This window comes from Cherax quadricarinatus, chromosome 50, assembly GCF_038502225.1.
Source record: "Cherax quadricarinatus isolate ZL_2023a chromosome 50, ASM3850222v1, whole genome shotgun sequence".
NCBI classification, from domain to species: Eukaryota; Metazoa; Arthropoda; class Malacostraca; order Decapoda; family Parastacidae; genus Cherax; species Cherax quadricarinatus.
This window is the reverse complement of record NC_091341.1, coordinates 22,293,566-22,358,565: the sequence shown is the minus strand read 5'-3', so window position 1 is coordinate 22,358,565 and position 65,000 is coordinate 22,293,566. Positions and strand designations below refer to the sequence as shown.

The 65,000-nt window shown below is 40.5% G+C and overlaps 3 protein-coding genes across 6 annotated transcripts; 2 read left to right on the top strand and 1 right to left on the bottom strand.

Moving 5' to 3' along the window:
• The first annotated feature begins 4,461 nt into the window (after positions 1-4,461).
• Positions 4,462-8,817, top strand: LOC128695440 (uncharacterized). Its single transcript, XM_053786057.2, has 3 exons — positions 4,462-4,522; positions 7,466-7,564; positions 7,917-8,817. Exons 2-3 carry the CDS (start codon positions 7,468-7,470, stop codon positions 8,255-8,257), a joined length of 438 nt encoding a protein of 145 aa, XP_053642032.1. The 5' UTR covers positions 4,462-4,522; positions 7,466-7,467; the 3' UTR covers positions 8,258-8,817.
• A 5,748-nt stretch (positions 8,818-14,565) lies between these two features.
• Positions 14,566-37,758, bottom strand: LOC128695438 (polyadenylate-binding protein-interacting protein 1). Of its 3 annotated transcripts, none has more exons than XM_053786052.1 (10): positions 37,117-37,758; positions 28,886-28,921; positions 28,355-28,497; positions 26,775-26,878; positions 24,926-25,022; positions 20,111-20,223; positions 19,650-19,866; positions 18,104-18,313; positions 16,351-16,448; positions 14,566-15,806 (listed from the first exon to the last, which is right to left on the bottom strand). In XM_053786052.1, exons 1-10 carry the CDS (start codon positions 37,724-37,726, stop codon positions 15,731-15,733), a joined length of 1,704 nt encoding a protein of 567 aa, XP_053642027.1. In that variant the 5' UTR covers positions 37,727-37,758; the 3' UTR covers positions 14,566-15,730. The 3 variants fall into 3 exon arrangements, with proteins under 3 accessions (XP_053642027.1, XP_053642029.1, XP_053642028.1); XM_053786054.1 differs by having other exon boundaries at positions 28,355-28,452; XM_053786053.1 differs by lacking the exon at positions 28,886-28,921.
• A 413-nt stretch (positions 37,759-38,171) lies between these two features.
• LOC128695439 (AP-4 complex accessory subunit Tepsin) lies at positions 38,172-49,977 on the top strand. Of its 2 annotated transcripts, none has more exons than XM_053786055.2 (8): positions 38,172-38,316; positions 39,449-39,521; positions 40,705-40,796; positions 41,628-41,789; positions 44,208-44,268; positions 44,945-45,084; positions 47,299-47,497; positions 48,477-49,977. In XM_053786055.2, the coding sequence occupies exons 1-8, from the start codon at positions 38,269-38,271 to the stop codon at positions 49,100-49,102; spliced, it is 1,401 nt and encodes a 466-aa protein (XP_053642030.1). In that variant the 5' UTR covers positions 38,172-38,268; the 3' UTR covers positions 49,103-49,977. The 2 variants fall into 2 exon arrangements, with proteins under 2 accessions (XP_053642030.1, XP_053642031.1); XM_053786056.2 differs by having other exon boundaries at positions 38,186-38,316; positions 40,710-40,796.
• Positions 49,978-65,000: the final 15,023 nt, after the last annotated feature.

The following is a 65,000-nucleotide window of genomic DNA, read 5'->3' as shown; positions in this document are numbered from 1 at the left end:
TTTACGACAGAAATCTAATGACCGATAATTATTTTACGGAAAAAAACGGTCAAATTTGTTCTTCTTTTATCTGTTATTGATTTTGATGCTGTTATTATTTTGTTATTGATAACAATGTCCTTATAGCCTTGTTATTCATGCCTGTCTTTATTTCAGTTGTTTGTTTCTCCCTGTCTTTATTTCACAATTATTATGTTCCCTTTTTTGGGTCTGTTGTCTGTGCGTTGCTTTTATTTTCCTATTGTCGACATTTTCACTTCATTTTGTTTTTCTTGTTGAAGCCTACTCATCTACTGCAGCCTACTCATCTACTGTAGCCTACTCATCTACTGCAGCCCACTCATCTACTGCAGCCCACTCATCTACTGCAGCCCACTCATCTACTGTAGCCTACTCATCTACTGCAGCCTACTCATCTACTGTAGCCTACTCATCTACTGCAGCCTACTCATCTACTGTAGCCTACTCATCTACTGCAGCCCACTCATCTACTGTAGCCTACTCATCTACTGCAGCCTACTCATCTACTGTAGCCCACTCATCTACTGCAGCCTACTCATCTACTGAAGCCCACTCATCTACTGCAGCCTACTCATCTACTGCAGCCCACTCATCTACTGCAGCCTACTCATCTACTGTAGCCTACTCATCTACTGCAGCCCACTCATCTACTGCAGCCTACTCATCTACTGTAGCCTACTCATCTACTGAAGCCCACTCATCTACTGTAGCCCACTCATCTACTGCAGCCCACTCATCTACTGCAGCCTACTCATCTACTGCAGCCTACTCATCTACTGCAGCCCACTCATCTGCTGCAGCCTACTCATCTACTGTAGCCTACTCATCTACTGCAGCCCACTCATCTACTGTAGCCTACTCATCTACTGCAGCCTACTCATCTACTGCAGCCCACTCATCTACTACAGCCCACTCATCTACTGCAGCCTACTCATCTACTGTAGCCTACTCATCTACTACAGCCCACTCATCTACTGCAGCCTACTCATCTACTGTAGCCTACTCATCTACTGAAGCCCACTCATCTACTGCAGCCCACTCATCTACTGTAGCCTACTCATCTACTGTAGCCTACTCATCTACTGAAGCCTACTCATCTACTGCAGCCTACTCATCTACTGCAGCCCACTCATCTACTGTAGCCTACTCATCTACTGCAGCCCACTCATCTACTGCAGCCTACTCATCTACTGTAGCCTACTCATCTACGGAAGCCCACTCATCTACTGTAGCCCACTCATCTACTGCAGCCCACTCATCTACTGTAGCCTACTCATCTACTGCAGCCCACTCATCTACTGCAGCCTACTCATCTACTGCAGCCTACTCATCTACTGAAGCCCACTCATCTACTGTAGCCCACTCATCTACTGCAGCCCACTCATCTACTGCAGCCTACTCATCTACTGTAGCCTACTCATCTACTGCAGCCCACTCATCTACTGCAGCCTACTCATCTACTGTAGCCTACTCATCTACTGAAGCCCACTCATCTACTGTAGCCCACTCATCTACTGCAGCCCACTCATCTACTACAGCCCACTCATCTACTGCAGCCCACTCATCTACTGCAGCCTACTCATCTACTGTAGCCTACTCATCTACTGAAGCCCACTCATCTACTGTAGCCCACTCATCTACTGTAGCCTACTCATCTACTGAAGCCCACTCATCTACTGTAGCCCACTCATCTACTGCAGCCTACTCATCTACTGCAGCCCACTCATCTACTGCAGCCTACTCATCTACTGCAGCCCACTCATCTACTGTAGCCCACTCATCTACTGCAGCCTACTCATCTACTGTAGCCCACTCATCTACTGCAGCCTACTCATCTACTGCAGCCCACTCATCTACTGCAGCCTACTCATCTACTGTAGCCCACTCATCTACTGCAGCCTACTCATCTACTGCAGCCCACTCATCTACTGCAGCCTACTCATCTACTGTAGCCCACTCATCTACTGTAGCCTACTCATCTACTGCAGCCCACTCATCTACTGCAGCCTACTCATCTACTGCAGCCCACTCATCTACTGCAGCCTACTCATCTACTGTAGCCCACTCATCTACTGCAGCCTACTCATCTACTGCAGCCCACTCATCTACTGCAGCCTACTCATCTACTGTAGCCCACTCATCTACTGCAGCCTACTCATCTACTGCAGCCCACTCATCTACTGCAGCCTACTCATCTACTGCAGCCCACTCATCTACTGCAGCCTACTCATCTACTGTAGCCCACTCATCTACTGCAGCCTACTCATCTACTGTAGCCCACTCATCTACTGCAGCCTACTCATCTACTGCAGCCCACTCATCTACTGTAGCCCACTCATCTACTGCAGCCTACTCATCTACTGTAGCCCACTCATCTACTGCAGCCCACTCATCTACTGCAGCCCACTCATCTACTGCAGCCCACTCATCTACTGTAGCCCACTCATCTACTGCAGCCTACTCATCTACTGCAGCCCACTCATCTACTGCAGCCTACTCATCTACTGCAGCCCACTCATCTACTGTAGCCCACTCATCTACTGCAGCCCACTCATCTACTGCAGCCTACTCATCTACTGCAGCCTACTCATCTACTGCAGCCTACTCATCTACTGCAGCCCACTCATCTACTGTAGCCCACTCATCTACTGTAGCCCACTCATCTACTGCAGCCCACTCATCTACTGTAGCCCACTCATCTACTGCAGCCTACTCATCTACTACAGCCCACTCATCTACTGTAGCCCACTCATCTACTGCAGCCCACTCATCTACTGTAGCCTACTCATCTACAGCAACCTACTCATCTATAGCAACCTACTCATCTACTATAGCCTACTCATCTACAGCAGCCCACTCCTCTACATCAGCCTACTCATTTACTGTAGCTTACTCATCTACAGCAAACTACTCATCTACTGCAGCCTATTCATCTATAACAGCCTACTCTTCTATTGCAGCCTACCCATTTACTAAAGTTTTTGTAGAGCCTATTCATCGGGTTCAGCTCTTGTTGCAGCCTGCCTATCTACTGTATGTCTTGGTGGAAGCCTAGTCCTCTACTGCACGTTACTGTGGTTACCTACTCATCGACTACAGTGTTCTACAGGAGCCTACTCATCTATTGCAGTGCACAAATACACAAATAACTCGCACGCAGGACAGAGAGAGAGAGAGAGAGAGAGAGAGAGAGAGAGAGAGAGAGAGAGAGAGAGAGAGAGAGAGAGAGAGAGAGAGAGAGAGAGAGAGAGAGAGAGAGAGAGAGAGAGAGAGAGAGAGAGAGAGAGATTGTCTTACTGCGACGTTTCGGTCTGATTTGGACCATTTACAGATATTGTTCCAGTCACGATATTGTGCCTCTTTGTTCTCTGTCTACTGCATTTTTGCCTGGGAGCCTACTCACTTGCATTTTTTTCATGGAGCCTACTCATTTGCATTTTTTCATGGAGCCTACTCATTTACCGTAGTCTGTCCAACACAGCATCAACGGTAGCCTACTACATTGCTCTTTTGCTCCATAAATTCCTGCCATCGTCGGGTGTTTCAAATATATGCACCCAGTTTCAAAGCAATATATACTGAAATTGGATCATGTATTTGAAACACCCGTATATACTTCCAAAAATCTTCGTTTCCTTTTATACTCTGCGCGAGGCCAGCCTTATCACGCCCTCTAATATTTGTGATTATTTTCTTACTTGCTGTAGTATCGAACTAAAATTATTTTCTTATATATATACGTATATATATATATATATATATATATATATATATATATATATATATATATATATATATATATATATATATATATATATATATATAATATGTGTGCGTACTCACCTATTTGTGGTTGCAGGGGTCGAGTCATAGCTCCTGGCCCCGTGTGTGTGTGTGTGTGTGTGTGTGTCTGTAGTTGAATTAGGCCACAAAGAAGCAAAAATTAGGTTAGTGTGCATATTTTTGTATCACTTGTATCAATGATGTACCAAAATAAACCACCTTTTGGAAAATCATTTTCTTTTTTTTGTGGTGGTTGTATTGTGTCACTGGAGCAAATTTCCCGCTGACTGTCCTGGTTGGTATCCCCCCCAGGGGTTCTCTCCCCTCCCCTCCTCCCGCAGGGGTTCTCTCCCCTCCCTCAGGGGTTCTCTCCCCTTCCCCTGGGTTGCAACACTCAATCTCAATGCCAACCAACGCCATATTAACTCCATTATTTTATTAGTACGTACTTTGTTCAGCATTTATTATGTGTTCAACGAAGATGTTCTCTACTGGAGCGGTGGTTCTTGAGAACTGTGTGATCTTTATATTAGTTAAACAGTGCAATAATGTGGTAAGAGGTTGAAATAGTAAGGGACCCAGATGGTCACCTGAGGAACTCCAGCAGCGCATGCGCGCGACGGGGTGGCCCTGGCGCAGCGCAGTATATAAGGGCGCGCAGGTGCAGAAGTCGGCATATCAGGTGTCCTCACTCGATCAACGGTATCAACACTTACAGGTAAGACCCCTCTGCCTGCCATATTATAAGTCACATAAGTAAACAGTAATGCAACTCAAAATACAAACAGTGCGACTGATATGTTAATACATTCCATACTTGCAGTGATTAGATTGAAAAAATACGTAAATCTCTAACGTTGAATGTCAGCGAGATTGATTCTCAATACTGTAACATTTGTGTTAGTTAAGATTATAAGGTTTTAATTAAAACAATGGATATATATTTGTTTTATTATTATTACTGACTCACGAAATCGTAATAACACGACTGAAAACAAATCACACAAGGGGTAGGACTCGACCCATGGGAAGCTCATCTTACAACTCGCAGGGCACTGCGTTAACACACTGGCCGAGTGGTTAACACAGTATGGGTTCAAATCCCACCCGTTCCCTGGTTTGAAGTTTCTCATGTGCTTTATCGGTCACTGATAATATCACGTTCATGTTTTATATCAGGTTTCTTGGGAAAGGTCAGTTATTACATGGAATATGAAAGTAGCTCTATCCAGTTTTCAACGAGTATCAAACATGAGAGTATTGTTGTTGAGTGTGTGTACTCACCTATATGTGGTTGTAGAGGTTGAGTCACAGCTCCTGGCCCCGCCTCTTCGCTAGTCCCTAGATTATTATAATCAAAAAGAAGCGCTAAGCCACAAGGGCTATACAGCCCTAGTCCCTAGAAGGCCCGCTCCCTGCTCCAAGAGGTTTATCGTGTGTGTGTGTGTGTGTACTCGCCTGATTGTGGTTGTAGGGGTCGAATCATAGCTCCTGGTCCCGAATATTGTGTGTGTTGGGGGGGGGGGTTTGCAGGGGAATTGAACTGGTGCCATAAATTCTGAACTTTTTGCTGTACTAACAATGGTGTAGTGAGTCAGAGTTGGAATGTCTTACATCAGAGTCGATCCTCCGTAATCAATGGTAATAGAATTTCTTTTTGAATGGGGGAATTTCAGGCGAATAATGGGTAAAAAAAATCTTTTTTCAATATACAAACATTACCGAGTATCACAATCATCACTGCTAAAGTCATTACGAGCAATTACCAATTATTATTATAATCATGGGGGAGCGCTAAACCCAACAACTGCCAAAAAAAAGCTGGTCTATATAAACAAAAAATATCATATTTAAGTAGATATAAAATTAAATAAGACACAAGAATGCAGCAAACGTTACAATACATAACCCAACATTTCTACTAACATAGTTATATACTCATAAAATGCATCAGGGTAAACCAGTGGAAGGCCTCGATCAGATGACCAAAAGCTCCCGCTGCGTCAGGAAACACTTGTCCTGTTTCCTGACGAACCTGACCTGACCTCTAAGATGAGAAGATAGTTCTGTAGGGGACAGAGATCCTTACTGCAGAGTCAGTTTAGAGACGGGCAGACCAGCAGGGAACTATCTATCCATGGCCTCTGGTGTAAGTTTGTTTAAACAAGCCACAGGTACACATAAGTACAGTTATAATGCATAGTGTAAATTACCTAGGATAGCCAAAAAAAAAGGTCAATCCAAGTGACTTATTTTTATTGGGACCATTGATTTATTCCATTGATGTGTTTAAAGTTACGTGAGTTCTCCCCCACGTATAAGTCACTCCACCATACGTATACCAAATCACTCCCACATGTTCCGAGCACTAGAGCTCAACACTAACACTTAAACAACAGTGTACCTCAGATCTCAGGATTCACACTCTTCAGAAACGTTTCAGTATTAATATGGATTATTAAATACAAAAGCATAGTTAATCTGCTTAAGGAGTACTTTAATATATTAAGTAATAATCTGCGAATTTGCAAACTCAAGTTTCCTAAGTGAGATAACTTTAGTTTCTTAAATAAGTTAACTTTATGTGTACTGTGTAAGTTAGTGGACACCATAAATCCTTCTTTAATAAGGATTATTTGTGTATAAATTCTTCTTGTCGTAACTCGTAGTCCTTCATCATCAATGAAAGGCCATCATTATCCATGACAGGTTGCAATGACCTCATCTCATGGAATTACGAGTGGTGAGGTCACAATATTAGGGGTCAGTAGTTGGGTTACTTTCTACTCGGTTGCCTCAAGAACCTGTACCCGTCACCGCCCTCATGGCTCACTTTCCCTTTGACCCTTTTCAGTGAGAGTGATTGCTCGAGTCACATGACTATCCTAAATTATAATGAGTATTTTGAAAACAAGTTCAGTTTTTGCCCCTCCTACACTTGTTCTGCTCTCGCCATACCCTCAGTCGGGCAAGGGCCATTGTCTATTTCTAGCGACAGAAACAATGTAAGCAAGTTCATTTGGGGGCAGGTACACGTAAGTACGATTATCATATTATTATTATTATAATCAAAAAGAAGCGCTAAGCCACAAGGACTATACAGCACGATTATCATATATAGTGTAAATTCTTGGCTGGTGTTGTTGACAAGGTTAGGTGAAGCCTTTTAATGATCCTTGTGTAAGTGATAGGCTTTAAACATCATTAAACTATATTATTATTATTATTATTATAATCAAGGGGGAAGCGCTAAACCTGGAGGATTATACATTATTATAATCAAGGGGGAAGCGCTAAACCCGAAGGATTATACAGCGTCTAGGGGGGAGGGATGTGGAAGGCATTCAGGCTTAATTCGGGGAACTGGAGCACAGATCCAATTCCCTAAATCAAGAGCCCCTCACTAACATCAAGGAACCTTCCTTGAGGGGCATTAAACTATAGGAACATATTATTCATGATGAAGCTCTAAATCCATAAGGGAGACTGGGAGGTAATTAGGTGTGATCTGGAGATCAGGGCAGCTCCACTTCCTTGAATCAAGAGTCCTTCACCAGAATTAAGGCATCCTTTAAAAAGCAAGAGTACTGCAACTTAGTCTCGCTCTTAATTGTTACTTTTATAAGTGATTTTTGGTAATGTATTTATCTCTCCATTTCAGTCATGAAGAGTGTAGCGTTGGCATGTTTGTTCCTGGCTGTGGCAGTCATTGCCCAGGACAGTTACTACACCAGGAAGCTTCCAGCTGACAAGCTCAGAGGTCAGTGCTCCACTTACCTTCTACCAGTTCAGAATTCAATGATCAATTATTATATTCATAGGAAAGGTCTAAGCTCATAGGGATCAAATTTGTACCCTCAGTAATGAACATTCACCAGCATTAATTGTATCCAAGTTCTATATTTTGATTGTATAACTTTTAACAGTACAGAGTAACCATAGTTCCCTCCAGCCTACTTCGCAAATAAAAATGAATCTGTTGCATTACTCCACACACAGATACACTCATTCTGTTAATGGTCCAGGAGCATACATACACGCATTAATTTTTCATACTCCTATTTTCACGAGGCAAAACTTGAGCTATAACATTTGTGTTATTTCTCCACCAGATTTCCCTGGGATGTGCTTTGGGTCAACGACTTGCCGAGTGTACAAGGAAGGTGAGACGTGGCCCCTTGTGCCCTTCTGTGGCAATGCTACCTGCGTGAAGGAAGGTGAACAGCTGTTTGAGCAGGTCCAGGAGTGTCCCAGGGCTAAGCCCAACCCTGACTGTGAGGAAGTCCTGAGTGACCCTACACAGGTGCCATTCCCTGCCTGCTGTCCTACTTACACATGCAAGGAGGGCGTCACTGTTGCGTACTACACCCAGGCTGAGAATGAGGCCCTCATTGCAGAAGCTGCCAAGGCTGCAAAGGCTGCTCCCCCTGCAGAGGCTGCTCCCGCTGCATAGGTCTATGTGAAGAACTAGAGATGGAGGGCAGCTGCATCATGACCCTCCCTCCTTCAACACTACCTATACCATCCCTCAGATCATGCAATCTCCATTGCTTTCACTGTTGTATTAAGTCAATCGCAGCTGCAAACTGGCTAACCATATTAATATAGATCAACAACACAAATAAAATTATTTGAAACTGTTGGTGAAATGAGTATACTTAAGGTGGAGATGAGAGAGCAAGGACAGGCTGAGGACGCCTGGTATCTCCCCAGCAGCCCATGGCTGTCACCCCAGCAGCCCATGGCTGTCTACCCACATTATACCTTGTCTCACACCAAACAAATCTCTATACAAACATCGTCATGCACTAAACGTAACTCAAAATTTGTGTATTTGTTAGAAAACAAGAAAAAACATTGATATTTTCTTTATATGCAAATATTTTTTTTTTTTGCTATTTGCTGTTTTTTTTTTTTGAAGCCAGTTGTGATAACCATGATTTTTTTGACATCAATCATAATCTCTATGAACACCAAAAAAAGACAAAAATACAAATAAAAACATCTCCAAAATATATATTATTTTTTCCTATAGATACGTATTTTAAGAGAACTATTATAAGACAAAAAGTAAATTACAGTACAGTATATATATTGAAAAATTATTTATGTTTATTGTTAATGACACTAAGTCAGTCATTGTATTATCATTTGGAAGTGCTAAACCCATGAAGGTCATATATATGGTAGGAGGGGAGATAAGAGGTTGTCAGGTTTGATCCAAGTAAGGGAAGGACAGGTCCAATTCCTTGGCTCAAGAGCCCCTTACCGGTATCAACCATTTATTTATGAGCACTAAATCCATATGCTGGTCACATTTCTCTCCTTATAATACTGCTAGTCACAACTCGTTTCTCTCATAATACTGGTAGTTACAGCTCGTTTCTCTCCTTATAATGCTGGTAGCTCCAACATGTTTCCTTACAATACTGCTAGTCACAGCTCATTTCTCTCCATTATTATTATTATTATAATCAAGGGGGAAGCGCTAAACCCGGAGGATTATACAGCACCTGGGGGGGGGGGGGATGTGGAAGGCATTCAGGCTTAATTCGGGGAACTGGAGCACAGATCCAATTCCCTAAATCAAGAGCCCCTCACCAACATCAAGGAACCTTCCTTGAGGGGTCATTTCTCTCCATATAATGCTGGTAGCTAAACCCACAACTCATTCAGCACTACATGGACAGAGGTAAAGGAGATGACTGAGGGGCAAAAGGGGGAGGGACTGAGGCAAGGACATCATCAAAAATAATGGGGAATAGGATGTGGGAGGTCACAGTTAATGTAGAAATGGACCGAAAGGTCATCATAAGCTCCTCTCTCCTATATGTGGGTTATTTGTGTGTTGTTTCAGTTATAGTATTGTGCCTTTTGTTCTTTTTAGACTTTGTAAGGGTGGTGAGGTGTGCTAAAGGAAGTATAATCAAAGGTTGTTTAATAAATGTGTTGCTGTTAAAAACTCAAAGAGGGAGTCCATGTCAAGGTGGAGCCATCAGTGAGAAGAAAAGGTAAAGAAAGTGAATGAATCAAGGTATCAGAATTGTTGTGCTCCTTTATGAATGAGACAATTGATACGTAACTGTTGGAGTGCCAGAGTGACCTGTTGATCATTGTAGAGTAGTGCTGGCCACCCTGTAGACTAGTATTCTTGATTAATACTATGTTTATAGAAAGCGTTAAACCTTTAAAGTTGTTCGTTTTCATTTTATTCAAAAATCACAAGAACCATTTGGTTATTTGGCACTTTAAACCTATTCTGTTTCTAACAGTATCAAATACAGCTTCTCCTCACTTAGAGTACTCATTTACTGATGACTCAGACTTACGACGGGCTCTCTCACCAGTATGCATACCTAAATAATGTATATTAGAGTTGATTTCCTCTATTCTGTTTATTACAATATACATACAGTACACTACTGTATAAACATTTAAAAATATACTAAAAATTTTATAAATGGTGCAATATCAAAGCTGGCTGATACAAACCCACTACCATTATAGTATGCTCCTTGCTTAGCAACAAATTTATTTACTGACACAGTCTTAGGAACGGAACTCCATCATTAAGTGAGGACAGGCTGTATACAGTGGAACCTGTTTTCATATACCCTAGTTGGAGACAATTCTTGGAGAAAACTCTCTACAAAATATATCTGGAACAGATTAATTGGATTTTCATTATTTCTTATGGGAAATATTGCTTCTGTTTTCGCACGATCGGTTTTCGTCAGACTTTTTTGAATGGATTAATCATGAAAACCGAGGTTCTACTGTAACATTATCAGTTTGCTACTGCTCTGACACATTAATGCTCATATTACATAAACCACAAGCATAAAGCAAGTAAACCTCTTCAAGGTCTATTTTTCACATTATGCAATCTACATCCATTATATATTTCATGTCATGGATTACAAGTGTTGGAAAATTTAGACAAAGTGGGAAAAAATCCCCATTATTTATGCCAAGAGATCCTAAACCTACATACAGTAGTATTTTTCAATTTCAAGTTAATAGTCACCTATCCTTCGAAGCTTTTTTTTTTAAGTTAATGCTTTTCTTGCATTCCTGGTCATATTCCTCTGCCCTAGTTTTGCTTCGTGTATAGTTTACATCCTTCCCTTCTACGGTAAATGTCTGCACCATTCCTCTCTCACTTCACACCTCATTTTGTAATGCAGGACACTCTGCCTGTACCCATGGCTCATATTGTACAAGTGCATTACCAAATAGATTTTAAAAAGAATATACTACATAATATACACTATAATGCCTGTCTGGAGTGATATCTGAATTGTCGTATCTGGGCGCCTCTGCAAAGACTGATTAAGTGTGAATGATGATGAGAGTGTTTCTTACTTTTTTGGGTCACCTTGCCTTGGTGAGAGATGGCCAACATTTTTTAAAAAAAATTCTTTATATGTCTATATGTAAACTTTTTTAACACATCAGCTATCTCCCACCAAAGTAGAGTAACCTAAAAAAAACTTTCATTGGCATTTATCGAATCACTGTCTTACCAGAAGCATGCCAGCATTACAGCTCAGATGACCTTCCACACTGCAGCATCCCCGACCCCTCCTTCCGAGTGCTTATGCTAATACTGCATACGCCGGCATATAAGTCAACTTTTTAAGCCAAGTATAAAAGCTGCTGATACATGGCAGAGGTGAAAATAAGGCCATGGCATATTATCATGTTAATATCGTAACTTACATCACAGTTGCAAATTTTATTTGTTACTTCTTACCTGTTGCATTTTTGTTGCCCAGACACACCTTTTTAACCCTTAAACTGTCCAAATGTAGATCTACGTTTTTTCAACATTTGAATGTAAAAAAAGTAGATCTTCTTTTCTTTTTTTACATTTGAAAACGTGTAAAAAAAACTTTGATCTACTTTTTTTTTTGTTATATTTCAAAATAAGTAAAAAAAGGAAAACTACTTTTGGAGCACTATGCATGCAAACATAGATCTGCTTGGACAGTTTAATTAAGGGTTAATAAAAGGAATGTCACATTTTACTAAAAATGCCTAAAACACCCCCCCCCCCCCCAAAAAAAAAAAAAAAAAAAAAAAAGCAAGAGAAAATAAGATGTACCTTTTCCTAATCTTCCCCTAATGGTCCAGGTCTTGGGGGAGATAGTGGGGTTGACCTACTGGGGGAATATAAGCCAAAACCTGCACAACACCTAAAAAATTTACGTATGCTGCCATATATGGTATGTGTAATTTTTCACCCTTTCAGGGTTTTTGACGTATTAGTATGGCTTACGCACCAGGGTTATTGACATACTAGTACGCCTAAATTCTAGCGCCTTCAAATCTAGCAAGAGAAAGCTGGTAGGCCTACATATGAAAGAATGGGTCTATGTGGTCAGTGTGCACAGTATAAAAGAAATCCTGCAGCACACAGTGCGTAATGAGAAAAAAAAAACTGACCGTAATTTTGGTTTAACCCTTTGACTGTTTTGGTCATATATATATGTCTTACGAGCCACCATTTTTGACGTATATATACTCATAAATTCTAGCGGCTTCAAATCAAGCAGGAGAAAGCTGGTAGGCCCACATGTGAGAGAATGGGTCTGTGTGCACCATATAAAAAAAATCCTGCAGCACACAGTGCACAATGAGAAAAAAAAAACTCCAACCGTTTTTTTAATTAAAATGCTGAATTTGTGGTCTATTTTCGTATAGTATTTATGGTTGTATTCTCATTTTCTTGGTCCCCTTTGATGGAATGGAAAACATATTATAGAAATAGAGGTGATTTTGATTGGTTTTACTATGAAAAGAACCTTGAAATGGAGCTCAAAGTAGGGGAAATGTTTGATTTTTGCCAATGTTCAAAAGTAAACAAATGATGTCATTTTCCAATAAATGTCCAGGTAGCCATTCTAATATGCAGTCATGAATGGGTTGACATTATTTATACAAATATTACAACATTGCAGTAGTCTGCATAACAGTAAATCTTCTATTTTTTGTTGTAATAAAAATTCAAAATAGAAAGCAAGAGTAATATCAGAGGGGCCTGGAGATGTGACTGATGAACAAAGAAAGTTATTTTAGAGCCAAGAATATCTGCATTGTTCATTCTGGACCCTTTTTTGAAATTGTCATATTTTTTAATTTTTGTGAAATTGGGCAAATTACAAATTTCTGACCACGTTATTGGGTAGTTGAAATCGGTAAATGGGCAGTTTCTTGTAATCAATCGACAGAAAAAATGGAATTCTAAAAAAATAGCAATGAGTTTGGTCGACTGGAACAATGGAATTAGCCGAAAATAGGGCTCAAAGTGGGCGAAATTGCCGATACGTAAATATTGCCGAGATTGCTAACTTCGCCAGAGCATAATTCCGTCAGTTTTCCATCAAATTTCATTCTTTTGGTGTCATTACAATCAGGAAAAGAGTCTCTATCATTTCATGAGAATTTTTTTTTTTTTTTTTTAAATTTTGCGACACCAAGACACACCTCAGGATTTGGGGTTGCGACAGTCAAGGGGTTAAAACAGCGACTTTGCACTGTATTTTCTTATGGTATTTATGGTTGTATTCTAGTTTCCCTGGTCTCATTTTATAGAATGGAAGACATATTACAGAAATTGAGATGATTTTGATTGGTTTCACAATGAAAAGTACCTTGAAATTGAACTCAAAGTAGCAGAAATGTTCGATTTTTGCCAAAGCTCAAAAGTAAACAAATCATGCCACGCATCCAATACACGTCAACTGGAAAGTCTAATATTCTTTCACAAGTGCGTTGATATTATTTATGCCCTTTCTACACTAATGAAGTAGTCTGCATATCAGTAAATCTTCTATTTTTTGTGAGAATAAAAATTCAAATTGGAAAGCAAAAGAAATGTAAGAGGGGCCTGTGGACGTGACTATTGAACAGAGGAGTTATTTTAGTGCCAGGAATGTCTTTCTTATTTATTCTAGACCCTATTTGGAAATTGGCATCTTTTGAAATTTGTGTGAAATTGGAAAAATTGCTAATTTCTGACCACTTTATTGGATAGTTGAAATCGGTAAATGGGTGGTTTCTTGTACTCATTCGATAGAAAAAATAGAGTTCTAGCGAAATAGTTATGATTTTTGTCGACAAGTACATTGGAATTGGCCGAAAATAAGGCTCAAAGTGGGCGAAATCGCCGATGCGTAAACACCATCGAGACCGTTAACTTCGCAAGAGCATAATTCCGTAAGTTAACCCTGAAAGGGTTAACTCGCTGGCCATCTCCTGCCAAGGCAGGAGAAAACACATTTACCATCATTCATTCAATCACAGTTTTTCAGAAGTGGAGCACATGCCAATCAGATTACCCTCCAATTAACATCCCCACCTCTAGACCTTCAGATTCCAAGCACAAACCATCCTACCTCCAGGATTCTTAGTCCAACGAACCAGTTTCCCTGAATCCCTTCATAAAAGCTACCCTGCTCATACTCCAACAGCACATCCATTAAAAGCTACACGTCTTCACTCACTCCCATCTAGCAAACTCATATAAACCAGCTGAATGCTTAAACCCCTAAAATTTGAGGCCTCTTTTATCCCCTCTCTCTAACCGGTTCTAGTAAAATCCCTACCCCATCTGCCTTCCACTCCAGATTTACACATGTACTTAAAGTAATTAACAATGCTCTAAATAAAATTAAAAATGAAGTGCTTACCTAAAATGCATGTTATTCCAGCACAAAATAAAATGAATATGTAACAAAATTGTGGTAAATAAAAGTCTTCTAAACAGGAAAACAAATATTTCTTGTATCTTGAAATGTTAGTTACAAGATAAACCATCATAAGCCCACAAGACATGTGTCCCAAGAGTTGAGGCTAGCAAGCCGTAAATTCCTCACAGCTCAGGTTAACAGTGAAAATATTGTTATGAAGCGATAAACTGAGCTGTTGAAAACAATTATCCGTCAAATGTTTGCAGCGTACAGGAAATCTAAAGCCCAACCAAATATCCATAGCAAAAGTGCAAGCCAAAACCTCTACAGAGAGTCATTACAGTAGAGAGAACCATCATCAAAATCAAAGGGTTTAAATAAATTTAAATATTAACAAACCCCATTAATAGGCTTGCAGTAACAATCTTATTTACAACAAGAATAAGCCTTTATGTCATAACTATGGATAATGAGCAGGAGTGTAGGTAAATTTAAGTTTATTAGTACTGATAAATTATTACGGTTAATGAGAATCAAATTGAAGTTGAGTATTCACCAAAATTCTGTGTAATTGCTCAATTACACGATAATAAATTATTGAAGGTAATATACGCTAACGAACAACACTGCAGAATTATATGAATACAGTAACAAGAAATTAGAAGTGCTAATAAAATATTTTCCAATAGAAAGCAATATCAGGATAAGCCTGTTTGATTATCTGGACAAACTCTTTATTGATGTCAAAATTGCCCTCAAATTTTGTGTTCCTCATTGATTAATTTATAAATATGAAATACAAATGCAATAGATTAAATATTACTTTATGAACTCAACAAGTGGAAAATGATGCTATGACTAATATCATCATCACATTAGTCATCAATTTAAATATGTATAACTAAAATTGTTATTTAAGAAATAAAAGGAAAGGATTAGGTTCTATTGAGAACAATGGTCTCCCTGAAGACTCTAAAGAGTGTTTTCCAAGTAATAAGCTTACTGATTCAACCACAAGAAAAGCTTTGTGATATACTGCATCAACAACCTACCAGTACAGTAACAGGATTCCGATACACATTAAGGTTGAGTTACAATTATTTTCCTAAATTTGATACATGATCTTTACACACAGCATGGACTGGTATTACCCATGAAAATAAAGCATCTCAAATTCTAGAATAAGGCTTTTTTTGTAACTGAGAATTTAGCCTTCATAGAGATCATCAGTCTCATTGCTGCAGTCGGAGAAACTCTTCGAATGCCTCGGCCACATCGCCTTCTAGTTCTTCTACTGCTGGTGACCACCTGAAAGATTATTATTATTATTACAATCATAACGAAGTACTAAACCCGTAAGGGTCCCTGAAGAAATATAATAGCTCAAATCGGTACAATGACAAACAGTCTTTCCATAATGAACACAAAAACAAGATGGGTTTGATGCTGACTTTGCAATTCAGAAGCTGATGCTACCTTACTAGGGAGCATGGGAAAAGATAAAAAAAAAAAAAAAAAAAAAAAAAGTTTCCAACCTGTTAATTTTCCTGTTCCATTACCTTCACACTACTACAGATTCTTTCCCAAATAAACTTAAGCTGGTATTTTTCTTACTGCTCAAGTGTAAATCCCTCACATAGTCAATAAAACATTAACCAAACAATCTTAATATTAACTTCCCATAGTGGCAACTACAAGTCACATGAATCCCATTTAATATTGCTAGATATAACATCTGAAAATTTATCAAATTACCAGCAAAAAAAAACATTCAAGTGTGTTATTGTCTAATTCCTAGATTTATCATGGTATCTTTCAGGTACTCCAATGCTAATCTTCTCTGTACACTTACCCAGAGTTAATAAAATCATCTGTGTCACTGGCAGAGTCTTCTGGCTCATCCTCAACTCTCTGGATCACTCCACCTGGTCCATAGTACACTGTTCCCATCTGAAAAGTACACATAGTAGAAAATACACAATGAGTACTGACAAGTATACATAGTAGGACATACATAATTACTACTGAGCAGTATACACAGTAGAAAGTGCACAATAACTATTGAGAAGTATACATAGCAAAAGTACTCAATGACTATTGAGAAGTATACATAGAAAGTACACAATGACTAACGAGAAGTATACACAGTAGAAAGTACACAATGACTACTGAGAAGTATTCATAGTAGAAAGTACACAATGATTACCGAGAAGTATACATAGTACACAATGACCAAAGCTTTTTGAGTGCTGTACATCCAGTGCTTTTAACCAAAAATGTTGTTAGCATTATTACTAATTTTTTAAACACACAGCCGTTTCCCTCCGAGGCAGGCAGGGTGGCCCAAAAAAGATGAAGTCTGAAATCTGGGACAAAATCCAATGGCTCAACCTATTAAAAAAAAATGGACAAAGTCCAGTGGTTAGAAAATTCTTTGTTATGATCACAGTAAAACAATCTCAACTCTAATCACTACAACTGCCATTACCAGCCACCCTTCAACTGAGGGTTTAGTAATCAAACAATTCTACGTCTATTAACCCAGTCCAGTCATAATTACAGCGTGTTCCAAGTCAAAGTTACAAGTTGCAGCAAATTTTGGTGGTGAGTCTCTGCCATTTATGCCAAAATATAGACCATTTAACTCTTCAGGTAGCGAGGTTGCTCTAACTCTACAACCATGTTAAAGTGACCCAACATCGGAGGGAAAAAGCACTATGATTCGTATCTTTGTCTTTATCAGAAATGAAAATGAGAGAGAATTTGGGCAAGTTCTTTACCTTGATGAAAAGAGATTTATACTGTAGGGGCCTCAAATTTTTACTTACTGATTACTGTATTATATTCGAAATACAGTTTTTTAGAAAACTGAAGGTCTACCTTCCCATATTTTCATTATTACATTTGCATACATTTTGTATGAGCTGTTGCACTATGACCGTAAATATTAAAATATGAATTTTTGCTTTTGCTCTGGCACATGCAAAAACATACAGCAATACAGCAATTATAGGAGGCAGGCACATCCTGGTTGTCTGTCTGTAAAAATATTGTAAAATTACTGCACCTCTGATTATCAGATACCATATATAACTGACATGTTTCCCTTTTTTACAATCATCACCACTCAAATTAAATTTAGGCTTCTCTAACCGTGCTAACATATTTTGGCATTAACCACAGTACTCTAGATCATACTTTCCTCTACCATATATCTCAAACTAATATACTATCCCCTTAATTCTATATCTATTTATCTCTGTCCACTTTTCACCATTTTAAATACAATTTTTATATTAAGAAACTAAAACTGGTTTACTCTTACTCTTTCATAACTAATCCAAAACTTTCATGGCTACTATTTCATTATCTAAGTTTCCCTTTATTAATTTTTTTTATTCAAATGGTATCTAACAATCCTATTTTCTAAATTATAGTGAACACCAATGATGTTTCTTCCTGAACATACATTTGTAATCATTGACATTTTTCTCTTTCTCAAGCAATTGTTTTCTATTAGCTGGGTAAATAAGGATACAAAATGACATAATAGAATACTGTAATGCTGTTTTATGACAAAAAAAGTAAAAAATTGGTATACATACAGGAATATTGGAATGAGTGGGTGTATCACCAGGAGAGTGAGGTGGAGATGGTGGACCACGACCCCAGTTGGCAGCTCTTAACTCTATGACAGCTAGTAGGAGAGACCGGGTTCCAGTGGACACCGGAGCAGTCATGGCAACATCCTTCAAGTTACACATTAGCTGGTCCATTTCATTTCTGTTGCTACTGTCCAAATTACTACCTGTGAACTGAAAAAGTGTAAAGTTAGTTTGCTCATTTCAGAAATTTAAATTACAAGAATCTCTTTTTCACCAAGAGCTGGAAGGATTTAACAGCCAAAACATGATCATCAGTAGCTGAAATTCCTATACAAACTTATATAATTGTTTCCTTTACTTGGTAATAGTGGTCTTTTATGACTTGATATGCTGCTGAAAGCCCTAAAGAGATGAGGAGTTAAAAGGATTTCACCCGCCATGATTAGAATCTCTGCTTCTTAACTAGGCAAAGACGGGTTTAATCCACATGATTCCTCCTCAGCCTCTTCCTCAGTTTGTTGTTTTCAAGAGCATGTAAGGTTAAATAGTTTTTACAAGAAGAGTGAAACATACGTTTAATTGTTGCCATTTTTTTAAAGCACTGGTCATCTTCCACTGAGGTAGTGTGACCCCCCCAGAAAAAAGAAAACACATTAATCATCATTCACTTGAGTGCTCTTTTGTCAGAAGTGTGCTGATATCAGAGTTCAGATGACCCTCCAACTTAGGCATCCTTGCCCTATCTTCAGGCACTGTACTTCCCAGCTCCAGGACTCCAGTCCGGCTGAACGGTTTCTCGGAAATCCTTCATAAATGTTACTTTGCCCACGATTTCTGAGAGACCGTTAAACCGGACTGGAGTCCTGGAGCTGGGAGGTACAGTGTCTGAAGGTAGGGCAAGGATGCTTAAGTTGGAGGGTCATCTGAACTCTGATATCAGCACACTTCTGACAAAAGAGCACTCAAATGAATGATGATTAATGTGTTTTCTTTTTTCTGGGGGGCCACACTACCTCAGTGGAAGATGACCAGTGCTTTAAAAAAAAATGGCAATGATTAAATGCATGTTTCACTCTTCTTGTAAAAACTATTTAACAGACTGAGACCTTACATGCTCTTGAAAACAACAAACTGAGGAAGAGGCTGAGGAGGAATCATGTGGATTAAACCCATCTTTGCTTAGGTAAGAAGCAGAGATTCTAATCATGGTGGGTGAAATCCTTTTAAGTCCTCATCTCTTTAGAGCTTTCAACAATTTATCACCTACTCCACTTGTTTCTAACATTTGAAATACATTATAAGTAACAAAAAAAGGCACAATACCGTGACTGGAACGATACACAAATAACCCGCACATAAAAGAGAGAAGCTTACGACGACGTTTCGGTCCAACTTGGACCGAAACGCCGCCGTAAGCTTCTCTCTTTTATGTGCGGGTTATTTGTGTACATTATAAGTTAAAATACCAGTAATTTAAAAAAAAAAAAAAAATTCTTCTGTACAAGAGACAACATACCAAATCAGAAATTGAATGAAGTCAACTAACCTTTAAAACCTGTGCAACACACTTTAGATTCGAGTCTGTTGGGTGAGAGAGCAGAGCTCTGAGAAGTTGACACAGTGCTCCTTGAAGAATATTTAATGTTTCTCCACTTGATGTAACTAGCTGGGTGAAAAGTTCTGCAAGGAATAGTGTGAACCCACACACTCTTGGTGGATCCGTATGCAGGTAAACATCTTTAACATTGAATTCTTCCTGGCATCTTAAAAGTAATGAAAGAAAGATAACATTCAAGAAATGTTAACCTGCTGGAAGAATCAAGTCATTAACTTAAAACGGAAAGAGAAATCAACCACAATTATCCTTGCTATGTTTCTACTTTTCTGGGTAATAAAAAGTGCCTAATTCTTACACTAAACTCATTACATATAATACTACTGCAACGTTAATACGATAAACTTGTTTAGCATAATATAGTCTTCAAAACTGCATGAGCATGCACTAACCTCTGTAGTAAGACACTCTTAAAGGTTGGCCCATTGTAAGACTGTGTTACATTTTTGGAGAGGTGCTGACACAATTTAGCACCACTATATCTGAAGTTCACCTCACCTACACCCTGTGGACATACATTAAAGCATATATGTGAACAGTATTTAGATAAAGGTAGGGAAGTTTTCATTGCATTTATGCATATAGAAAAGGCATATGATAGTGGATAGGGGAACAATGTGGAAATGTTGTAAGTATATGGAATAGGTAGTAAGTTACTTAATGCTGTAGAGTTTTTATGAGGAGAGTGAGCCTCAGGTTAGGGTATGTAGGAGAGAGGGAGATTACTTCCCAGTAAAAGTAGGTCTTAGACAGGGATATGTAATGTCACCATGGTTGTTTAATATATTTACAGATGGGGTTGTAAAAGAAGTAAATGCTAGGGTGTTGGGGAGAGGGGCGAGATTAAATTATGGAGAATCAAATACAAAATGGGAGTTAACACAGTTACTTTTTGCTGATGATACTGTGCTCTTGGGAGATTCTAAAGAAAAGTTACAAAGGTTAGTGGATGAGTTTGGGAGGGTGTGTAAAGGTAGAAAGTTGAAAGTGAACAAAGATAAGAGTAAGGTGATGAGGGCATCAAACGATTTAGATAAAGAAAAACTGGGTATCACACTGGAGAGAGGGAGTATGAAAGAAGTGAATGATTTCAGATATTTGGGAGTTGACTTGTCAGTGGAAGATTTTATGAAGGATGAGGTTAACCATACAACTGATGAAAGAAAAACTAAGTGGTGCATTAAGGTATCTGTGGAGACAAAAAAAAGACATTATCCATGGAGGCAAAGAAGGGAATGTACAAGAGTACAGTGGTACGAACATTCTTATATGGGTGTGAAGCATGGGTTGCCCATGCTGCAGTGTGCAGGCGGCTGGAGACAGTGGAGATGTTGTATCTAAGGGTAATATGTGGTGTAAATATTATGCATAGAATTCATAGTGTGGAAATTAGGAGGAGGTGTGGAGTTACTAAAAGTATTAGTCAGAGGGCTGAAGAGGGGTTGTTGAGGAGGTCTGGTCATTTAGAAAGAATGGAACATGTACAGGTCCACATTCCTTTATCCGAAACCCTTGGGGCCAGCAGTGTTTCGAATTTCAGAGTTTTTCAAATTTCAGAATGAAGGTGGGGTCTAGGGTAGTACCCCCATAATCAAACATTAACACTACAGCAAAAATGTATGAATACTCATACTAAATGGGATAAATAAAGACTATAAATACTACTATGGAGGTAGTAGGTAGACAGCAACCACCCAGGGAGGTACTACCATTTTGCCAAGTGAGTGTAAAACGAAAGCCTGTAATTGTTTTACAAGATGGTAGGATTGCTGGTGTCCTTTTTTCTGTCTCATGAACATGCAAGATTTCAGGTACGTCTTGCTACTTCTACTTACACTTAGGTCACACTACACATACATGTACAAGCACATATATACACACCCCTCTGGGTTTTCTTCTATTTTCTTTCTAGTTCTTATTCTTGTTTATTTCCTCTTATCTCCATGGGGAAGTGGAACAGAATTTTTCCTCCGTAAGCCATGCGTGTTGTAAGAGGCGACTAAAATGCCGGGAGCAAGGGGCTAGTAACCTCTTCTCCTGTATATATTACTAAATGTAAAAGGAGAAACTTTCGTTTTTCCTTTTGGGCCACCCCGCCTCGGTGGGATGCGGCCGGTGTGTTGAAAGAAGAAAGAAGAATACACATCCCTCTGGGTTTTCTTCTATTTTCTTTCTAGTTCTTGTTGTTTATTTCCTCTTATCTCCATGGGGAAGTGGAATAGAATTCTTCCTCCGTAAGCCATACGTGTTGTAAGAGGCGACTAAAATGCCAGGAGCAAGGGGCTAGTAACCCCTTCTCCCGTATAAATTACTAAATTTAAAAAGAGAAACTTTCGTTTTTCTTTTTGGGCCACCCTGCCTTGGTGGGATACGGCCGGTTTGTTGAAAAAAAAAATATATATATATATATATATATATACACACAAACCCTTCTGGGTTTTCTGCTATTTTCTTTCTAGTTCTTGTTCTTGTTTGTTTCCTCTTATCTCCATGGGACTAAAATGCCAGGAGCAAGGGGCTAGTAACCCCTTCTCCTGTAAATATTACTAAATGTAAAAAGAGAAACTTTCGTTTTTCCTTTTGGACCACCCCACCTCGGTAGGATACGGCCGGTTTGTTGAAAGAAGAAATACTACTACAGTTTATTTATAGAGTAATAGTATATTGATAAATGAAATAATGGGATAATTATAGACCAGGAACATGATTCTCAAGACGATTCTCAAAACAATTGACAGACGGTGTTTTTAAAGACTTCTTCAAGTGTCATCTGTCTTATCAACATAGGTTTCTGTCTAAGCAATCTCTCTTTAACTGAGTAAATTGCGATAATCTCTTGCTCACTGATAAAATGCACATTATTCAAGGCCAGCAATTGCTTATTTGTATTTAACACCATTTTAGCAATTTCACCAAAACTCAAGAAATGCACAACAGGTGCATTATTGTCAATGTTCAGCATCTCTTTGATGTCAGCTTCCTGTAACTCCATTAGCACACAGTCAAGATCTTCGTTTTTTGCTCTATGCAGGTTTTCCTATTTTTCATTAGGTTTTGGTCATCACTGTCACTATAATACTTCAGTAACTTGTCTTTCTGTTTCTTTAAATCATAAACAGTAGGACGCTGCACTGGCACACCACGATCAAGGTCCTGCAGTAACTCTACTTTCTGCGTTATTGATAATGTCAGAGGCTTTCTTTGCTTTTTGTGTTACCCATAGTGGTATCTGCAGCTCTTTTTGACATTTTCACAGTGAAATTAAACACAAGTCACAAAATAAAAAGCAAAAACAAAATATCAGCGAACAGCAGATGCACGTGTAAATACTACAAGTGCTGAGACACAACTTGTGGTGTTGAAGTTGTGTAGAGATGACTAATGCTCTACACTCCATGAAAAAACTTCAGTTTTTGAAGTTTTTCAAATTTCAGAATTTCGGATAAAGAAATGTGGACCTGTAAATCTGTAGGAAAAGGAAGGCAGGGTAGGGGTCATCCTCGAAAAAGTTGGAGGGAGGAGGTAAAGGAGGTTTTGTGGGCGAGGGGCTTGGACTTTCAGCAAGCATTTGTGAGCATGTTAGATAGGAGTGAATGGAGACAAATGGTTTTGGGGACCTAATGAGCTGTTGGAGTGTGAGCAGGGTAATATTTTGTGAAGGGATTCAGGGAAACCAGTTAGCCAGACTTGAGTCTTGGAAATGGGAAGTACAATGCCTGTACTGTAAAGGAGGGGATTGGGATACTGGCAGTGTGGAGGGACATCTAAACTGTCGTATCTGAGCGCCTCTGCAAAGACAGTGATTATGTATGAGTGATGGTGAAAGTGTTGAATGGTGATAAAAGTTTTGTCTTTCCTTTTGGGTTTTCCTTTCTTTTTGGGTCACCCTGCCTCAGTGGGAAATGGCTGATGTGTTAAAAAAAAATTAACACAAAATTTTCTCCTCTATCCTTTTGGTGATTTATACAGAAGGGGTTACTAGCCTCTTGCTCCCAGCATTTCAGTCACCTTTTATCATGTGCAAGGCTGTGGAGGAAAAATTTCACCCACTTTCCCATGGAGATGAAGGAAAATGCTATAAGAACAAGAACTATTATAAGATCAGAAGTAAATTCAGATGAGTGTATATAGCATACATGTTCATACTACACATGCACAACTGCATAAGTAGTATGAGCTAATTGTAAGCAGAAGTAATAAGACGTTCCTTTCATCTTGCATGTTTATGAGACAGAAAGAAGACACCAGCAATCCTACCACTTTTTCTTTCTTTCAATACACAGGCTGCATTGCACCAGGGCAGGGTGACCTATAAAAAAGAAAAACAAAAGTTTTCCTTTATAAATTTAGTAATTTATGCAGAAGGGATTACTAGCCCCTTGCTCCTAGCATTTTAGTCACCTCTTACAACACACACGGCTTATGGATGAAGAAATCTTTTCCACTTTCCCAGGGAAATAAGAGGAAATAAAGAACAAGAGCCTAGGTAGTAGGTAGATAGACAGCAACCACCCAGGGAGGTACTACCGTCCTGCCAAATGAGTGTGAAACGAAAACCTGTACATAACTGTCTTACATGATGGTAGGACTGCGAGTGTCTTTTTTTCTGTTTCATAAACATGCGGGATAACAAGTATATCTTGCTACTTCTACTTACACTTTGGTCACACTACACATGCATGTATATTTACACACCCATCTGGGTTTTCTTTTATTTTCTTTATAATTCTTGCGTTTCTTTATTTCCTCTTATCTCAATGGGGAAGTGGAAAAAAATTCTTTCTCAGTAAACTATGCATGTCATAAGAGGTGACTGTAATGCTGGGAGCAAGAGGCTAGTAAACCCTCCTCCTGTATACATTACTAAATTTAAAAAGAAAAACTTTCATTTTTAATTTTAGGTCACCCTGCCTTGGTAAGATACAGCTGGTTCATTGAAAAAAAAAAATCTGTTATTTGACTGAGCTGTACTAAATTAAACCAAGAGCACACAATATTAGACTACCAACATGTCTGTGAATGGGATCCAGAATGCATCCCAGGTTTCCTAATGAAATATTTTGTATCCGTGAATTTACCATCAACAAGATTCTTGTAAAATTTTTCCCCTTTGAAGGCCTAGGTACAAGCTCTATTTACAAAATTTATATACAAAGACGTTGAAATTACAGATAACTTAAATAGAAATTAATTTAAGAACAACATACCTGCTCAAATATTACTGTGATGAGCTCTTTCATAAGGTATGCATCTTTCACTTGCCACGTGAGTATCGTTGTTAATTGTCGTGCAATTTGATCAAATCTGTAAAGTATAAATACATATAATACCTCAAACCTAAAAATATATTAGTGTAAATTTTACTAATTCTTTTTTTTATTTCCTTTCAACACATCGGCCATCTCCCACCAAGACAGGATGACCCAAAAAAGAAACACTTTCACTAACTTTAGTTTTTTTCTATTTGGTTCTCACATTTTCTGTTTCTTAATCCTAAACAACTAGGGATATTTTGGTTGCTGTTGTGAAGTGCCCTCCACTCTCCAATAATACCTCTCTCCTATCACAACTATCTCAGAAGGTACACAACTGGTTGAAACAATAGGAGGCATTTCTTCAAAAATATTTTCTATCAAGAATATCCAGGACATCAGTATCCATTAACCCTTTCAGGGTTTCGGCCGTACTAGTACAGCTTACGCACCAGGGTTTTTGACGTACTAGTACGCCTAAATTCTAGCGCCCTGAAATCTAATGAAAGCTGGTAGGCCTACATATGAAAGAATGGGTCTATGTGGTCAGTGTGCGCAGTATAAAAAAAATCCTGCAGGACACAGTGCGTAATGAGAAAAAAAAAAACTTTGACGGTGTTTTTTTATTAACACAGCGACTTTGCACTGTATTTTCGTATGGTATTTATTGTTGTATTCTAGTTTTCCTGGTCTCATTTTATAGAATGGAAGACATATTACAGAAATTCAGATGATTTTTACTGGTTTTACAATGAAAAGTACCTTGAAATTGAGCTCAAAGTCGCAGAAATGTTTGATTTTTACCAAAGTTCAAAAGTAAACAAATCATGCTATGCGTCCAATGCACATCAACTGGTGAGTCTAATATTCCTTCACAAGTGCACTGATATTATTTATACCATTTCTACACTAATGCAGTAGTCTGCATAACAGTAAATCTTCTATTTTTTTGTGAGAATAAAAATTCAAAGTGGAAAGCAAAAGAATGTAAGAGGGGTACGTGACTAATGAACAGAGGAAATGTTATTTTAGTACCAGGAATGTCTTTCTTGTTTATTCTGGACCCTATTCGGAAATTGGCATCTTTTGAAATTTGTGTGAAATTGGCAAAATTGCTAAATTCTGACCACTGTATTGGATAGTTGAAATTGGTAAATGGGTGGTTTCTTGTACTCATTCGATAGAAAAAATGGAGTTCTAACGAAATAGTTATGATTTTTGTCGACTAGTACACTGGAATTGGCCGAAAATAGGGCTCAAAGTGGGCAAAATCGCTGATGCGTAAACATTGTCGAGACCGCTAACTTCGCGAGAGCATAATTCCATAAGTTTTCCATCAAATTTCATACTTTTGGTGTCATTATGATCAGGAAAAGATTCTTTATCTTTTCATAAGAAAAAATAATTTTTTTTTATGAAATTTGGCCGACCCTGAGAACAAGTCTCTGATAGGGCCTGTCGACCCTGAAAGGGTTCAAGAATAATTGTAGTGAGGTTTGTTTTAACTGCTTATTATTGCTCCTCTGCCTTCAGATTTAACAGCAAAAACATTTGGTTCCCAAAATCTACTTCCAGCACAAATTTCTTTCTTAACACTATAATCTAACATCAACAACATACAATTCTGTTTCTTTTTCCAAACATCATAATCACATATAAAATGCAGGCAACATTTGTAAATAGTAAATGAGATGAAAGGAAGAACACACCAAATGAGCTGTTCAAGTGTAACAAGATATAACAATAAAAAAACATCACAAAAAAAAAAAACAATAATGGGCAAAACAATTCTACAGAAACTTACCTATTAGGTTTTATAGTAAGCTGTACAACCAAGTTGTTAACTTGTACAACAACTGGGTGGCATGTGTACTGAATTTGAGGCTGGGGAACAACTGGACTTGTCACCTAGGGCAAAAAAACATATGAAAAATCCCTTCTATTATGCAAATAATATTTGTAGACTGAAAGTTCCATTTGTACTGACAGGAATGAATGATCATGTGAGCAAATGTTACCTTCCAATAGAAATGGCATCTTTCTTTTTTTTGACACACTGGTCATCTTCCACTGAGGAAGGATGTCCCGAAAAAGAAACACTGATACTCTTTTTTTATAATATTCACAAAACCACATGGTCAATTCTGCAAAGTACTGCAGCGACTCACTACTGAATATTTGAGCATTCCAGTACAGCCATCAACTATTAATAGCCCTGCATCCACATCAACACAAGAACCACAGCCATCTACCTCAGCTCAGTAGGCTTACATCAACCCTGTGGCCTGGTGGCTAAGCTCTCACTTCACAGGGCAAGTGTCTGGGTTCGATTCCCGGCGAGGGTAGAAACACTGGGCGTGTTTCTATACATCGGATGTCTATGTTCTCCCATCAGTAAAATGGGTGCCTGGGAGTTAGTCAACTGATGTGGGTCACATCTTGGAAAAAAACTGACCTAATTTTCCCGAAATGCTCTGCATAACAAGCGGCTTTCTACATAGTAGTATGTCACTGATGTCGGCTAGGCCTGTATACTTTGTACATGTACTTGTAGAAATAAAGATATTATAATAATAATATTATTCTCACTGCCAAACTAGAAGGCTAAGTTATACTGTAGTAACTTTTGCCTAGTCCAGTACAATAGTAAAAAACAATTATTTGGCAAATCTGAAGGTGTCTGGAACTTAACCATACTTTTTCATATGTTCTTCACTTCACATAAATGCTATTGTACATAAGTGCTGATTTTCAGGAACTTAACCTGCCTCTTATGACAGTTTACTGTATTATATTGTTATTAAAATGAAGTTCTATGGAAAAAATTTAACCCAAATATTGTTTTTAAAATATGTAGTCATTTTTTACAGTGCACAATTTCTTTTAGTCTAGCACACAATCCCTAAATTGAAAAGCCAATCATAGAGTTTTGTTGCAAATGTGCTCAAGGGATTTCCTATGTCAAAATATAGTACTGTGCAATGTTTAAATTAAGGAAGAAGCCCATACAGGTCATTTACAACAAGGAGTGGCGAAGGTTTGATTCCCAGTCTACTAACTGTGGTCTAGTCTTTGACCTATGAGGCTGCTGCATTTTTTTCACATAGCTTATGTGACACAAAAGCCTAAACATTAAAAAATATTAAACAATGTGGAGAACATTTAGTGCTATTTGTGGGTGGGAGGACTGTTTATATGTTTACAAAGGAATGCTCTTAACATCTACTGGCATTATGTTGAAAAGCTTCGAGCCTTAAATATTGATACACTATCGTGTTCTTGCGCTGCATTTCCCATATTTGTCCATACACACACTGGTTTTTACTTAATACCTTTTTAGTATTTTAAAAGTAGTTCTAAAAAGCAACTGGAAATAATTCTTACCTGATGATGTTGCTGCATACTCTGTACTGGATTAGAAATCTGGATTTGTGGTTGAGCTGAAGGTTGAATAAATGTTCGTGGGACAAATTCTGGGGCATCTGCAGAGAGTAAGAATGTTTTCTTGGATTTTATTTCTTGAGGTTCTGTAAGGAAAACACTTTGTAAATTTTTGTTACAATAATTATGCACAGTATAACAAATGCTAGGTGAAAAAAAAAAAGTTAAGACAATATGGTGTTGAAGAATTGAGAACAAATAGGAAATTGAGAATGGAGTCAAATATGTACAGATAAACTTTTAGATCAGTACGTCAGGACCTGGAGCTCAAGTTCCTCAAACACAGCTATACAACAATAGCAAGGCCAGAAGCTACAGCTCAACTCAGCACCCTCAACTGGCCCAGGAGCTGGAACTCAACCCTCCCCAAACACATCTAGATTTTGAGATCAACTGGTAGATGCAACCTTAAGATACGTATATATTTTACTAATTATATAAATGACATTAGCACTCAGAAATGTTAATACTCACGCATACTAGATGTGCACCAATTACGATTGCCACCTCCTGTCAGAGGAACACAAGCATTAATGGCTTACAGGGGCAATAGGGTGCAAACCAATAAGCAGAACTTTAAGAAATTCATGACACATATTCCTATGGCCAGGGGATGTGTAAAATAGTGTCAACATTAAAGGTTTTGAAAGGGAACTCGAGTTTAGGTTAATTTCTGAATTTATTGCGAGTGTGAGGTTTGAATTACCGTACTGTACCTTAATGATTAAAAATACACAAACTATGGCCATGATGCAGCACAGTATGATTTCCAGTTGATATTTTCAGGTTTCTGGCTAATCCAAGTACATGTTGAAATATTACAGTACAGAAATTTAATAACAAGCATAAAGTTGACTACCTTGCATTAGTATTAAGACAAAAAGAAAGATTTATTTTAGCCACTCTTATCTTGCCTAGACTTGAGTAGTTATTAGATACTAGGATTAGTCTGCTTGAAATGCCCTGGCATGATAGTGGCTTTCTTTATACTTAACAAGCCAAAATTGTAATTACACATTGTAATATTTTACACAAGTTATTTTTTTAAGTGTAGGTAAAAAATATACAAATTTAAAAAGCAAATACCTCTACCATAATTAGCATACAATCAATTCACATAAATGCATAAATCATACCTATGTCTGAACATATAATCTCTAACATTGTTATTATGGCATTATTTGTACCTAGTTATGTGTACACTTATAGTTCTTTGGATGATACATTTTTTTAAATACTTAGCTAGTACTGAATAGTGCTGGTAGATTTAATATTGGTTTACTGTGTCGTTATTTATATGGGATGAAAATCCACCTTTATGGATGGTGTGATCTTGGCTCTTTTGAAAAAAATCTGAGATTTGAACTGTAGTATGTATTGGCATACCTCTGGCAAGACAGTGATGGCCTGAGTGATGATGGAAGTGTTTGTTCTTTTCAGGTCACCCTACCTTGGTAGGAAATGGCCAATGTGTTAAAATGGTAATGACACAAAATCGTGTCATAATGACATGTGTCATTATGATTTCGTGAGTCATAGTAGCTATTTCAGCTGGATTGTTTGCAGACTTTTTGAGGTACAAGTACATATTTGATTATGGAGCTTATTTCGGAGAATGTGGTCAGTGCTAGGTACAATATATGGTATAGATAAATGACTCGGAGAACCAATAGGATGAAAATGAAAATGTTTATTTCCTTGCAAAGCTTACAATGTGTGGTTTACATATCATAAAATATTAATTACAAAGAAAGCCACTAGCATGCCTAGGCATTTTGGGCAGACTAATCCTAATTCTTACTCTATATTGGCACAGGTTATAGAGCAGTACATTTTAATATACATTATTGCATACTGATGTAAAAGTTAAGTAAGTGAAATGATTATCATTAATTAGATTGATAATAGTGAGGTAGTATAAAACATATAACAATATTACAGTTAGTAAATCTAGTAATGGGAATGGTTTTAGCTTGGCATGATACACTGTTTCTATAAAAGCTCCTATATTGGTAGAATATTTCAGGCAAATTTAGGACTAATTTAAGACTAGGCAATAACTATACAGTATTAGGAATTTTATGTTTGAGTGAATGTAAGTGTAAAATAGGGAGAATTACAGATATCGAGAGTAAGTCTATTTTGTTTTGGATGTGTTCATGATACAAAAAAGAGAATAGGTGGTTTTCACATAGTCAGATGATGATGGGGTGTTTTAGTGAGATGAGGCATTTTTTAATGGTAGTTTTGAAAATGGTGGTTGAGTCTGCGGTGCTGGAGTTTTCGGACAGGGAATTCTAGATTTTAGGCCCTTTTATGCAAACTGAGTTTTTGGAAGAGATTTAGCTGGACACGAGGAATGTCAGATTTTTGTGTCTGGTATTGTGTCTATGGGTCCTGTTGCAACTATTAAGAAAGTGTTTTAGTTCAAGGTTAATATTAGAATTTATGGTTCTGTAAATGTAGCTCGCACAGTAGTAGGTGTGAATGTTCTGTACAGTTAGTAAGTTTAGGTATTTGAAGAGTGGGGGGGGGATTGTCTAGCATTGGATTGCGTGATAATTCTTACTGCAGCTTTTTGTTGGGTTATTATTGGTTTTCAGCAGGTTGCTGATGTTGATCCCAGGCACAAATAGCATAGGTGAGGTAAGGATAGATGAGTGAATAGTATAGAGAGAGTAGGGCTGATTGTGGTACAAAGTAATGTAGTATCTTTGAGAGGATCCCAACTGTTTTTGATACTTTTTTTGTTATGTGTTGGATATGGGTGTTGAATTTCAGGTTGCTGTTCAGGTGCAGACCCAGAAATTTGCTCTCATTATGTTTAGCAATAAGAGTGCTGTCAATCATAATGTTCATCTGGGCATTACCTGTTCTGCTCCCAAATATAATGTAGGTTTTGTTGGTGTAAGTTTATTGGCAGTCATCCAGGTCGATATTTTTACTAGCTCTTCATTAACAATGGTGTTGAGTGAGGTAAGATTAGGGTGGGAGATGACGTAAATCGTGTCATCAGCAAAGACAACAGATTTAAGTTGTTGTGATGCATTAGGAAGACCACTGATGTACAAGAGGAAGAGCAGGGGGGCCAAGGATACCTCCCTGTGGTACTCCAGTATCCAGTGGTTTTGTTGATGAGGTTGTCCTTAACAGAGACATACTGATGATGAATTTAGACACTTCTGCAACAATTGGGTATCTCTATTGTGAAAACGTTTTGCTAACCAGTGGCTTCCTCAGTTCATTTGGATTGAGGAAGCCACTGCATTGCATAAGTGTCTAATTCATCACAGTATATGGTGTTAGAATCATTAACCCTTAAACTGTCCAAACGTAGATCTACGTTCACTTGCGTAGCGCACCGAAAGTAGATCTACGTTCAATTTTACATGCTTTCTTTTGTAAAAAAAAATAATGTAGATCTATGTTCAGAGCGCTACATGAGTGAACAAAGATCTACGTTTGGACAGTTTAAGGGCTAATGGTTAGGTACTCCTGGTACCTGACTAGTAGCAGAGGGTGGGGATTCCTTTTATTCTGACAGAGTATTATTTGTTGAGATCAAGTCAGCCAGTCACACCTGTCTTCAGTCAGCCAGTCACACCTATCTTCAAGAAAAACGATTAACTAGATGTTGGCAATTCCAGACCTGTTAGTATGCCAATGTCATTTCTAAAATACCATACAAAGTGGTTTATGTTCCTGTAGAGAAGTTGTGCCTAAATGAAGAAAAAATACTGTGTTCCACATTATTTTTATTATTATTATTATTACTATTATTATATTAAAATAAATGCTAGACCTGAATGGGCCATGTAGTTGTGTAATGTGTGCAAGAGAAGGGGTTACTGCACGAGCAAAATTAATGTGAAAGTTGGTGCAGTAGATTAGCTTCAGCTACAAAAATGCCAGGGTGAGTCTGCACAGGAAGAGGACTTTCAGCAAGGTCAGTTACAGCAAGCGTATTTGGGCACTGCAGATGTCATAAGTGAATTCTGATAAGTGGGACAGTCTATTAAGATATGGTGAATCAATAGCTCAGCCTGGCAGTATCTGTAATGAGGTTCTGGTCATCTCTCCAAGTGGTGTGCTTCAGTCTTAATCGTGTACTTGATGTCTCACCAGGGGGTCACCTGATACGCCTTAAGATGATTAAATTTCCATCAGATGGAATGACCCAACCACAACAAAACCACCAACAGAATCAACATTGAAACAAGGTTGGTAGTGATTTCTTCTCCATCTGTCTGGGAACTGGATATTCCAAAAGGGAAAATATTCTCACTAATGAGGCCAAAGCACAAGGGAGGAATGGGGGATTATTCAATTTCAATCAGAGGAAGGGGAAAAAATATACAGTTCTTTGGATTAAGAGCTAATTTGCTGTGGCAAGGGATCCAATTGAAGGAGAAACTAAACCACATGATCACCAACCAGGGGAACCTCAACAAGAATCCTATTCACTGGAAAACTTCATATGAATATTACTATTATTGTATTATTATTATTCTTATTACTGTATTATTATATTCATGGAAAGTGCTAAATTCTCAAGCCTCATTCAGTGATTACTGTATCTTAGGATACTACCAGAGTGAATCTCATTTTCTTAACTGGGGAATAAAACCTAATTTTGATATGCCAGTTGAAACTTTTCAGCCAATTAATTGGTCACCATCCGGCAGACCTGTGTCGGGAGACACTTGTCCAGTTTCCTAATGAATAAAATACTACCATCACCTGCTACAAGACAGAGGAGAGAGATGGTAGAGAGGGAGAGCCAAAGAATAAAGGGATAACTTCAAATTTCAGCTAAATTGGGATAACAGTTGTAAGCTAAAGATGAAGAAGCCTACTGAGTAGAAGAAATGTTTCGGAATAAAGATACCTAACCATTGCACATGTGTCTTACTTTCAACCTGTCAGTATTGTATACCATTTTCATATTCAAGCTGAAGTGTAAAACAAAATTAATCTGTGAAAAACTATATGGTATACAGTATATCTCTTATATACTGTAAGCTAATGGTTATGGGGATCATTTTTCCCCCATGGCCCAGTCACAGACCAGACTTCCTGAACTGGCAAGGAAATATTGCAAGAATAAGAAGTACAGTATTAAAAATGCATAATTATAAAGACATGTGCAGACTGAATGAAGATAAGTGTGTAAGATTTACCTCCCATCTTACATGCAATCCTCCCAGAGGACAAAATATTTAACAGGCTTCTTTTTCAGACTTGCATGACAGGACAGCAGTGCCTCCCTGGATGGATACTAATGTGGCTCAGTTGGTTGCCACCTCAGCTCACACATTCAGGGACCTGAATTTGATCTCCAGCACGAGTGGAAATGTTGGGCACGTTTCCTTACACCTGCTGCCCCTGTTCATCTAGCAGTAAGTAGATACCTGGGTGTTAGGCAACTGGTGTAGGTCACATCCAGGGGAAGATGATTAAAGGACCCTAATAAAAATAAGACAGACAGTCCCCAATGACATCCTGACTTTAGTGGGCTATCTCTGGGTTAAAAATCTTGGTAAAATCGTCTTCATTTATGAATCGACTATGAAGCAAAGGATTTGCAGACTGGTTTGCATCTAGTTAAACAAGAGGAAACATTGTTAAGGTCAACAATGCTGCAGGAAATCCTTCAGTGATAGGATGTGAAGTTCCACTATTATTCCTGTACTATACGAAGATCCCAATAGAAATAAGCCATAGTTTGACTACCAAGCCATCCAGTTATAAATATAAATAATGTACCATTAATATTTTTTTTATTTTTTTTTTTTATTATCACACCGGCCGATTCCCACCAAGGCAGGGTGGCCCGAAAAAGAAAAACTTTCACCATCATTCACTCCATCACTGTCTTGCCAGAAGGGTGCTTTACACTACAGTTTTTAAACTGCAACATTAACACCCCTCCTTCAGAGTGCAGGCACTGTACTTCCCATCTCCAGGACTCAAGTCCGGCCTGCCGGTTTCCCTGAATCCCTTCATAAATGTTACTTTGCTCACACTCCAACAGCACGTCAAGTATTAAAAACCATTTGTCTCCATTCACTCCTATCAAACACGCTCACGCATGCCTGCTGGAAGTCCAAGCCCCTCGCACACAAAACCTCCTTTACCCCCTCCCTCCAACCCTTCCTAGGCCGACCCCTACCCCGCCTTCCTTCCACTACAGACTGATACACTCTTGAAGTCATTCTGTTTCGCTCCATTCTCTCTACATGTCCGAACCACCTCAACAACCCTTCCTCAGCCCTCTGGACAACAGTTTTGGTAATCCCGCACCTCCTCCTAACTTCCAAACTACGAATTCTCTGCATTATATTCACACCACACATTGCCCTCAGACATGACATCTCCACTGCCTCCAGCCTTCTCCTCGCTGCAACATTCATCACCCACGCTTCACACCCATATAAGAGCGTTGGTAAAACTATACTCTCATACATTCCCCTCTTTGCCTCCAAGGACAAAGTTCTTTGTCTCCACAGACTCCTAAGTGCACCACTCACTCTTTTTCCCTCATCAATTCTATGATTCACCTCATCTTTCATAGACCCATCCGCTGACACGTCCACTCCCAAATATCTGAATACGTTCACCTCCTCCATACTCTCTCCCTCCAATCTGATATTCAATCTTTCATCACCTAATCTTTTTGTTATCCTCATAACCTTACTCTTTCCTGTATTCACCTTTAATTTTCTTCTTTTGCACACCCTACCAAATTCATCCACCAATCTCTGCAACTTCTCTTCAGAATCTCCCAAGAGCACAGTGTCATCAGCAAAGAGCAGCTGTGACAACTCCCACTTTGTGTGTGATTCTTTATCTTTTAACTCCACGCCTCTTGCCAAGACCCTCGCATTTACTTCTCTTACAACCCCATCTATAAATATATTAAACAACCACGGTGACATCACACATCCTTGTCTAAGGCCTACTTTTACTGGGAAAAAATTTCCCTCTTTCCTACATACTCTAACTTGAGCCTCACTATCCTCGTAAAAACTCTTCACTGCTTTCAGTAACCTACCTCCTACACCATACACTTGCAACATCTGCCACATTGCCCCCCTATCCACCCTGTCATACGCCTTTTCCAAATCCATAAATGCCACAAAGACCTCTTTAGCCTTATCTAAATACTGTTCACTTATATGTTTCACTGTAAACACCTGGTCCACACACCCCCTACCTTTCCTAAAGCCTCCTTGTTCATCTGCTATCCTATTCTCCGTCTTACTCTTAATTCTTTCAATTATAACTCTACCATACACTTTACCAGGTACACTCAACAGACTTATCCCCCTATAATTTTTGCACTCTCTTTTATCCCCTTTGCCTTTATACAAAGGAACTATGCATGCTCTCTGCCAATCCCTAGGTACCTTACCCTCTTCCATACATTTATTAAATAATTGCACCAACCACTCCAAAACTATATCCCCACCTGCTTTTAACATTTCTATCTTTATCCCATCAATCCCGGCTGCCTTACCCCCTTTCATTTTACCTACTGCCTCACGAACTTCCCCCACACTCACAACTGGCTCTTCCTCACTCCTACAAGATGTTATTCCTCCTTGCCCTATACACGAAATCACAGCTTCCCTATCTTCATCAACATTTAACAATTCCTCAAAATATTCCTTCCATCTTCCCAATACCTCTAACTCTCCATTTAATAACGCTCCTCTCCTATTTTTAACTGACAAATCCATTTGTTCTCTAGGCTTTCTTAACTTGTTAATCTCACTCCAAAACTTTTTCTTATTTTCAACAAAATTTGTTGATAACATCTCACCCACTCTCTCATTTGCTCTCTTTTTACATTGCTTCACCACTCTCTTAACTTCTCTCTTTTTCTCCATATACTCTTCCCTCCTTGCATCACTTCTACTTTGTAAAAACTTCTCATATGCTAACTTTTTCTCCCTTACTACTCTCTTTACATCATCATTCCACCAATCGCTCCTCTTCCCTCCTGCACCCACTTTCCTGTAACCACAAACTTCTGCTGAACACTCTAACACTACATTTTTAAACCTACCCCATACCTCTTCGACCCCATTGCCTATGCTCTCATTAGCCCATCTATCCTCCAATAGCTGTTTATATCTTACCCTAACTGCCTCCTCTTTTAGTTTATAAACCTTCACCTCTCTCTTCCCTGATGCTTCTATTCTCCTTGTATCCCATCTACCTTTTACTCTCAGTGTAGCTACAACTAGAAAGTGATCTGATATATCTGTGGCCCCTCTATAAACATATGACTACAAAATCCATGCAGTCTAAGAATCATTGTATTAATATTAGTTTGTAACACCATTAGTAGACTCCCTTTAAGTTAACATGTAAAGGTTATTTAGATACAGTTACACAAATTATTATTACAATTACCTTATATAGCAAAGTGTAAATATATTACTTGGATTATTCCCCCTATAAACAATCAGTGACTTATTTTCATTGGGGTCCTGAATGAAGCTTATCTTATAGTATTATTATTATAATAAAAAAGAAGTGCTAAACCTACAAGGGTCATACAGCACAGAGCTTATCTTATAAATATTTTTAATGGTCTTAAAGGCAAACTCTGACTATATATTGATGATAGTGACGTCAAGTATATATATGGAGGTTATCAATACAAACAAAATAATAAAAAGATAATGCTTTCTCACCTGTTACTATGGTGGAATTTTGTTTTTGCTGAGGAAAGACCCCAGGCTGAGGTGGGAAGACCCCAGGTTGAGGAGAGAAGACCCCAGGTTGTGGGGCCAATACCCCAGGCTGTGGGGGCAATACTCCAGGCTGTGGGGGTAAGACCCCAGGTTGTGGGGGTAAGACCCCAGGTTGTGGGGGTAAGACCCCAGGTTGATGAGAATTAAGACCAGGCTGAGGTGGGGGGAACCCAGGTTGGTGGAGGATTATTCCAGACTGTGACAAGACCCCAGACTGAGGCGAGAGAACCCCAGGCTGAGGAGGGAGGGTCCCAGATTGAGTCGAGAGGACCACAGACTGAGGAGGGAGGGTCCCAGACTGAGTCGACAGAACCACAGACTGAGGCAAAATGACCGCAGACTGCGGCGAGATGACCCCAGACTGAGCCTGGAGGACCACAGACTGAGACTGTAGGGCCCCAGACTGAGACTGTAGGGCCCCAGACTGCGGCTGGAGGACCCCAGGGCCCTCAGGATGTACATGTGGCCGCCTCAGAACAGCTCTCTCAACCCCATCATTCCCCGTCACACCTCTCCCTCGGCCCCGCCCTCTACCTCCTCCTGCCTCCATAGCACCACCAGCAGGAGTAACACCTCACAAACACCTACAGATACAGAGTATTTCCACAGAGAGGCCACTTTAATGGACGTGTCCGCGGCATGTAGCCTCTACGACTGCTACTTTGCTACTCTGAACTTCACAACTATATTTTGCAATTCTCTGTTATATAAGTAAAGTTTATTCGAATAGCGGATGATGTCCCCTAGCCGAATATAAGTTAAATCTATATATTAGCCAAATGGTAAAGTATATGCGGAGTAAAAGACGGTAAATTGCTAATTTTCGGATAATTTTTGATGGAATTAGAAAGCTTAATGGAAACAGAACCTGTGCTTTATTTTCACCATATTTTCAGCTTTCACTACCAATATACTCAGTATTTACGGCACAATGCTCGGTAATATCATGGGATAAATTCAAAAGTGATGCCATATTTTTATTTATTCCACAGGTTAAGGTTGGTGAGTGCTTAAATCTCCAGCTAGTGGGGAGAAAAATAATGTGGTGGTTGGTTATTTTGCCCGTGATTGTCTGGCTGGAGGTAAACAAACATGGAGCTGCTGAGGGAGGCCAAGAGTGTCGTCGACTTCGCTACTTATGTATGTCTGATGGATAAGATACATGACTAGCAGGATGTATACACCCAGAAGTGCGCAACACTTGGGTATCTTTACTGAGGAAACGTTTCACCACATAGTGGCTTCATCAGTCCCTTATAAAAGACTGGTGGAGATCAGAAAAATAGAAGATAATCAGTCTCTGAGGGACTGATTACCTCCTGATAAGCTCCCTCCTCACATCTTCCAAGACTTTTCTTTGTATTGGAATAATAAAGTCACTGGTTACGATACGTTTCCACAGTAAAAATACCCAAATGTTGCATATGTGTCTTATTCAACTACTTGACAGTTTTGTTAAGTATTAATATAGTAATATAGGCGAGGGTTATCTTTATTATAAAACAGTTTTGTTAACTAGTGGCTTTTTCAGTTCAATGTGGAGATCATTTGCAAAAGACAATGGAAGATGAAGTAATCAGTCCTTCAGCCTTAACAGGTGTTCAGTCCCTTTGTCTTGATCAGCCTGAAGCAGAGGCAGAAGTCTGGAGTCTGAAGAGAGGTGCAGCAGTTGAAGACATTGTTGCAGGTGGACAGAACCCACTAGTGGCAATACATTGTGTCAATTCATGCTTTACAGGTTTCGGACTCCTTCTGCAGACTCATTACAAGCCAGCAAAATGCTCGAACCATTTTGGTATTCAGTCTTTCTTACCATAAATAGTTATTAACATTATTATTTTTGTTGCTGTCACTTGCAGTTTTCAACCACCTTAACATTTTGTTATTATCAATAAAAATTTGCTGTTATCCTTACTAGTTAACTATCATATCAGAGATATAATCACAGTGTGATCAAACCATATCAAATCATATCCTGTAGGTAAGTAAATAAATTTTGACAAAGGGGAAAGCTTCCTGCTTTTAGGTTGAAAATGGGTTGCTGGGTTCTTAATCAGGTACTTATGCCACTCAAATACTACCACCATGGGTAGGTGATTCAGCATCATAGAATTATGACTGACTGACTTTTACAACAGTATAATTATCTTTTATTTCTTATTTTAATTGTTATATTAATTGGAATGTATATTAAACTATAATAGCATTGCAGTTTCAGACAAGAAAAGTAACTTTACACTCTCCTAAACTAACACCATTTTTTTCTTTACAGTATCCACTTCTGAACAAAGCAACAGTTGACAATGATGCACCAATACCAGGATACCTTTTTGAAGAGATCATCAGTATCCTTTTGTATGTCATACTTAAGGTTGTGAGTTTAGTTGATTGTATGCACATATAATCAAATTTCAATACAGAATACAAAAGAAAAGTTGAGTTAGCAGAGTTATTATGTGCAGCTCTAAACTAAGATATAGAGCAACACAAAACTACATAGCACATGAGAGACACTAAAACACTTTGTGAAGATTAACAGATGTTAGCTTTTATAATTCTGCTGTTCTTAAAAATAAAATTAAAAAATTAAAGACATTTTATGTGTATCCAGAAATTAAACTACTGGTAGTACTGTTACATTTATACAGTATGTTCTTAGGCCTGTTAGGTCTTCTGATGGAAAAAGATGGGGGTCCAAACCCAGTTTCTTCTTTCATTAAAAGTTAATACAGTACCTTCCCACATTATGATAGTAGATATTTGGGTAGAAGTTATGACATTCTGTTCAGTAGTGTGTACATAGTGTTATGAGCTTCTAGCAGCAGTGGATCCACCAGAAATGAGTTGGTCAGGAAATCTGTTGACCACATCCAAACCTCCATGAAAGTGGGCCATGATTATGGCACTCAGTTAATTTACACTTTAATGTAGATACATGACAAGTGTTGTAGCAGCTCCTTAATCATAGAACACATGAGCACCTGCTAAAGGTGTTATGTTAACTCATTTACTTAATCTTCTAGAGCTGTTGTTCCCCCCCCCCTTGTCAGGCTTGTGACCTTAGTAACATCTGGTATGGCAGCTCCACATAGACATGTATGGTGTGAGAGCAGAAGGACCTTGCCTTCCTCCCATTTTTATCTGTCATAGAGGACAGTAGTCTGCCTTTTGAAGGGTCAAAAATTTGATTGTTTGATTGGTGAGAATGGCAAGGTGACTTTTTAAAATAATTATTGAATGTGTTGACCTCAAATCACCCCCATGAAGTTGAGTTATAGCTGTTAATAATAGTACAATATACACTTAACACAACTGTTATTTTAGGATGCAATTATTTTTTTTTTTTTTAGGAAAGTAACTTTATAACTACATATTAATTATACAGGCACTGATATTAAAAAAATATAAGTACAATAATTAATACAGTAATACCTTTGGTCTGTCAGAAAATCCTGTTCTATTGTCCACTTTTTACAATTTGTGAGTTTACAAAATTTGTGACTATAGTTCTTTCTTAACATGCTTTTGAATTGAGCCATCATTCTTCTGGTCATCGGCAGCTTCTCGTTGATTTTCTCCTGACTCGACTACAAAGTTCATCATGGCCTGGAAAGCAAAAGGTATAGGGATACCCCTGTAGTTTTACCCTGTGTTAATTGTTTTTTTTTTTAGTACTTCATTCTCATACAGTTATTGAGACTACTTCCCTTGATTAAATTAATAATTGCCACATTCTTGTAGGTGAATGAAAAAAAATTCCTACTTATAAATAAAAAAAGGCACAATACCATGACTGGAACGATACACAGATAACCCACACATAGAAGAGAGGAGCTTATGATGACATTTCAGTCTGACTTGGACCATCCTGCTCTCCTTTTCGTTAGTTGGACCGAAACGTCGTCGTAAGCTCGTCTCTTCTATGTGCTCGTTATTTGTGTAAAATTCCTACTTAGCTGGCCACAATAAATATAATTCTTTCTCACTACTGCTTATTGATGCAATCTCTGATATGTCAATATATTGCATTATAAATGTTTCATATTTGTTATTTATTGTATGTACAGTACTGTAAGGATATGACAGTTTTTGTAACATAATATTTTTATTTTTGTAAGCATATTACTTATTTGATCAACAGTACAGTAGAGTATTCAAAAATGAACTTACAAAGCCATTTTAAAATTAATGTGCTGTATTGTATATATACAATTAATGAATGTATGACAAACATTTTCCATATTAGAAAATTTTAAAATGATAGAATTGAATGGGTTGAGTCTCAGAAAATAATTGAGAGGTAAACTGTGTCTTCCTAACTGTTTTTGGTTCTCACCCAGGGTACTTCAGTCAACCATTATCAAACTAAAAGGTTAGCTAATCAAGTGACCACTCTACTCTTTCTTATACCGTATATGCTGTACTAACAAGCGTGAATGTTTTCTCCTCAGGTAATACGCATATTACAGCACACATGTTCTCGTGGACACCGAGGAGTGCGAGTCTACCTGCGGGGTAAGGATGGAGAGATTCGGAAAGCTGCGGCATCAGGTGGTCCTCCAGACCCCGTGCTGGCCAACACACCACAACTCTTTCTTAGTTCAGCAATACAGGTGTGAGCTATGATCCTTTGCCATATATCAGAAATATGATTATATATATGGCACCTTTTTCACAGTTTTTATTTGTAGATCAATTGCAGATACATATTCTGTTTTTTGCTTTAAAATTTTAGAGTATAGCTCAGCATTAGGAAATTGTCCAAATAATTTTTTGCCATTTTTTCTAGATTTAATGGGACTACCCCTCAAGGAAGGTTCCTTGATGTTGGTGAGGGGCTCTTGATTTAGGGAATTGGATCTGTGCTCCAGTTCCCCGAATTAAGCCTGAATGCCTTCCACATAACCCCCCCCCCCAGGCGCTGTATAATCCTCCAGGTTTAGCGCTTCCCCCTTGATTATAATAATAATAAATAATTAATGGGACTACTTATAATGTTCCAGAGAGCTCATCGTTAGACGAAATTATCGTTAGCTGAATTAATTTTCCCCATAAGAAATAATGGAGATCCAATTAATCCGTTCCAGACAGCCAAACGTATTAAAAAAATCATTCTTTTTTCATGAAATATACATTTCCCTACAAAGAAAACAATGAGACATGAACAATAACTATATAAATAAATGTTAAAATGACACTTACCTTTATTGAAGAGTACTGATGAGTGATGAGACACTGTTTTTCTTGAACACTCTGGGATTTTCCGAGTGATACATGAGTAAAGGCTTCAGTTTGCAATCCCCACTAGCATTACAACAGAACAAGAAAGTTAGCCTGTCTTTCATAGGCTTGTGTCCTGGGAGTGCCTTTTCCTCCTGAGTAATGTAGGTCCTGTTTTTATTTTCTTCCAGAACAGGCCTGTTTCGTCACAATTGAACACTTTTTCTGGTTGGAATTTTTCAGCTTCGCCATGCTTTATCACCCTGTGTATGCCACTACGATTCTTAAATCTCTCAAACCAACCTTTGCTGGCCTTAAATTCACCAATATGAGCACTAGTTCCAGGCATTTTTTCCTGTTCTCCTGGGTGTTAGTTGACTGGTGTGGGTTGCATCCTGGGGGACAAGATTAAGGACCCCAGTGGAAATAAGTTAGACAGTCCTCGATGACACACTGACTTTCTTGGGTTATCCTGGGTGGCTAACCCTCTGGGGTTAATTGTTTCTCGTTAAGCCACACCAACAACACACTCTCCACATCTTCGAGTAGTACAGCTGACGGTGATGCAGCAGCAGCTGACCGTGGTACGATAGTATTTCGATAGTATTTCTCACCCCTTTTACCACAGGGTTGGCACTTGAAGCTTTCTTTGGGCCTATTGTGGGTTATTTAGCAGTTACAAGCACTAAAAACAATGGAATAATACAAAATGTATCAAATGTATGCATGGAACCGGCCACCCTGGCTTGTAAACAATGACGGCAGGGCAGTTGAGGCACTCAGGCTGGACGGACAGGTTCAGGACAAGTCATGTTGGTCAAGTTTTTCATCGTTGGCTGGGCCAAAATTTTTACGCTCAAACGCTTTGTTGGGCGAATTTATCGTTAGACGATGCCTTTGTTAGCCGAGGGTCCACTGTAGTTTGACAGGAAAGTAGCACAGCTCATAAAAGTTAGACCTTTGAGTTTATGACAGATATGTTTCTTGGAAACTCATTATATTTTGTTAAAGAAATTCTTTATATGAAAAGGTCTTCGGACAAATTAAAGCCATTGACTGATTTTCCCAACTTGTTTTCTGTTTTTCACCTGCAAAAACAAATTCTGATTTTATGTATATGGTCTCGGCATGCATGTGCATACACTCTTACATACCCTTATACTCATACTGTCACACTCATTAGAAAAATAAGAATGAAGCACTGAAGTAGACCTACTGGTCCATACTTGGCAGGTCATTCTTAAATCCTACTCTTGTCATTCTCAAGTTTATCCAACATATACTTAAAGTTGCTCAGGGTTTTCACTTCATTGACCCTAGCTGTTGGCAGATTTTTCTACTCATCAACAATATTGCTCAACCATTACTATTTATTCTCTATATTTTCCAAACCTACATCGATCCAACTTGAATCCATCAGTTAGTGTTTTTTTTTTTTTGTAGGATATCCTCAGTACCCTCTTTATATGTCGTTTATAGGAGGGCCCTGCATATACAGCACCTTCTTTTCAGTGTACCACATTTTCATTGGCTTCAAATTGAGCCGAGCTATTGTTCATTATGTTCCACCTACCGGCAAGTCACCAGTGGGTGGAGCAGTGGCTGTCTTCCACTTATATACCTCCATCTTATCTTCTCTCATTCTGTGACTTTTGCATTCTTTCTCACTCTTTGACACTGTCACTCTTACTTCCCTTCCCTCTCTCACTGATGCCTCATTAATTCTTGTAATTTGCCTTGCGAGGTGACTGCACACTTAAGTTTTTATGTGTCACTTAAGTTCATGAGTTTGAGATATTTGCAACTTGCAGGAGCTGCTGGCACTGCTCTTTGACCCCAGAACTATGAAGGATGATGAACTATGGATGGCAGGTAAGTAATACTGTAGTGCTCTACATAATTGCTTACTTGACTGAAGCTCAATTGGATGGCAAATTTGGCAGTTGTTTCTGTAGCTCAGCTTGACTTGAGTTTTGAATGTGAGACACTGGGAGCTTTTGAAATATGTGTGAAAAAATTATATATAGTTATTTGTCTGTAGGACTGAGGCAGTGACTATTTACTAGCACTAAGAAGTATGACTATTTCAGTAACTTGTATGTATACAATCTTGAAGAAATCGAAACTCTCTCTTATGTATAATGATATCTTGTAGGCTTCAAGAAATAGCTAATACACTGTATTAGTTTTTTTATGTACATTTTATACAGGCCAGTTTGATGTATTGAATAAGGCATTGTGCTTATAAACATTGTATTTTTTTTATTCTTTGAAACATTTTATATTTTAATCTTAGAAACATTTTAATTTATTCTTATGAACATCTTTTTTTTATTTTATTTTTTATATATATTTTTACCAACCAGTTTTTGCTCAAAATTTTCATCATCAATTTATATTTACTAATTTGTTGCATTTTTCTCTCTCTGGTATTTATTACCATATTCTCTTACATTATTTTTTGGGCATATATAAATAAATGTAATTTTTTAAAAAATGCAAATTAGTTTATGACACAAGTGGAATTACTTTCATCATTATCTTCCAGGAAAAGAAAACAGTGAAGGCAGCAATAGTAGCAGTCAAGAATCATCGTGTACGCGAGGCTATGGCTCATATGGCACAAAAGGAAAATACCAAGGCTTTGGTAGCTCACCAGTCAGTCAAGGTGAAAATTTGGTGACACAGGTTTGTATTATGCATTTTCTTTTGCTTTTAATTTAGAATGATGCAGAGAGAATTTTTCAGAAGTAGCTTATAGAGTTACACAGCCACCAGTACAGTGTCTTATGCTTGAACAGAATCATTATCTTTTGGGACAGAGGAATTATTCATTTTAGCATGTTAAGAGGTATGTACCTGCATTATCAGTCTGAGTAGCAAAGAATATAAAGACAATACCATGACTGGAACAATACACAAACAACCTGCACATAGGAGAAAGAAACTTATGATGATGTTTTGGTCCAACTTGGACCATTAACTAGTCACACACTATTTAAGGGTCCATGTCAGACCAAAGCATCGTCATAGGTTTCGACAGTGTGTGGGTTATTTGTGTATCTGAGTAGCAAGTTATATGTCTGATGCAGAAGTAGAAAGTATGTTGATAGCAACAATATGGATGAAAAGACACGAGTGCATACACTTAGGACATCCTTATTGGATATATTTTGGTGCTGGGACCTTACAGGAACTATTTTGTGACTGTGTTACAGTGTACCAACTTTCTCATGAAGCTTTGCATAAGTTAATACAAGATAAAAAAAAAGATTTATTCATTGCACTAGTCCTCTCCCACTGAAGCAGTGTGACACAAAAAGAAAGTTTTTCTTTTTGCATGTAGTAACTACAAGATAGTATTGTATCATATTATGAGGGCATTTCAATAAGTAGCAAGACCTTTTGGGCTTGGAAACTAATTATCTGGGTCTGGGCAAGTCTGAATAGAGTGCTGTTACACGTGAGTGCTTCTTATTAAACCAGTGGATCATGCCAAGTGCCCTTGTTATAGGGCTGCTCCTGTTGTAGGGCTGTCAACAGTCCTCCACTTGACAAATGCTCACCATGCCCCTGCCATAGGGCTGTAATTGGTCTGTCGCTAGTACAAACCCCGACACTCCTTCAGGAGTCACTGCCAGGTCACCACATGGAGAAGACCCAGGCCAGGACCCATCCTGGCAGACCTGCCGGAACCTGATCATGCCAAATCATGGAACAGGTGGGATGGAACTCATGGCAAGTGAGTCCTAAAACTCACAGGCCAGTGTGTTATAAGATAATGACAATTTGATTCATCGTAATACCTCACCAGCAGTTTCAAGATGACTGAGTGTACACAAACAGTCAAACATTAAAATGCACAGTATGATCCAGTTGTGCATGTTAAGAATACAGTTTGCTGAAATTCAACACTAAATCTTGGGGGTGTATAGACTTAACTTCATATGAAGGAAATATGCTTGAGCAGGTGTATTTTATTTAGTTATGGCAAGACAAGTAACAACCAGGACACTCAACTATTTTCCTCCATTCATGAATGTTTGAAGCAATGATGTAGCTGTGTTATTGGCTCCACATGGAGCTGTGTAGGCATGCATATGTAAGCTTTTATTAGCTTATTAAAATTCTTTCTTCTTTCATCAAACTGGCCATATCCCACTGAGGAAGGGTGGCCCAAAAAGAAAAACAAAAGTTTCTCGTTTTAACTTTAGTAATGTATAAACGAGAAGAGGTTACTAGCCCCTTTGCTCCCAGCATTTTAGTCGCCTCTTATGACACTCATGGCTAATAGAAGAAGAATTCTGTTCCACTTTCCCATGGAGAACCAACCTACCTACCTAATTAAATGTCCTCATTATTGTACTGTTGGCACATAGTTTAGTGCATGCTGATTTATTTCTTTCTTTCAACGCACCAGCCGTATCCCACTGAGGCGGGGTGGCTCAAAAGGATAAACGAAAGTTCCTCCTTTTAAATTTAGTAATATATACAGAAGGGGTTACTAGCCCCTTGCTCCTGGCACTTTAGTCGCCTCTTACGACATGCATGGCTTATGGAGGAAGAATTCTGTTCCACTTCCCCATGGAGATAAGAGGAAATAAACAAGAACAAGAACTAGAAAGAAAACAGCAGAAAACCCAGAGGGGTGTGTGTATATATATGCTTGCACATATATGTGTAGTGTGACCTAAGTGTAAGTAGAAGTAGCAAGACGTACCTGAAATCTTTCAAGTTTATGAGACAGAAAAAAGGACACCAGCAATCCTACCATCATGTAAAACAATTACAGGCTTCCGTTTTACACTCACTTGGCAAGACAGTATTACCTCCCTGGGCGGTTGCTGTCTACCAACCTACTACCTAGGATGCTGATTTATATACAATAATTATTTGCTTTAGGTACGTGGCATTGTCGAACGTGTGATGTCTCCCTCTGGGGATGCCAAGAGGTTTGGAATGGATTTTCTTCAGGGTGAAAAGGGGGACTACCAGCCCCTCTCTTTGCCATCCCTTGGTTCATCATTATCCTGCCCTTCACAGCTCGCTCAGCAGCCTCATATACCAGTTCTTTCCACTTCACATTCTACTAGATATAAAGGTACAGATGTGTTACCAGTAAGTTGTATTATTGCACAGGAGTGAATGTAGCCATCCATTTATTACCTATGTTTGGTTGTGTTTGTGGTGTCTTTTCTTTACAAATGGAAGTGTCTAAATTTAGATACTTGAATGGATGTATTAGCAGATGAATCCTTGAAGTGAAGAACAAGGTGAATCTCAGTATATGTGTGTTAAGAAATCTTTGGATAAAAACTTTATCAATGGATACAAAACTTAAGAATGTGTCAGTGCTGATGCATTTGTGTGTGTGTGTGTGTGTGTGTGTGTGTATACTCACCTGATTGTGGTTGCAGAGATTGAGTCATAGCTCCTGGCCCTGCCTTGTGTGTGTGTGGGGGGGGGTGTAATTACCTGATAAAGGTAAATATAGTATTTGTAGCTATAGAAGAAAATCTCTGCTTGTTTGGTGTCCTTTGTTTAGTATTTAATCTACATTCACATATTCTGTTTTCTAGTCTTCATTTTTTTTAACCAAGATACAATTATACTCTGTAATATTATAATTTTCTTTAAAACTAAGAATTTGTAGGTCTGATTTTTTCCCCATACTGAGTGCATTCACATAAATAAAAGTTAATAGAAGAGCTTAGAGTTTGCTTTCTTGGCCCCACCTGCCACGTTACAATGCAATTCATTCCTACTTTGTAATTTTTTCTGATGGGAAATTATCATGTGATTGTCAGTATCTTATTATATAAGGTACTTTTATTACAAAAGATTAATATTAAAGTGTTGGATTTTCACTTTTATTGCTTTTAAACCATACCCCGGCCGGGATTGAACCCGCGGTCAGAGAGTCTCAAAACTCCAGACCGTCGCGTTAGCCACTAGTGGCTAACGCGACGGTCTGGAGTTTTGAGACTCTCTGACCGCGGGTTCAATCCCAGCTGGGGTATGGTTTGTTTGCAATCGTGTCATTACGATTTCGTGAGTCAGTTTTATTGCTTTTGTTTCAGCACACAGGACAGGTCGACCAGGAGGAGGATGGGAAAGCGACGAAGAAACCCAGGAAGCCTCTTCTCTAAATTCTGAAACTGACCTTTCTCTTGGACTAGCAGACCAGCAGCAAGGTGAAGAGCAAATACCAGGAATAGTTGAGGAAGAATTTCTCAGCAATATTTTTGATGCAAAAATGTCATGGCCTGTGGATCATGATAGGCTCGTGGAGCTTTGTCAGAAATGTGCAGCATTGGATCTTGCAGTATTATTAGAGAAGATTAATGGGAAAATTGTATTTCTGAATGATAGTACTACCCAATTAGAAGGTTCTGAAGTTAGTCATTCTGGTGCATCCCAGATGATTAGTAACACCGAAAACAAACTTGAAACGGGCATTTCTTCAAAGGAAGTCTTGACTAACAATGCTGTATTACCCTCAGATACAGTGAGTGTTGCAACAACAAGGATGCTCATACTTCTTCTCCTTGTGGAATTTGGCATTCATTATGATGTATTCTCTCCAAATTTAGTAAATTCTGCTTTAGGGAAAACTTTTCAAAGGCTTACTGAAAATCTAAGTTTGAAACAAATGGTTCGAACAAAGGCAAAGAAGCTGTCACTGATTTCTTGTAAATTTATGTGAATAAATTTAGAGAACACATTATTACTGCTTTACCCATGGCTGGACAGATGACTGATGGACACTTGGGTGACAGACATTTGACCTAAGGACAATTGGCCAAAGGGACATTTCACCGAACAGATTATTAGGTTAGGTTAGGGTTATTTTATGGTCTTTTTAATGTTAAAAAAATTATTGATTTTTCTCATCTTTCTGAGCTTGTTTTGCTGTTGGAAGTAGTAATCAAGAAGGTAGTAATACAAAATCTTCATAAAAAGAGGACAGAACACTACAGGTTTGGTATTTCTCAGAGTACAATAATAATATAGAGATCATATTACTACAATAGCCAAAGGAATTGCCATTTTCATAATGAATAAATCAGACTTTGAAGAATGAGACACTTCTGCAACATTTTTGAATCTTTATTAAGGAAAGATTGATGAACTGAACACATTGATTCCAGGGACTGATTACCTCAAACTCCTCTATTTCCACCGTTCTTCTTTGTATTAGACTGATGAAGCCACTATGTGGCAAAACGTTTCCTCAATAAAGGTTCCAAAATGTTGGACAAGTGTCTTATTCTTTAACTTATCAGTTTCTAAACCACTTATCACAAATCATATTTTAATGATAAAACCTCATTGAGCACATGAGGTCGCTCTCCCACACCTTCCTGAATGCCACCTCTCCCTTTACCATAAGTTTACTTAGCAGTATTTAGTGTTAAGCGAACTTTTCAGTGTTTGTAATTACCTCTAGATTTAGCTGAATCTAATGATACTAGACTTTTATTTATTTAACGAATTATTTTATCATTTAATATCAGTAATACATATGAATATTTCCAGTGTATTCTTATTTTCCCATTAAAGCTCTCACTGTTTTTAACAGTAAGTGTGTGTTTTTGAGCCTACTGTCCCTTGTATAACCATACACACGTCACACCAGGTGTGTAACATTGGTAATAAGCAGTACTGAATGATCATCACTGGTTTAGTGCCATACCCTGCAAGGGAAGTGCCTGGATGCTGGTAAAGGACTATTGATCCAAGGACCTGGAACTATTCTCCCTTTTCATGGATTGAATCTGATTGCCTGCCATTTTTGTATGGGTTTAGTGCTCCTCTGATGAAACACTAAATAAATTTAATGGTATACAAGAATAATGGATAAATATTATTACAAGAGAACGACAATTGTATCCCAGCTGAGATATAATGGTAATGAGAGTTGGAAAGTCAGCAACAGTTTTTGAGTGGAGTGCTTTGATAATGGTGAATAATATTTGATATAAGAACCTGGAGCTATCCCTACTCTTCCTGGAATCAAATGTATAGGCAGGCCCTGCTTATACAGCAGGTTAGGTTCTGAGCTACTGTAGGGCCCTGCTTATACAGCAGGTTAGGTTCTGAGCCCCTCATGGAAGGTTCCTTGATGTTGGTGAGGGGCTCTTGATTCAGGGAATTGGATCTGTGCTCCAGTTCCCCGAATTAAGCCTGAATGCCTTCCACATCCCCCTCCCCTGGGCGCTGTATAATCCTACGGGTTTAGCGCTTCCCCCTTGATTATAATAATAATAATAATAGGTTCTGAGCTACTGTAGGGCCCTGCTTATACAGCAGGTTAGGTTCTGAGCTACTGTAGGGCCCTGCTTATACAGCAGGTTAGGTTCTGGGCAACTGTAGGGCCCTGCTTATATAGCAGGTTAGGTTCTGAGCTACTGTAGGGCCCTGCTTATACAGCAGGTTAGGTTCTGGGCAACTGTAGGGCCCTGCTTATACAGCAGGTTAGGTTCTGGGCAACTGTAGGGCCCTGCTTATATAGCAGGTTAGGTTCTGAGCTACTGTAGGGCCCTGCTTATACAGCAGGTTAGGTTCTGGGCAAATGTAGGGCCCTGCTTATACAGCAGGTTAGATTCTGGGCAACTGTAGGGCCCTGCTTATACAGCAGGTTAGGTTCTGGGCAACTGTAGGGCCCTGCTTATACAGCAGGTTAGGTTCTGGGCAACTGTAGGGCCCTGCTTATACAGCAGGTTAGGTTCTGGGCAAATGTAGGGCCCTGCTTATACAGCAGGTTAGATTCTGGGCAACTGTAGGGCCCTGCTTATACAGCAGGTTAGGTTCTGGGCAACTGTAGGGCCCTGCTTATACAGCAGGTTAGGTTCTGGGCAACTGTAGGGCCCTGCTTATACAGCAGGTTAGGTTCTGGGCAACTGTAGGGCCCTGCTTATACAGCAGGTTAGGTTCTGGGCAACTGTAGGGCCCTGCTTATACAGCAGGTTAGGTTCTGGGCAACTGTAGGGCCCTGCTTATATAGCAGGTTAGGTTCTGGGCATCTGTAGGGCCCTGCTTATATAGCAGGTTAGGTTCTGAGATACTGTAGGGCCCTGCTTATATAGCAGGTTAGGTTCTGAGCTACTGTAGGGCCCTGCTTATACAGCAGGTTAGGTTCTGGGCAAATGTAGGGCCCTGCTTATACAGCAGGTTAGATTCTGGGCAACTGTAGGGCCCTGTTTATACAGCAGGTTAGGTTCTGGGCAACTGTAGGGCCCTGCTTATACAGCAGGTTAGGTTCTGGGCAACTGTAGGGCCCTGCTTATACAGCAGGTTAGGTTCTGGGCAAATGTAGGGCCCTGCTTATACAGAAGGTTAGATTCTGGGCAACTGTAGGGCCCTGCTTATACAGCAGGTTAGGTTCTGGGCAACTGTAGGGCCCTGCTTATACAGCAGGTTAGGTTCTGGGCAACTGTAGGGCCCTGCTTATACAGCAGGTTAGGTTCTGGGCAACTGTAGGGCCCTGCTTATACAGCAGGTTAGGTTCTGGGCAACTGTAGGGCCCTGCTTATACAGCAGGTTAGGTTCTGGGCAACTGTAGGGCCCTGCTTATATAGCAGGTTAGGTTCTGGGCATCTGTAGGGCCCTGCTTATACAGCAGGTTAGGTTCTGGGCAACTGTAGGGCCCTGCTTATATAGCAGGTTAGGTTCTGGGCATCTGTAGGGCCCTGCTTATACAGCAGGTTAGGTTCTGGGCAACTGTAGGGCCCTGCTTATATAGCAGGTTAAGTTCTGGGCATCTGTAGGGCCCTGCTTATACAGCAGGTTAGGTTCTGGGCTGCTGTAGGGCCCTGCTTATACAGCAGGTTAGGTTCTGGGCTGCTGTAGGGCCCTGCTTATACAGCAGGTTAGGTTCCTGGCTACTGCTGTAAAGCAAAAATTGCTGGAAAGTGATTCGTAGCCTTTTTTTCACATTTAAATGCATATAAAAGCCTAATAACATATTTACACTATGATATATTAAGTGAGCAATGGAGCTAGGTCTGAAAAATGCATATACAGTACACACATTACTTACCTTAAAATGTTTTTGTCCTAAGCTTATAGTGAGTGGTGAATATATTTATAGTAGGAAGTCTGAATAAATGAAGAATGGGTATAAATGAAAACTGCTGAATTAGCGAAACGCCATAAAGCGGGACCTGCCTGTAATTGCCTCCAGGTGCTGTACCTTTGAGGTCAAAAATAATCAAACCTTCCTGGTCTACCTCGCTAGGCAGTACACAAAGGTTTCTACTTGTCAACATCTCGAGAGGTTCCTAGATGTCAGTGAGGGGTTCTTGATCTAAGGAATTGGACTTGTCTTTCCTTAGATTGAAAATGATTGCCTGCTATTTTCCTAGGCATTTGACCCCTGTGGGTTTAGCACCTCCTGCCAAATAAACAGATTAATAATAAATAGGGTAATCATAACTGTTCAGAGGACTGACAATGTGAAGCCCAAGGGAAATCTGTGCCATAACCAGAGATGCAGGAAATCTGTGCCATAACCAGAGATGCAGGAAATCTGTGCCATAACCAGAGATGCAGGAAATCTGTGCCATAACCAGAGATGCAGGAAATCTGTGCCATAACCAGAGATGCAGGAAATCTGTGCCATAACCAGAGATGCAGGAAATCTGTGCCATAACCAGAGATGCAGGAAATCTGTGCCATAACCAGAGATGCAGGAAAGCTAAAGTAAACAAGCCAGGAAAAATGTAGGGTATAAATGGCAAAGAAAAAAAAAGAAAATGCACAGCAAAACTAAGAACTATGTATCCACACAAAAAAATCACAGTGTATAGATGATCTGTATGTATAAGAGTTTACTCTAAAGAATAAAGTCACTATACCGTGACTGGAACAATACAAAGTGGTGTGAGGCCTGGTTGGCAACGCTCTCGCCTCTCACACTGTGTCAGTAAGTTTATTGAGGTATACACAAATACAGTTACATAGAATTATCATACATAGCAGCATATGTGTAGAGAACCTGGGATAACCCAAAAAAGTCAGACAGTGACTTATTTCCATTGGGGTCCATGGTTCAATACCCGGTACGGGTGGAAACAATTGACATGTTTCCTTACACCTGCTGTCCCTGTTCACCTAGCAGTAAGTATGTACCTGGGTGTTAGTGGACTGGTGTGGGTGGCATCCTGGGGGACAAGATTTTAGGACCACAATGGAAATAAGACAGTTCTGGACAATGCACTGATAGCCTGTGTGTCTATCCCTCTGGAGTTTAAAATCCGAGGGGAAGTAATAACAAGGTTCTCCCCTCTGACTTAAACCATTGATAAGTTCCACTTAAACCAGCATCAAGGTCAGTACAAAAGATATATACATGGCAACTACTGGACGGCTACAATATATAAGATAGACAGGAAGGCCTACATCTAATTTCAGATTCACTGAACTGTATGTGTAAAGTGCTGAATGACTCTTACGGGTTTACCTCGCTTTAATAATAATAATAATAATAATAATAATAATAATAATAATAATAATATTATTATATTAATAATAATGGTGATAATAATAACAAAAATAAAAATAATAATAATAATAATAATAATAATACTATTATTATTATTATTATTATTATTATTATATTAATAATAATGATAATAATAACAAAAAATAATAATAATAATAATAATAATAATAATAATAATAATAATAATAAAAATAATAATAATAATAATAAAAATAATAATAATAATAATAATAATAATAAAAATAATAATAATAATAATAATAATAATAATAATAATAATAATAATAAAAATAATAATAATAATAATAATAATAACAATAATAATAATAATAATAATAATAATAATAATAATAATAATAACAATAATAATAATAATAATAATAATAATAATAATAATAATAATATTATTATATTAATAATAATGGTGATAATAATAACAAAAATAAAAACAATAATAATAATAATAATAATAATAATAATAATAATAATAATAATAATAATAACAATAATAATAATAATAATAATAATAATAATAATAATAATAATAATAATAATGATAACAATAATAATAATAATAATAATAATAATAATAATAATATTATTATTATATTAATAATAATGGTGATAATAATAACAAAAATAAAAACAATAATAATAATAATAATAATAATAATAATAATAATAATAACAATAATAATAATAATAATAATAATAATAATAATAATAATAATAATAATAATAATAATAATATTAACAATAATAAAAAAATTGCCACACTAAGAATTCCATTTCTTAAAGAAAGTAACCATTGTGAAAGAAAAAAAAATATTATTAAATATTGACTAGGTGAGTGTAATGGAAAATTCACCTCTATGAGCCAGAGTGAACAACTTTCTAAAAAATCATGCGAATCAATTTGACAAATATTCCACAAAAAAAAATGACCAAACATTGCTATCTGAGCGAAAATCTTTGAGTCATGTTTTAAATTTCACTAATTTCATCAGATTTAATTTTCCTTCAAATGCTTCAGGATTTTTCTCCATTTTTTTGCATATTTCTTGTATATTTGAAAGTTGTTTTGGTGTGAATTTCGGTATATATTTCATACCCATGGTACCTACTGTTACCTGAGTAATAAATAGTTTCCTGGGTATTAGTGGAGTGTGGTCAGTCTTGAGGGTATGGTACCTCGTTCTGGGGGTATGGTATCTCGTTCTGGGGGTATGGTACCTCGTTCTGGGGTATGGTACCTCGTTCTGGGGTATGGCACCTCGTTCTGGGGTATGGTACTTCGTTCTGGGGGTATGGTACCTCGTTCTGGGGTATGGTACCTCGTTCTGGGGTATGGTACCTCGTTCTGGGGTATGGCACCTCGTTCTGGGGTATGGTACTTCGTTCTGGGGGTATGGTACCTCGTTCTGGGGTATGGTACCTCGTTCTGGGGTATGGCACCTCGTTCTGGGGGTATGGTACCTCGTTCTGGGGTATGGCACCTCGTTCTGGGGGTATGGTACCTCGTTCTGGGGTATGGTACCTCGTTCTGGGGTATGGTACCTCGTTCTGGGGGTATGGTACCTCGTTCTGGGGTATGGTACTTCGTTCTGGGGGTATGGTACCTCGTTGTGGGGTATGGTACCTCGTTCTGGGGTATGGCACCTCGTTCTGGGGGTATGGTACCTCGTTCTGGGGTATGGCACCTCGTTCTGGGGGTATGGTACCTCGTTCTGGGGTATGGTACCTCGTTCTGGGGTATGGTACCTCGTTCTGGGGGTATGGTACCTCGTTCTGGGGTATAGTACTTCGTTCTGGGGGTATGGTATCTCATTGTTAAGGCATGGTACCTGTGGAGGGGGGGCCTGGTCCCCTGTCGGGGTGGGGGGCCTGGTCCCCCTGTCATGTGGGGGTAGGGGACCTTTGGGCCACTGTCCGGGGGGGTGGGGGGCCTGGTCCACTGTCAGGGGGGGGGACCGGGCCACGCCCGGGGGGGGGCCCGTCCCCCCGTCCGGGAGTGGGGCCCGGGGCCACTGTCAGGGGGAGTGGGGGGGCCTGGTCCCCGTCATGTGGGGGTGGGGACTTAGTCCGCTGTCTGTGGGGGGGGGACCTGGTCCCCTATCATGTGGAGGGGGACCTGGTCCCCTGTCATGTGGGGTGGGGGGCCTGGTCCACTATCATGTGCAGTGGGGGGCCTGGGGGTTTACTATCAGTGCAGTGGGGGGGCCTGGTCCCTTTTCATGTGGGGTGGAGGAAATTTGGGCCTTTTCATGTGGGGGTGGGACCTGGTCCCCTATCATGTGCAGTGGGGACCCGGTCCCCTATCATGGGGGGGGGACTTGGTCCGCTGCCCTGGGAGTGGGGACCTGGTCCCCTCGTTGGGGGTGGGGACCTGGGGCCACTGTCATTTGGGGTGGGGGGCCTTTGGGCCACTTTTCAATGGAGTGAGGGGCCCGGGCCCACCCGGGCATGTGGAGTGGGGGAAACCCTTTCCCCTATCATGTGGGGGGGACCGGTCCACTGTCATTAAAGGGGGAACCCGGTCCCCTTCGGGGAGGGGGACCTGGTCCACTATCGGGAGGGGGACCTGGGGGCCGCTGTCAAGGGGGGTGGGGGCCCGGTCCCCCTATCGGGGCAGGGGGCCTGGTCCACTTTTTCAGTGGAGTGAGGGGCCTGGTCCTTTTTCATAAGGGTGGGAACCCGGTCCAATTTTCTTGGGGTTAAAAAGGTCCCCTATAATTGGGGTGGGGACTTGGGGCCCTGTCAGGGGGGAGTGGGGGACCGGGGGCCACCCCATGTGGGGGGGGACCTGGTCCCCTGTCATGTGGAGTGGGGCCAGTCCCCCCTTTTTGGGGACCTGGTCCACTGTCATGTGGAGTGGGGGACCTGGTCCGCTGTCATGTGGAGTGGGGGACCTGGTCCACTGTCATGTGGAGTGGGGACTTGGTCCACTGTCATGTGGAGTGGGGCACCTGGTCCACTGTCATGTGGAGTGGGGCACCTGGTCAACTGTCATGTGGAGTGGGGGACCTGGTCCACTGTTTACCTGGAGTTTACCTGGAGAGAGTTCCGGGGGTCAACGCCCCCGCGGCCCGGTCTGTGATCAGGACTTCTGGTGGATCAGAGCCTGATCAACCAGGCTTTGCTGCTGGCTGCACGCAAACCAACGTACGAGCCACAGCCCGGCTGGTCAGGAACCGATATGTGGAGTGGGGACCTGGTCCACTGTCATGTGGAGTGGGGAACTTGGTCCGCTGTCATGTGGAGTGGGGGACCTGGTCCACTATCATGTGGAGTGGGGACCTGGTCCACTGTCATGTGGAGTGGGGGACTTGGTCCGCTGTCATGTGGAGTGGGGGACCTGGTCCACTGTCATGTGGAGTGGGGGACTTGGTCCGCTATCATGTGGAGTGGGGGACCTGGTCCACTTTCATGTGGAGTGGGGACCTGATCCACTGTCATGTGCAGTGGGGGACCTGATCCACTGTCATGTGGAGTGAGGGACCTGGTCCACTGTCATGTGGAGTGGGGGACTTGGTCTGCTGTCATGTGGAGTGGGGGACCTGGTCCACTATCATGTGGAGTGGGGGACCTGGTCCACTGTCATGTGGAGTGGGGGACCTGGTCCACTATCATGTGGAGTGGGTGACCTGGTCCACTCTCATGGGGAGTGGGGGATTTGGTTCACTGTCATGTGGAGTGGGGACCTGGTCCACTGTCATGTGGAGTGAGGGACCTGGTCCACTGTCATGTGGAGTGGGGGACCTGGTCCACTATCATGTGGAGTGGGGGACCTGGTCCACTATCATGTGGAGTGGGGGACTTGGTCCGCTGTCATGTGGAGTGGGGGACCTGGTCCACTATCATGTGGAGTGGGGGACCTGGTCCACTGTCATGTGGAGTGGGGGACCTGGTCCGCTGTCATGTGGAGTGGGGGACCTGGTCCACTGTCATGTGGAGTGGGGGACCTGGTCCACTGTCATGTGGAGTGGGGGACCTGGTCCACTGTCATGTGGAGTGGGGGACCTGGTCCACTGTCATGTGGAGTGGGGACCTGGTCCACTGTTATGTGGAGTGGGGGACTTGGCCCACTGTCATGTGGAGGGGGGGACCTGGTCCACTGTTATGTGGAGTGGGGGACCTTGCCTCTAGGATTTTTAACCCGGGGTAGGGAAAGTTAGCCACCCGGGATAACCCAGGTGTAGAGAGGGTTTGTCACCCAGGATAACCAGGGGTAGGGAGGGTTAGTCACCCTGAATAGCCAGGGGTAGGGAGGGTTAGTCACCCTGGATAACCAGGGGTAGGGAGGGTTAGTCACCCTGGATAACCAGGGGTAGGGTGGGTTTGTCACCCTGGATAACCAGGGGTAGGGAGGGTTAGTCACCCTGGATAACCAGGGGTAGGGAGGGTTTGTCACCCTGGATAACCAGGGTAGGGAGGGTTTGTCACCCTGGATAACCAGGGTAGGGAGGGTTAGTCACCCTGGATAACCAGGGTAGGGAGGGTTAGTCACCCTGGATAACCAGGGGTAGGGAGGGTTTGTCACCCTGGATAACCAGGGTAGGGAGGGTTTGTCACCCTGGATAACCAGAGTAGGGAGGGTTAGTCACCCTGGATAACCAGGGTAGGGAGGGTTTGTCACCCTGGATAACCAGGGTAGGGAGGGTTTGTCACCCTGGATAACCAGGGTAGGGAGGGTTAGTCACCCTGGATAACCAGGGGTAGGGAGGGTTTGTCACCCTGGATAACCCAAGAAAGTCAGTGCCTTATCGAGAACTGTCTGTCTTATTTCCATTGTGGTCTTTCAGTCTTGTCGCCCAGGATGCCACCCACACCAGTCCACTAACACCCAGGTACCTACTTACCTCTAGATAAAAAGGGACAGCAAGTATAAGGTGACTAACATCCAGGTACCTACTTACTGCTAGGTGAACAGGGACAACAGGTGTCAGGAAACAACCCACCGTTTCCACCCGTGCCGGTGATTGAACCACGGACACTCAGTGTGTAAGGCAAGAGCGTTGCTAACTGAGCCACGGGACACAGCTTCATAACAAGCAATACATCAATACTAAATAACACAGCATACACTGTATATACTCTGAACAATGTATTTCTCCCGACATACCCTCAGAGCAGCAATGTATATACATAAGAACATAATGAAGGAGCACTGCAGGAGGCCTACTAGCCCATACTAGGCTAGTCCTTCTCAAACCCACTAACACCGAGGGAGAGTATAATTTACAGTGTAAGAGATTGCCAAACTGTAATTACCTATTAGCAGTTGCATAAGCAGAACTATACTCAGGGCCAGGAGCTGCGACTCGACGCCTGCAACCACAAATAGGTGAATATTCGCCATATCTCATATAAAACCACTTGGAGATAAAAATAAGAATGATTATATATTCCGACCTCCAACCGAGGTCCTCTTCAGCAGATACTTTAGAGGCCGATTTTTTACCTTCCTCCAATTTTTCAGTTAGAACTAGAGAATGCATCGTCCGATCGGCTTCAGCTTATAAACAACGCTGGCTTGCTGTACCAGGTGTCCTGTAGTTCGATCCCCGGTACGGGTGGAAACATTTGGACGTGTTTCCTTAAGACACCTGCTGTCCCTGTTCACCTAGTAATAAAATAGGTACCCGGGTGCTGGTCGACTGGTGTGGGTCGCATCCTGGAGACAAAATTGACCTAATTTGCCCGAAATGCTGTACATAACAAGCGGCTTTTTGTATAGTAGTATGTCATTGATGTCAGCTATGGTCTGTATAAGTTGCATTATATAGTTGTAGATATAAAGATATTATTATTATTATTATTATTATTATTATTATTATTATTATTATTATTATTATTTAGGTAAGTACGAGTCTGTCTAGGATTCCAGGTTACAGCGCTCGATACCATCTCTGTGATGAATCCTAGGAGACACTGGGTGCTGGGAAGGGTGCTAGGAGATACTGGGTGCTGGGAAGGGTGCTAGGAGACACTGGGTGCTGGGAAGGGTGCTAGGAGGTACTTAGTGCTGGGGAGGGTGCTAGGAGACACTGGGTGCTGGGAAGGGTGCTAGGAGATACTTAGTGCTGGGAAGGGTGCTAGGAGACACTGGGTGCTGGGAAGGGTGCTAGGAGACACTGGGTGCTGGGAAGGGTGCTAGGAGATACTTAGTGCTGGGAAGGGTGCTAGGAGACACTGGGTGCTGGGAAGGGTGCTAGGAGATACTTAGTGCTGGGGAGGGTGCTAGGAGACACTGGGTGCTGGGAAGGGTGCTAGGAGACACTGGGTGCTGGGAAGGGTGCTAGGAGACACTGGGTGCTGGGAAGGGTGCTAGGAGATACTTAGTGGTGGGGAGGGTGCTAGGAGACACTGGGTGCTGGGAAGGGTGCTAGGAGATACTTAGTGCTGGGAAGGGTGCTAGGAGACACTGGGTGCTGGGAAGGGTGCTAGGAGGTACTTAGTGCTGGGGAGGGTGCTAGGAGACACTGGGTGCTGGGAAGGGTGCTAGGAGGTACTTAGTGCTGGGGAGGGTGCTAGGAGACACTGGGTGCTGGGAAGGGTGCTAGGAGATACTGGGTGCTGGGAAGGGTGCTAGGAGACACTGGGTGCTGGGAAGGGTGCTAGGAGACACTGGGTGCTGGGAAGGGTGCTAGGAGATACTTAGTGGTGGGGAGGGTGCTAGGAGACACTGGGTGCTGGGAAGGGTGCTAGGAGATACTTAGTGCTGGGAAGGGTGCTAGGAGACACTGGGTGCTGGGAAGGGTGCTAGGAGGTACTTAGTGCTGGGGAGGGTGCTAGGAGACACTGGGTGCTGGGAAGGGTGCTAGGAGGTACTTAGTGCTGGGGAGGGTGCTAGGAGACACTGGGTGCTGGGAAGGGTGCTAGGAGATACTTAGTGCTGGGAAGGGTGCTAGGAGACACTGGGTGCTGGGAAGGGTGCTAGAAGATACTTAGTGCTGGGAAGGGTGCTAGGAGACACTGGGTGCTGGGAAGGGTGCTAGGAGATACTTAGTGCTGGGAAGGGTGCTAGGAGACACTGGGTGCTGGGAAGGGTGCTAGGAGATACTTAGTGCTGGGGAGGGTGCTAGGAGACACTGGGTGCTGGGAAGGGTGCTAGGAGGTACTTAGTGCTGGGGAGGGTGCTAGGAGACACTGGGTGCTGGGAAGGGTGCTAGGAGATACTTAGTGCTGGGAAGGGTGCTAGGAGACACTGGGTGCTGGGAAGGGTGCTAGGAGATACTTAGTGCTGGGAAGGGTGCTAGGAGACACTGGGTGCTGGGAAGGGTGCTAGGAGATACTTAGTGCTGGGAAGGGTGCTAGGAGACACTGGGTGCTGGGAAGGGTGCTAGGAGATACTTAGTGCTGGGAAGGGTGCTAGGAGACACTGGGTGCTGGGAAGGGTGCTAGGAGATACTTAGTGCTGGGAAGGGTGCTAGGAGACACTGGGTGCTGGGAAGGGTGCTAGGAGATACTTAGTGCTGGGGAGGGTGCTAGGAGACACTGGGTGCTGGGAAGGGTGCTAGGAGATACTTAGTGCTGGGAAGGGTGCTAGGAGACACTGGGTGCTGGGAAGGGTGCTAGGAGACACTGGGTGCTGGGAAGGGTGCTAGGAGATACTTAGTGCTGGGAAGGGTGCTAGGAGACACTGGGTACTGGGAAGTGTGCTAGGAGATACTTAGCGCTGGGAAGGATGCTAGGAGATACTTAGTGCAGGGAAGGGTGCTAGGAGACACTGGGTGCTGGGAAGGGTGCTAGGAGACGCTGGGTGCTGGGAAGTGTGCTAGGAGATAGTGCTGGAAAGGGTGCTAGGAGACACTGGGTACTGGGAAGTGTGCTAAGAGATACTTAGTGCTGGGAAGGGTGCTACGAGATAGTGCTGGGAAGGGTGCTAGGAGACACTGGGTGCTGGGAAGGGTGCTAGGAGACGCTGGGTGCTGGGAAGGGTGCTAGGAGATACTGGGTGCTGGGAAGTGTGCTAGGAGATACTTAGTGCTGGAAAGGGTGCTAGGAGACACTGGGTACTGGGAAGTGTGCTAAGAGATACTTAGTGCTGGGAAGGGTGCTAGGAGACACTGGGTGCTGGGAAGGGTGCTAGGAGACACTGGGTACTGGGAAGGGTGCTAGGAGACACTGGGTGCTGGGAAGGGTGCTAGGAGGCACTGGGTGCTGGTGTAGGTCAGACCTGCCACAACTTTCACTAGACAGCTGACAGCTTCTCGTTTCACTCAACAGCTGTTCCACCATCACCCAGTGTTTACACCCTCCTTACACCCAATATTAACACCCTACACCCAGTGTTAACACCTTCCCTACACCCAGGGTTAACACCCCCCCACCCAGTGTTAACCCCCCCACCCAGTGTTAACACCTTCCCTACACCCAGGGTTAGCACCCCCCCACCCATTGTTACCCCCCCCACCCAGTGTTAACACCCCCTCCCCCCACCCAGTGTTAACACCCTCCTAAAATCCCAACTTTCCTGCACTAACACGAGGTACAAGGTAACAGTAGCTTGCATTACGAAGCGATGTTTCGACCAGTGCTGAGCTCTACACTGTGAGAAACGTTGCAACAGTGGTTAATGTGGCTTTAAAGACGTTAGTAAGTTTATTCGGGTACACATATATAGTTACACAAATTATAATACATAATAACGTATGTGAAGGTGACCCACCAGGATGACCCAGAAAGGTCAAAGTGACTTATTTCCACTAGGGACCTTGACTTATTTCCATTGCGGTCCTTGACTTATTTTCATTAGGGTCCTTATTTCCATATTGCTTTCTAATGAAGGATTTATTGGTATTAAAAACTATATTATTGATGTGTTTATTGTCATCGATTTTCATTAGACAAAATGTGATTTGTCTTCGAGATCTCTCAATTATGGAAATAAGTCAAGGACCCCAATGGAAATATGTCAAGGACCCCAATGGAAATATGTCAAGGACCCCAATGGAAATATGTCAAGGACCCCAATGGAAATATGTCAAGGACCCCAATGGAAATATGTCAAGGACCCCAATGGAAATATGTCAAGGACCCCAATGGAAATATGTCAAGGACCCCAATGGAAATATGTCAAGGACCCCAATGGAAATAAGTCAAGGATCCCAATGGAAATAAGTCAAGGACCCCAATGGAAACAAGTCAAGGACCCCAATGGAAATAAGTCAAGGACCCCAATGGAAATAAGTCAAGGACACCAATGGAAATAAGTCAAGGATTCCAATGGAAATAAACCAAGGACGCCAATGGAAATAAGTCAAGGATTCCAATGGAAATAAGTCAAGGACCCCAATGGAAATAAGTCAAGGATTCCAATGAAAATAAGTCAAGGACCCCAAAGGAAATAAGTCAAGGATTCCAATGAAAATAAGTCAAGGACCCCAATGGAAATAAGTCAAGGATTCCAATGGAAATAAGCCAAGGACCCCAATAGAAATAAGTCAAGGATTCCGATGGAATTAAGTCAAGGACCCCAATGGAAATAAGTCAAGGACCCCAATGGAAATAGGTCAAGGATTCCAATGGAAATAAGTCAAGGACCCCAATGGAAATAAGTCAAGGATTCCGATGGAAATAAGTCAAGGACCCCAATGGAAATAAGTCAACGACCCCAATGGAAATAAGTCAAGAATTCCAATGGAAATAAGTCAACGACCCCAATGGAAATAAGTCAAGGATTCCAATGGAAATAAGTCAAGGATCCCAATGGAAATAAGTCAAGAATTCCAATGGGAATAAGTCAAGGATTCCAATGGAAATAAGTTAAGGATTCTAATGGAAATAAGTTAAGGATTCTAATGGAAATAAGTTAAGAATTCCAATGGAAATAGGTTAAGGATTCCAATGGAAATAAATCAAGGATTCCAATGGAAATAAGTCAAGGATTCCAATGGAAATAAGTTAAGGATTCTAATGGAAATAAGTTAAGGATTCTAATGGAAATAAGTCAAGAATTCCAATGGAAATAAGTTAAGGATTCCAATGGAAATAAGTCATGAATTCCAATGGAAATAAGTTAAAGATTCCAATGGAAATAAATCAAGGATCCCATTGGAAATAAGTCACTTTGTCTTTACTGGGTTATTCTGGTAATTTAATGTTAGTATGTACAATAATTGTACTTAGGTGTACCTGTACCTAAATAAACTTAGTAAACATCTTGGGGAATAAATAAAACATCAATGATATGTGCAGGAGACCTGGAGAACTAAACACTGAGGGTGTACACAGAGTTGTTCTGCTGACTCCTGCCTTCACTCACTCACTCACTCACTCACGCTACACTCTCAGACGGATCCTGTTGATTTAAAGTGAAAACTAATTTCTTTAAACTCAACCATCGCATGCATACACACACACACACACACAGGAGAGCACACATGGGGGGAGCAAAGTTACTAGTTATGGGTGATTTCAATCACAAGGAGATTGACTGGGAAAACCTGGAGCCCCATGGGGGTCCCGAAACATGGAGAGCCAAGATGATGGATGTGGTACTGGAGAACCTCATGCATCAACATGTTAGAGACACTACCAGAGAGAGAGGAGAGGATGAACCAGCAAGGTTGGACCTTGTATTCACCATGAGTAGTTCGGACATCGAGGGTATCATGTATGAAAGGCCCCTGGGAGCTAGTGATCATGTGGTTCTGTGCTTCGACTACATAGTTGAGCTCCAAGTGGAGAGAGTAGCAGGAATAGGCTGGGAAAAACCAAACTACAAAAGGGGGAACTACTCAGGCATGAGGAACTTCCTTCAAGACATTCAGTGGGAGAGGGAACTGACAGGAAAACCAGTACAAGAAATAATGGACTATGTAGCAACAAAATGCAAGGAGGCAGAGGAGAGGTTTGTTCCCAAGGGAAACAGAAATAATGGGAAGAACAGAACGAGTCCTTGGTTCACCCAAAGGTGTAGGGAGGCAAAAACTAGGTGTACTAGAGAATGGAAAAGGTACAGAAGACAGAGAACTCAGGAAAATAAAGAAATCAGCCGAAGAGCCAGAAACGAATATGCACAGATAAGAAGGGAGGCTCAGAGACAATATGAAAATGACATAGCATCAAAAGTAAAGACTGACCCGAAGCTGTT

Coding starts and splice junctions, on each gene's coding strand:
- LOC128695438 (XM_053786052.1), bottom strand. CDS start 37,726: ATGGAGGCAGGAGGAGGTAGAGGGCGGGGCCGAGGGAGAGGTGTGACG. Junction 26,879..28,354: donor GTATGCAGCAACATCATCAG/GTAAGAATTATT, acceptor TTTTTGCCCTAG/GTGACAAGTCCAGTTGTTCC. Junction 18,314..19,649: donor GTGTTGCACAGGTTTTAAAG/GTTAGTTGACTT, acceptor ACACTTTTTCAG/TTCACAGGTAGTAATTTGGA.
- LOC128695439 (XM_053786055.2), top strand. CDS start 38,269: ATGGAGCTGCTGAGGGAGGCCAAGAGTGTCGTCGACTTCGCTACTTAT. Junction 38,317..39,448: donor TCGTCGACTTCGCTACTTAT/GTATGTCTGATG, acceptor TTTTCTTTACAG/TATCCACTTCTGAACAAAGC. Junction 44,269..44,944: donor TGATGAACTATGGATGGCAG/GTAAGTAATACT, acceptor ATTATCTTCCAG/GAAAAGAAAACAGTGAAGGC.
- LOC128695440 (XM_053786057.2), top strand. CDS start 7,468: ATGAAGAGTGTAGCGTTGGCATGTTTGTTCCTGGCTGTGGCAGTCATT. Junction 7,565..7,916: donor TCCAGCTGACAAGCTCAGAG/GTCAGTGCTCCA, acceptor TTTCTCCACCAG/ATTTCCCTGGGATGTGCTTT.